The sequence below is a fragment of the Cornus florida genome, unplaced genomic scaffold (genome assembly GCF_030987335.1).
Source record: "Cornus florida cultivar Cherokee Brave unplaced genomic scaffold, ASM3098733v1 CherokeeBrave_3.0.0_Hap2_Chr11, whole genome shotgun sequence".
In the NCBI taxonomy this organism is placed as follows: domain Eukaryota; kingdom Viridiplantae; phylum Streptophyta; class Magnoliopsida; order Cornales; family Cornaceae; genus Cornus; species Cornus florida.
Genome location: NW_026775581.1, coordinates 125,573,507 through 125,644,587, shown reverse-complemented (window position 1 = coordinate 125,644,587; position 71,081 = coordinate 125,573,507). Strand labels below are relative to the sequence as shown.

At 35.1% G+C, this 71,081-nt stretch overlaps 6 protein-coding genes and 1 non-coding gene across 13 annotated transcripts; 4 read left to right on the top strand and 3 right to left on the bottom strand.

Annotated features, from left to right (window-relative positions):
• The first annotated feature begins 1,246 nt into the window (after positions 1-1,246).
• Positions 1,247-2,686, top strand: LOC132283251 (dof zinc finger protein DOF5.3-like). The gene is made up of 2 exons (XM_059785176.1): positions 1,247-1,372; positions 1,511-2,686. The coding sequence occupies exon 2, from the start codon at positions 1,521-1,523 to the stop codon at positions 2,463-2,465; it is 945 nt and encodes a 314-aa protein (XP_059641159.1). The 5' UTR covers positions 1,247-1,372; positions 1,511-1,520; the 3' UTR covers positions 2,466-2,686.
• A 2,532-nt stretch (positions 2,687-5,218) lies between these two features.
• On the bottom strand, positions 5,219-11,142 carry LOC132283250 (L-ascorbate oxidase homolog). The gene is made up of 9 exons (XM_059785175.1): positions 10,319-11,142; positions 9,809-9,993; positions 9,344-9,453; positions 8,249-8,519; positions 7,140-7,236; positions 6,625-6,970; positions 6,157-6,522; positions 5,714-5,792; positions 5,219-5,578 (listed from the first exon to the last, which is right to left on the bottom strand). The coding sequence occupies exons 2-9, from the start codon at positions 9,950-9,952 to the stop codon at positions 5,381-5,383; spliced, it is 1,611 nt and encodes a 536-aa protein (XP_059641158.1). The 5' UTR covers positions 9,953-9,993; positions 10,319-11,142; the 3' UTR covers positions 5,219-5,380.
• A 4,931-nt stretch (positions 11,143-16,073) lies between these two features.
• Positions 16,074-20,697, bottom strand: LOC132285296 (L-ascorbate oxidase homolog). Of its 2 annotated transcripts, XM_059787467.1 has the most exons (10): positions 20,476-20,697; positions 20,212-20,384; positions 19,775-19,951; positions 19,558-19,667; positions 18,844-19,114; positions 17,910-18,006; positions 17,431-17,773; positions 16,932-17,297; positions 16,770-16,848; positions 16,074-16,553 (listed from the first exon to the last, which is right to left on the bottom strand). In XM_059787467.1, exons 3-10 carry the CDS (start codon positions 19,910-19,912, stop codon positions 16,350-16,352), a joined length of 1,608 nt encoding a protein of 535 aa, XP_059643450.1. In that variant the 5' UTR covers positions 19,913-19,951; positions 20,212-20,384; positions 20,476-20,697; the 3' UTR covers positions 16,074-16,349. The 2 variants fall into 2 exon arrangements, with proteins under 2 accessions (XP_059643450.1, XP_059643449.1); XM_059787466.1 differs by having other exon boundaries at positions 20,212-20,697.
• A 10,371-nt stretch (positions 20,698-31,068) lies between these two features.
• Positions 31,069-32,436, top strand: LOC132282069 (reticulon-like protein B13). Its single transcript, XM_059783700.1, has 4 exons — positions 31,069-31,105; positions 31,176-31,350; positions 31,443-31,654; positions 32,252-32,436. The coding sequence occupies exons 1-4, from the start codon at positions 31,069-31,071 to the stop codon at positions 32,434-32,436; spliced, it is 609 nt and encodes a 202-aa protein (XP_059639683.1).
• Positions 32,437-32,958: 522 nt separating this feature from the next.
• Positions 32,959-33,030, top strand: TRNAW-CCA (transfer RNA tryptophan (anticodon CCA)). Its single transcript has one exon. It is a non-coding gene; the product is annotated as a tRNA-Trp (tRNA).
• A 579-nt stretch (positions 33,031-33,609) lies between these two features.
• Positions 33,610-42,502, bottom strand: LOC132284648 (serine/threonine-protein kinase SRK2I-like). 2 transcript variants are annotated; one of them, XM_059786773.1, is made up of 9 exons: positions 42,010-42,495; positions 40,020-40,094; positions 39,826-39,927; positions 39,686-39,739; positions 39,478-39,570; positions 38,862-38,954; positions 37,519-37,623; positions 37,331-37,429; positions 33,610-34,407 (listed from the first exon to the last, which is right to left on the bottom strand). In XM_059786773.1, exons 1-9 carry the CDS (start codon positions 42,178-42,180, stop codon positions 34,120-34,122), a joined length of 1,080 nt encoding a protein of 359 aa, XP_059642756.1. In that variant the 5' UTR covers positions 42,181-42,495; the 3' UTR covers positions 33,610-34,119. The 2 variants fall into 2 exon arrangements, with proteins under 2 accessions (XP_059642756.1, XP_059642757.1); XM_059786774.1 differs by lacking the exon at positions 33,610-34,407 and adding an exon at positions 35,462-35,974 and having other exon boundaries at positions 42,010-42,502.
• A 16,012-nt stretch (positions 42,503-58,514) lies between these two features.
• LOC132283795 (upstream activation factor subunit UAF30-like) lies at positions 58,515-65,664 on the top strand. 5 transcript variants are annotated; one of them, XM_059785823.1, is made up of 8 exons: positions 58,515-58,955; positions 60,920-61,040; positions 61,185-61,359; positions 63,170-63,226; positions 63,524-63,580; positions 63,898-64,067; positions 64,175-64,246; positions 65,247-65,377. In XM_059785823.1, exons 1-7 carry the CDS (start codon positions 58,633-58,635, stop codon positions 64,199-64,201), a joined length of 930 nt encoding a protein of 309 aa, XP_059641806.1. In that variant the 5' UTR covers positions 58,515-58,632; the 3' UTR covers positions 64,202-64,246; positions 65,247-65,377. The 5 variants fall into 5 exon arrangements, with proteins under 5 accessions (XP_059641806.1, XP_059641804.1, XP_059641805.1 ...); XM_059785821.1 differs by lacking the exon at positions 64,175-64,246 and having other exon boundaries at positions 58,516-58,955; positions 63,173-63,226; positions 65,247-65,664; XM_059785822.1 differs by lacking the exon at positions 64,175-64,246 and having other exon boundaries at positions 58,517-58,955; positions 63,173-63,226; positions 63,527-63,580; positions 65,247-65,664.
• Positions 65,665-71,081: the final 5,417 nt, after the last annotated feature.

The following is a 71,081-nucleotide window of genomic DNA, read 5'->3' as shown; positions in this document are numbered from 1 at the left end:
TTAATTGCTCACAGAGTTGTGATTGATCCACGTACGTACGTGCAGAGAGCTTCACAACATAATACAAGTGTATATATATACAACACACGTATTGGAATAATTAGTTTAGACTTTAGACTGTATGAATAACACAATGTGTAGCACACGATCGATGATTCGATGTGTAATCATCTTGATTCTATCCAATGTGTGTGTGTGAAGCCATAAGTTTCGGGACAGTGGCTTTATAGTTGGAGGGTGGGGACATAAACTTTACACGTTTTTCCATGTGATAAGCCATCTCCTTGAACTTGTAATGATTTTTGTTGAACACAATCGATCTTAAGGATACAAGATTAATAAAACCCTAATTAACAAAGATTATTGTTTTAGTAAACTTGATTGCTATTATCATTATACATATATCAATTATACTATATATATGTAGCTCCTGTTCATCCCACTTGGGACCTATAAAATTGATTTTTGTAATGCTAAGCGAATAGTTTATACATCACTTCTATTGTACTCCAAAAATTCAAATTTCACAAACTCATTTTAAATCGATTACAGAAACATCCACTTGCTTTTTAAATTAATTTCATTCTTATTTTATCAACGCTATATATTTGAATGGAATTGGTGGTGCATGGCATTGATATGTGTGCCATGTGACTTAAACATTGAGGTACTAAAGTTTTGAAAAGAAGCTACCTTATCAAATCACAAAACGGAGTTTTAGAAGGTTCAAGTAAACTCTGATAGGGTTCAAACATTCAATAATATCATCTTTAAAAGAAATATTGTACCATCTGAGTTAATTAATGTTCATTAATAAAGGAATTCAGCCTTCGTATATAGAAGATCATACCTGATTAGTTCGATTATACAATAAGAAAAGTACATGAAAATGTTGTAAGAAATCAAGCCTTTAATTTCTAAATAAGTTTTTAGAAATTTGTAACCAATTTAAAATTAATTTATAACTAATGTCTGTTTTTCATATTTTTGAAAACAAATTTGAAGAAATAAATAAATTAACCAAACACGCCCTTACTAAATCATTCTTCTCGCTCTCAGAGTCTTTGGAATCAAGAAGGTAATAATGCGGTCTTATCAAATTTGATTTTTCATAAGTGAAACAGAGTACGATAAGAAGGGTAAAGTGGGAAAAGAATAAAGGTACATTCACTTCCTTCCAAAAAAAACCATAAACAACAAAATTGCAAATCTAAAACCACTTATTTGAAAAAGTAGATGGGCAAAGCGATTGCTCTCTCTTCTTGTTATCTCTATATTAAAGCTTGCCCTACCCCTCCATACCTCTATTCTTTTACACCCACAAAAGCTTTGCCCAACAAAAACTAACAAATCAAAGTGATCATTCATATATGTATGATATATCCACCTCTCTCATCCCTCACATAGTTCACACAGTACTATACACCAACAAAACCTACTTTCTCTTTAGCTTTTCCACTACTAAAAAAGACTAACCCTCTTTTCTTTTCTTGTTTTTGGATTGTTGTAGATCTACAAAGATGATTCAAGAGCTGTTAGGTGGTGCTGGACTTGAGGGCTTACCATCTCCTTCACCGTCACCTTCACCTTCACCTTCTTCTTCTACAGCAACCACTCCCACCAGCTCATCCACCTCTGAAAACCAAAACCTAAGGTGTCCTCGGTGCGATTCTTCCAACACAAAGTTCTGTTACTACAACAACTACAACCTCACTCAGCCTCGCCACTTCTGCAAGACGTGCCGCAGGTATTGGACTAAAGGAGGTGCCCTCCGGAATGTCCCCATAGGCGGTGGCTGCCGGAAAAACAAGAGCTCCAGCTTAGCAGCACCTGCCGGAAAGGCAAGCGCCACCACAGGACGGTTGAAGACAGTAGTGACACCCGAGTTTGGAAAATCCGGCCTTGTTACCGGGTCATCCAATCCGGTTTTGTGGGCGTCGCCGCAGAATTCTCATCTGCTGTCCTTACTGAGAGCTACCCAAAACCCTAATTCTAATCCCATGTCAAATTCTGTTACTATGAAGGAAGAAGGTGGTGTTATGATGGGATCCCACATGGCGTCGGAGTCCGCAGTTCGAACCCTAGGGTTAGATGCTCTTAGCCTGCAGGTTCCTTCCATTGGTCTGTGCAGCTCTTTCTGGAGAAACAATCAACAAGATCAAGTTCAACAGCAGCAGCAGCAGCAAATTAACCATTTTCATCAACAACAAAATAATGGCTTCAATATTCATGGTGCAGAAGCTCAAAATAGTGGCATTCAAGAGCTGTATCAAAGGCTTAGATCATCAGCTAATTATAACTATCATGATCATTCACCACTAGTTCTCAGTAATATGACTTCTTCGTCTTCGCCTTCTTCGGCCATTTTGGAGTCAGCTCCAGCAGCTGGAGCTGAATTGGGTTACTGGAATCCAACACTTTCATGGTCTGATCATCTACCAACAACTAATGGTGCATATCCTTAATTAAGAACCTTTTTTTTCCCTTCATGAGCTAGGGTTTGTTGTTCTTAGGGTGCATGGTTGTTTGGTTTTGGTACATGAATATGGTTGTAGTATCAGTCCTTTTTTTTTTTTTTTTCCCCTTCTGTTTTTTGTATGTGTGTTTAAAGGTGTGTTTGGTTTAATTATGAGGGTGTACCAAGGACCAGGAAGTGTTACAAATGGAAAACATTAGGTGTTTCTGAGTGCTAGCTTTTTTTTTTTTTTTTTTTGCATAATTAATATTGCATTTATATATCCTACATAAAATATCATGAAACAAATGGCATGGACTAGTTCAATTATCTCGACAGGTGAGTGTTAGCTTTCATTTTACACAGAATAATGTGAGATTAATTTCTGATACACGAACTAATATATTTTTCTATAATACATATATAGATGTGTATATATATAGACTCAATGAGGGTCATAAATTAAATTAAAAATATTCAGAGTTAAAGATTTGGTTTTGAAATGAGATGAGATGGTGACAGTAGTGGTGGTGGGGTGGTGGGTGAATGGCAGATCGAGATGAAGAAGATTCGTTGATTTGTTAGGGCATGTGAGGAAGTGATGAATGAAGGGTTAAAAGCAGCCTTTGAAAAGAGTTTCCTTAAAACAGCAATTTGATTCTTACAGTTGGAAGGATTCCAGCTGCAGCCTTATCCAAGAGACTTGTGTCTGCTGCTTTGCTTCTCTGGATTTGAAATGATATATATGTGTGTGTGTGTGTGTGTGTGTATACATATATATATATTCCCTTCACTTTTAAACTTTAACTCAACACCACCACCCCACTACTGCAACATCAACAATCATCTCTCTCTTCCATTACTGGAACACAAATCTCTCTCTCTCCTTCTCCTGTTTCAATTTTAATTTTCAACTTCCAAGAAGTATTTACTTTCCAAGATCAAATTACAAAAGGAAAATCTTTTTCTTAGATTGCCTCTTTATATCTTTTAAATGTGACAAAGTAGCAGACGAGAAAATTGTATGAGATGGAACGACCACAATAACAAACACATATAATAGTTTATTATCAAAAATCGAGTGAGGACAGTTTTTAAATTATAACAAAATTATAAGAAATTTTATAAATAAAAATAAATTTCAATGAGGGTGGCTGCCTCTACTACTAGTGCAATTGTTGCAAAGACATTAATTAATTTAAACAATGGTACATACAAAAAAAAAAAAAAAAAGTCATAAATATATGTTACATCAAATTCTATCTAAAAATTAATTTAAAATGTTAATATATGAATTTAAACTCTCGATTTTTTACTTAAAAATAGAGGGTATAGCAAGGCTCCTTCAGTAACCATGTTCTTATACATACATGGTTCATTTTTTAACACTAAAGTGACTAATTAAAGAGCAGTAATGGTTGAAGATGTAATTCTGCGGACGATTTGTGGAAAATTAAAAGTGAAGCAAAATTTTAAATGAAAGACAGACAGACAGCCCATAAAGAGTCTCCTAGGTTTTTATAGGCAACATACAAAATTACAAAATATGGTATTTGGTCAGTTTTCCTCTCAAGTGGGAAGAGTCATTGGCAAATGGTTTTTATTAGACCAAAAGACAAAGAAGAATGGTATATGATACTATGACTGAGTACCGCAACCATATCTCACTTGAGACATCTGACTGTAAGCCCACAACAAATCTACTGCCCCTCTTTTTGTCATCTTCTTCGTCTTGCCTGCTATTATCATACCATTTTCCACCATACTCATACTTTCTCTCATTCATAGATACAACGAAATAGTTATTTTAATTATCATAACTCCTCTATCTTTCAAAGTAAAAAAAATGAATGTATAAATTTTTTAACAAACAAAAAAATAAAAAAAACGTGATTTTTACTCGTAGTCTTTTTTGGGTAAGAAATTTTTATTTATTTTTCTCTTGTAACATATACTATTATATACTATATATAGATTAGATCTTTATAACAACAGTTTTCCTTTGTTTCTATATTAAAACTAGCTACATCAATGAAACCGCATTTGGTTGATTTCGGATGTAATTTTGATTCACGGTATAACAAACAAATTTTCAATATGAATCCATTGTGCGCGCCGGAATCAGAGCCTGGCCCAAACCATTAACTATACTTTCAGAACCCAAACAGGTTCGAAAATATGGCCACTCCAAAGTCCATACAAAGGCAAACTGATACGAAAAAAAAAAAAATTAGGAGACCGAACTAATATGAAAAGGCAAAATTCAGGAAAAACAGTGGATTCGAAATTGAGGCAGTAGCCAAACCCCAAATCAAATTTATAAAACCAACCAATAGGATCCCCCCCCCCCCCCTAACGAGGGGGCAAAAGACGGGTGTATGTGTTTGGTTTACTATTCACAAATAAATAAAAATTAGGAAACCAAAGATAGTTTGGAGAGTTCTGCAGGAGTTACGGATGATCTTGTACAACTCGAATAATACAAATTAGAAAATTGTAGTATGAGCAATTTAGGGAGGATAAAGGCACATGAAAAAGGTTCCCTATATCATATAATACTGTACATGTCATTATTATCTTCTTCCAATACTAATTATGTGCTATAATTGATGGGAAAATTTTACCTACTGCAATGCAAATTAACAGATGAGATTATGAAAATCATCTTCAGATGCCTCTCTGGAAAAGTAACCAATACAAGGCAGCATAATATAGAAGATCAAGCTGCTGGAAGAATACAAAAAATTCCACATTAAAATGATGAGACAAGAGAAATCTTTATTATGATTATGATTACGAAGAAATCTAAAAACAATGACAATTGTCAAGCTTTTGGCACTTAGCCTTTGAGACAGTCACCCCCTTGTGACTGAATTATACAAGTAAAAAGAAAAAGATAGAAAGTTACATGAATGACAGAACCTACTACAAGTTTACAGCCTTGCCACAGAGTAATGCATTTGGAGGGATGTCGTACTCAGTAAACACACTGCGTTCATTGTTCCACACTCTGAGGTACAGTTGCTGTCCTAGATATTGCCTTGGCCAGATTGCAGACCTTAAATTCCACATGCCCTTGTTGTCCAATGACACCAATATTGCACTCCAAGATTTTGGATATACCTATATTGAGCAAGTGTTAAATCCATATCAAATCACCAACACAAAGAACTCTAAAAATAACTACATTCTTCCAGTGTTTATCAAGTGCAAAAACCACTCTCTGGTAAGGAAGGGAAATTGTTTGCCCTCTGTTACCTGAACAGTGTATCTGCTGGTTGCATCAACCAGGTTGTAGCGACTTCTCAAAGTAGAATTCCACTGACCAGAACCAAACCTGAGTTTTTAGAGGTCAATAGTCGATAGTAAATGATTTATACATGATGGATATAGAATTTCAGCAAGAAGGATAGGAAGATTTATACAGATTATGGTCAATATGGAGTTGTATATCTGGGGGAACTACATGAGACAGATTTAAGACTTATCAAGCAAAGAATAAACAATAACACTCGTGTTACATTTTATTTTCTCAATTACTTGAAAGATACTCAAAGTATAGACACAAAGACACCTACATTAAAATGTACTCTGACCTAATTCAACAATCCGCAATAGTAGGGAGACGAACAAACTGAGTATGCCCGTTACCATAAAACATGAAGCAAATAGCTAAATTTTAGTAAATTGTGAAGCTTTACCCGATTTGCCAGAAATCATAGCCATCAAGATGCCAAGACTGGATAGTGTTCTCATTGTTTTGGAAGACGATTTCTGTGAAGTCGTGAAGAGTGGTGTCTATGACTGATGTACCAAGCACTATAGGGCCAGGAGTAGGTGTGTCCTTGATTGTGTTAAGGTTGAAGATTCCAGGGATGTTAAAATAGTCAGCAAGCTTCAACGGGGTGCTTGGGTTAATGTAGGAGACGCTATTAACAGCATAACGTAGCTTGCCATTGATGTTGGTTGCTGAGTTTGCTAGCACTAATGTCCTTACTACCGGTATGGTGCCATAGTGAAATGACCCTTGAGGGTTGGGCCTGGCTGCATTTGCTGTCAAATTCCATCTTAACAGGGAAAGAAAGGAAGTTAGACTATATGATTAATAACTAAAATATATGTTAGGCTCCACACGATGTCAAAGGAGAAATCCCAAAAATGTAATGTACCTGATGGTCCTCGCTTGTTTCATAGACCAATGGATATGATAAGTAGGACCAATAGGCAATGGTAAAGTGGCTGGAGCTGTAGAACCGTCATAGTGAAGAATTGCAGTGGTAGTCAGAATGGGCTTTGTAAAACGAGTTGAAGCAACAATAAAGTAGTCCTTTGGTGTTGCATGTAAGTAGACCATAACAGCTACAGCTTGGCCAACATGAATGTCGAGTGATTCATACACATCCTGCATAGTATGAGCACCTTCAACTTCTACCAGTGTCAATGTATGGCCCTGAACCCTAAAGTTGATTGATGTTGTTAATCCCACATTTGACACCCTAAACAAATAGGAATTCCCTGAAAGTACATAAACCAAACTCAATGATTATGAACGAGATTTTCATTTTCAGTGCTGATTAAAGGAAAGAAATCAACCATAACATGTGTTCACTACAGAAAATAAATAAATTAATTAAATACAATGAGATGAGGAAATGGAAGATGGACAATCAATGGGCATGCCTACCTTTTTGACCCGTGAAAGAACAGGAACGTACTCCATTTATAAGAAGAGCATCAGGAAAAGGAAAAGGCTTCCCTGAATCCAGTGTTTGTTGTAACACCTGCAAGCATACAATGACTACAATATTAAACCCTGTGAAAATTAACCTCAACTGACTGTCTCGTCCAAATACCTCTAAATCACAATAAAATTGAAAAGTGGAATGCCAGAACGGTCACCTAATAATTGTCGTGTACACACTAATTTCCACAATCTTTATTTGATTGGAATATACATGTTTTCTTGGCAATTATTAATTATACAAACAACTGTGCTATTATTGTGATGGAAATGAACCATATATTTTTTCAAGCCAAACCTAAAAAAGTAACTTCGATACATTTCTAGAAATTCAGGATTACACTGTTGAGTTTGGGAATAAAAGGCTATTTAACTTTGGGTTTTCAATTCTTAGAAGTACATCTGTTAGGGGAAAATGAAATCCTTGATTGGAACTGGATAGTTAATAGATACCGACTCATTACTAGGAAAAGAAAGAAAAATAAAAGTGTTGCGTGTATAAAATTTTATGGTTAAAATGCATAGAATTGAAAAATACAAACTTCTTATTTATGCTTATATGCTTCAAATGTTACGGGTATCAGTTTGCTAATAAATAAAATTATGAGATTTTGTTTCGCACATGAAATTTTTAGCAAAAGTAGGTGCATTCTGTTAGTCCTCCATAATGAGTTTTCCATGGGCATTTGTCGCCTCTATATTAGATAAAAGCGGTTTTTTATATTGAGGTCAGTTCAAGCTTCTATAATATGAATTTAAAACACAATGTACAAGGTGATGCACATAGACTGTGTAAGTGACATCAGCCAAGTAAAATCAAGCCCAAAGAAAATCTGCAACCATTGCAGACTAATTACCAAATGCACCTGTAATTGAACTACAAGCCCATACATTAGGCTTGTAACCCAAGCCCTGCCTAAAACGACCCAGCTATGATCATTCTCAATTACAGTAATGCATTTCCATAAATCCAGTAGTGTATCTAGCTTTGAAGGCAATATAAACCAATATACTATTTCAGGAAAGTGAACAAAAAATTATTGACTACAAACCTTGTGATCAGACTTGAACCAATCACTAACGAGTAAAGTAAATTCTTCAGCAGGTTTGGGATATGGGACTGATATCACGGACCTTGATGCAATATTCAAACCCCCAAAACCACCAGCAGCTCTATGCATCAAAGTTGAAGGGAAGTATGTGTAGGTTCCAATCTGATCTTTCACTTGCATCTTGTATGTCCAGTTTGAGTTAGGAGGGATTGGGCAATTCGTTCCAAGCACTCCATCTTGCCAGGAGGTCTTTCTCTGTTTAACTCCATTCCTGGTTCCCCCATCATAAAATTAATGTTTATCAGTCCTAATCAAAATCTCTGAATAACAATATATGATTGACAACCCAACAAAAGAACACACCAACACCTTGTCACTGAGCTACAACCAAGTAAAAGAGGAGGGGGTGGCACAGAATGGAAATGGAAGGTACATCAATGAAGAATAATATGCTTGCATTTGTGACAAGCGACATACGAACTTTAAAAAACTTAACATCCTTTCCTTCCCATTTGTCAGCTACAAACAGTTAAAGCCTCAAACAATTTGAAATGAACTATTTGCTACATTTTCTACTCCATATATCAGTCATAGGCTGAATTTAAGGCCCTAAAAAGAAAAAAACTTAGGAACGGCTTCAAAATTGAGGGATTAATGCAGATGGTTGGCATCAATTAGTCACATTTATTAAAGCTATATATGCATGGATGTCCAATTACTGTACATAAAGATAGCATTATATAAAAAAAATCTCCAAATAGATATAAATAGTCCAAGAAAGCTTTCTCCTGTTCAAACCATGCCTATAAACAGTCAGTCTCCACTTGGGCTGACATAAAGCGATCCATGTCTAATCCACATTTGGGGCAGCCTTGAATTGTCACATGCATGAGACATAAACCCACACTCCGGCAGTATTACTAACACCTACAATCTACAACCCACAGAAAGTTGATCCTACTTTGCATTACTTGGTCAATTTGTGGAAGTGCATAAAACATCATAAAGCCAAGTTTTACCGAAACCAAATGCAAACCTATATGAGCATGGATGACTTATACAAACATAAGAGAAGGGAAGGAAGAAAACACTGACCATGTAATGAGGAAAGGCTCATCAAGCTTATTGATGACATTAACAAGTATGTTGTCATTGGTGACGCAATCAACGGTGGGGCCAGGAAACTGCCCATTAATAAGGATGCCCTGCAAAAACCAAGACGAAAATTCAAACCAGAAAAAAGTTTAAAGGAAATATGTGAAAGTAGAACAAATTAATCTCATGATTACAATTAAAGTACAATCAACAATAACGATAATAACTAGCACGAACCCAAGGGGTAGATTAGGACATCTCATAGAACTTCAAATAGTTCAACAAATTGAACTCAAATAGTTCAAGAAAAGCTCAGATCAATTGCAACGCTACTAGCAAAGACATGTTGGAGCATCACCTATGTCCCGAGGGATACTCCCATCCAATACAGGATTCCCCTTTTGAACCAAAAAATATAACAAAGTATAATCAATAATAACAAAATGCAATGGGTTGAATATTTACTCTTTGCTCGACACCAAGCGGAGAAATTGTTCCGTATGTAACTTCCCACGTAAAAAATCTATATGGGTCCTCAGCATTCACCCAGTAGACACTCAACCAAGCCAATATCCCAAGGAAAAAATGCTGGAAAATGGCCGGTCTCATCTTATCAAAAATTCAGAATCTCTTCTTCCAAAAAATCATCCCTGCCCACCAAAAGGATGGTAAAAGAAAACATGTTCAGAATAACACAAATTTGAATGAATAGAGAATTTACAATTCAACTGATTGGTTGAATATAGAAACTAATCATAACAAGACCACCAAAATTTAAAACAAGACTGTAAAATAAAACACAAATTGAAAAGCTCAATTCAATTTGATAATCAGAAAATGTTGGTCAACAGAACATTCACATTTTGCATCTGAACTATGTACAAGTGCATATTTATGCAGGCACAATTATGAAACCAATACATTGAATTAGTCTATCATTCAACAGGTGCAAATTTTGATGTACTTGATACTTACAAATTCGAAAGCCCAAGTACAAGAAGAGAGGAGAGAGACAGAAGCGCAGGGCTGAGTCCACGATGGTTGAGAAGTACACAAACAGTTTATATAAGAGGCCACTGCAAAAGAAGAGTTGACCGCGAAACATCTCTCTGCTGATGATGATGAAGCCAACGTGGTCTCGAGTACCGAGAAACCGAAGCACATTTGCTGCGCACTTCATGCTAACCTCTCTGTCTCTGTTCTACTTCTTCTTCACAACTCATTTCTAGCTCAGTTTTGAGAACCCAAGTGATCCCAATTGACCAGAATTTCTCGTAATTCGCAGAACCTTCCCGCGAAAGAAATGCAACAATAATCGTGTGTATCCAGTGTGTGTAGATTGTAGAATTGTAGATACACACATGACAAATAGTTTATTCTTAATTTCCCCTATTTGTCTTTGTGAAACTATAAAATTGGTGTGTGGGTTTAGATTCAGAAACGTCGGTGAAGAGAGGAAGGGGAGATCTAAAGGAGCGAGAAGGACGCAGCCAAGAACGGATCATCATTAAATGCGAGTTAATAATAATAATCATAATTAAATGAAGAAAGTGTAGGGAGAGAGTGTTTTTAATATATGAACGAACGATTGAAAATTAAGGCCTTTTGAGAAGTTCGCATGGATATATATGATGAGGAAGCGAGGACAGTGGGAGGGTTTTGTGGATCGGGTCTGAGATCCAATTCTTCGTTTCTAGGGTTCCGAGTTTTAGCACAAATAAATTTAACAACGTTTTACCTACCAAAAAACAAATTAACGGACGGTTTAGCGCGCTCTCTCTCCCTGCCTTTCGACTCCTTTCCAGCCCTCGCTACTTTGCATTACTTGTGGATAGCATAGAATTGGAGTTAAAATTGATAAAATTTAAAAAAAAAAATTAAATTAAATTTTATCAATTTTAATTTTAAATTTCCAATTTTATATGGTCCGAACACACCCTCCGTACAATTTGTAAACTTACATTTCGCTTTTATGATTGAATTAGTTCTTGTGACTCAACATATTCCTTACTTATAGAATTGACTGTCATATAATTTGTTACAATTCGTTTACCATGTATGAATAATAATCGTTTTGCACGCCTTTCTGTATATTAATGTCAACATCGTTTCGCACACTTTTGGTGTTCATTAATAATCAAGGGGGAATCAGGAATTTGGTTAGGGGAACATAAGCATGTAAAAATATTTTTGTCTCCCTAACTGTAGCAAGACAGCGAGTTAAAATGTAATAGAAAGAAAATGCAATTTTTTCTTTTGAAGATAACAAAAAGAAATTCAAAAAATAAGGGTAAGAATGAAAATATATAAATAATTAAAAAAAATAGAATTCTATAATTTTATTGGGATAATTTATTATTTTTGGGGGGATTTTATAATTTTTTACATATGATATACATAGAATAATATAAAATCTAGTTGGCTACGATAACTAGTGGGTGCTTCGCGATCTGTCCCAAAAGACTAACTTACTTAAGTGGGGTTAACACCCAACTCATACATATCCAATTCACTTAACATCCAGATTCGATGTGGGGCAAGTCTCTCCTTGTAATATTCTCATCAATGTGGCTTACTCAGACGCCTATCGGGCCGGATACCTGGCGTGACACCGAATCAAAAACAGGGTCTAACTTTGATACTAATTGTAACAGGTGAGTGCTTTGCGACTCTACCCAAAAGTCTAAGTTAGTAGGTGGGATTAACACCCAATCCATATATAACCAATTCACTTTCCATCCGGATCCAATTTAGAACAAGTCTCCACTTGTAAAAATCGTAAACACAGAAAATGTGTAAAATGACAATATTTATACGGAGTGAACATGCAATGACAAACCTTCTTTTTAAAAAGTGATAATAAACTACTAAATTAAAATCCTTATCAATTAAAAATTATTTATTTCTTATTTCTTATTTCAACAACATGCATTATTAATTACCATTTTTATTGTCATCAAACTATTGTGTCAAGAACCCAAAAAAAAAAAAAAAAAAAAATTGATATTTGCCCTCCAAAAAAACCTCAACACTTCACTTCTTTTATTTTATAACTTAAATAACAAATATAACCCTAGACTACTTATTTAACATAAAACTCCATGATTTTGAATAAATTAAAAGGGTTTCATGGATAGTAAACTACATAATATATATAATATTACAGGTTTTTGAGCTTTCTATTTGTCCCCTACCTCTCTGTGTTCCTTTCTTTCCTTCATCATCAAAATGCCTAACGGGATACATGATGGATTTGCTCCTCCACTTTCTCTCTCTCATTTTTCTTATGTGTTTAAAGTTCATCCTTGTTTTATCTAGACTCTTAACACATCTCTTTTATGTGTTACTAATTAATACGATGGTAATATTTATTTGGTTTAATTTAATGTATTATTTTAGGGAGACAAAAGTGATATGGTGATGATTGAGAGAGATTATGAAAACAAGTATAGAGAGAGATGAGTATAGGAGAGGAACAAGGGAGATAAAAGTGATCTAAGTAGATAGAGAGAGAGGGAGAGAGAGGAATATAAGAGAGAAGTAAGGGAGATAAAAGATGGTGAGTCGTTTTTGCACACTTTTTCAAATGGAATCGGTATAAGTACTGCACGGAATATACTTTCACCCATAAAAGATTAAAAGGTGTAATTGAAAGTTATTTTTGTGAGCATTTTACCCGAAGTACTCGGTACCTTAATGCCAAGCTTATCCCTCCATTTATGACAAGAACTCAGAAAGGGAGATATGGAAGGCTTGGAAACAATATGAAGAAGATGGGGAAAAAAATTCGAAAGAGAGAAACATTTAGGTGTTGCAACCAGGTCCTAAAAAAAACTATTTTTAAAGAGTTTTTTTAAGGGGGCAGTTCTGGAGACTATGGTGTATATATGTATATATATATATATATAAACATGTGGATCATGATAACGTAACTCCTCGTCTGCTAATTTTTATTTTTGACCTTTTGACAATTAGAATGTATCCCAAGGTCAAATCTGAAAGAAAAATTACAGAATTGAGTTTACAACACATGGTAAGTTTAAGGAGACCAATCCACTGACCCAATTCCAACACACGTTAAATTAATTTCTCCCCTATTTTGTTTTGAGTAATGATACACCGAGTTGCTAGGCCTATTACATTTAATTCGTCAATACATATCAAATATAAGAAAGTGAGACCTTCACTTTCTTATTTAATGCATTAATGACCAATAAAATTTAGTAAAATCTATTTGATTGATTTGAAAGTCTGGACTGGAATTTTTCTCAGGTGCATTAGTGCAGTGTTTGAACTACAAAATGTAGAGCACCTAAAATAATGTAATTAGTCTCTTCTATTCCCTCGTTAACTGCAACACCAACACCATCTCCTTGCTAGGAAAACAATCAATCACCAAAAGGCCCATCCACAATTACTAGCTTATAATCCTATTTTCCTACAACAATGGGATCCTAAAGTTCCATTGAAATGTGGATTCAATTTGGATTAATGTGCCCAAATCCATATCCACACAGAAATGATTCAAATTAAATAAAAACAAAGGTGTGATTTTTTGTTGTTGATGACTTGGTTAACATATTAAACACTTAAAAGTTCTAACCATGGCAATACAGTGAACCAACTTCTATTCCATACATATGCAAGCTAGAAAAAGAAAATAGTAAATCACCATCGATCCAAAAGTCCATTCGAAGAGAGCAAAACAATGAATCCAATCCATAATCTGGTAACTATGTTGACCAAAACTACAAAATATAGTAATTCTTGTACATTGAAGTCAATAATTCACAATTATGAATGTACAGAGCACCCTGTTCTTGTATTTACAGATACTGAAATCAATATATGCTACTACTAACTACTAATATACCTCAGATTTGTTGATTGACAACTTGAAGTGGCACAATGGCCACTCTGCAATGCATTGGACATGGTACATATGAGAGCATGGCATCCGAATAACTCGAGACCCAATGACGATTTCATCCTTACATTGATCATCAATATCACCTCCAAATCTCACCGGCTCTATATTGTCTCCTGAAAGTACTCCCTCATAGCTCGTTCCAACAATGACAATTCCAAATCTTGATCATACTCGTTGGCCAAGAAAGGACACAATGACAATTCCAAATCTTGATCATACTTGTTGTCCAAGAAATGAGCTGTTTCCCTCACTATTCTTCCTATTTCCCAATAGATCGAACCAAAGTCCAAAAACGATTTCAACATAATCATCTGATTAACCTTCTGATGAACTCAAAACCAACGTTCTACCTGCTCCTTTGCAAGGTTTATTGCTTCAAATTCAGCGTGGGGTAATATACCGGAGTTGCAATAGCTATTGACCGTGAATTCTCCAACTTAGTCTGCTCACATGGCATCTTCTCTAAAGGGAAGGGGATTTTCATGCCATGGATCGTTGTGTAGAGGAAATCATAGGTTAAGGACTTGTATAAACGTCGTGATGACGCCTCTCCGATACAGTCTCGGGTGATGAGGCCTCTGGTTCTGCTTTCAGGGTATTCATCTAAAGGATGATAAGTCTGCTCCACAAAGAATTTGAAATCGACGTTGATGGAAAGCAGAAATTTACCATCATCGCCTCCAGTATTACTATAGCCATTAGCCCAAACATAGAGCTTTTTTGTGGTGGCGGCCATAGCAGAGAATTGGGCTGGAGATGGAGGGGAGAGAGAGATCAGGCGCAGATGGAGGAGAGAGAGAGAGGAAATTGAAGGCGTTACTACATGTGTGTGTCTATAATTTTAGGAAACTTAGTGGTTAAGTATAAAACTTACCTTGATCGGTATTGGGTTAAGAAGTAAAAAAAAACATAGGGCAAAATAGAAAACCTCTTAATCCTCTTATAATTTATTTATTTATTTATAAATTCCTCTTATAAAGTTATTCTTTATTAATTTTTAATATTATATATGTGAGTGGATGATGCCATTAATTTTAAAACATCCCTCAACTTAAATAAAATTAATTCCTTATCCTTACTGTTTTAAAAAAATTACATTATAATCTTTACTTGACATTAGAATTTGGAAAAATAAATCTAAATAAATAAAAATATTTATAAATTAATTAGAGTATTTCATATGCATTGCTTATGAAAGGCCAAATTAGTAATGTGTGCGTACTAATCCTTCTGGGAGTAAGATTTAAGATCTAATAAGTGAAATTCATCATAATCCAATGGTGCTAACCAATTTGACTAGCTGATGCTAATAAACTAACAAACTTCAAATATGAAAAGAGTTTGGGTCTTCTTACAATAGTGCTTTCGGGGGATTTAATTCTCTAAAACCCACTGATTGTGCTTCAATTTTAAACACCGTACATCCAAAGTTTTGAATCGAAAAAAGTGTTTTGAAATTTAAATATTTTATTCTTTAGTTAGATAAAGCCAAAATATGGCCGGATATTTTTGGAACACTTTCAAAGTACGATGGTTTTGTAATTTTTTTTTTTTTTTTTTAAAAAGAAATAAATTAAGTGCAATTTAAAATATATTGTAAATTAATTTTAAAAATTACATAAATTTTAGAGGAAATTAATAATAAACATCTAGGGATGGATACCCGGCCTGGTCTAGACTGACCTTCTCAGACTGGGGTCCAAGACTCTAGTCCGACCCACTAGGACTGGGGGCCTGGGCCTTTCTCACATAGATCACCTAAAAGTAGTAGTAAAAACATAACAATAAAAAAACATGGCATTTGATCAAAATAAGAATTCCTTCCTTTATACTAACTAAAATTATATGTTGCAACCAGTCACGATCGAATGATCGATTCACAAAAAATGAATCGAATTAAATAAAGTTTTATAAGCATATACTCCTGAAGCCAAAAATTATATAAAATTCTAGAGATATACAAACTGAGAAGCCGAAATATTTCAAAATCACCCATCCTTGGATATATGCTGTCTTCCTCTTGCAGTCATACCTTCATGACTGATGGACAAAAACACTGAACAAATATGATATTATTCATTCATGTCGTCCGGTGGCCTTGCCACAAAGTAGGACATTAGTAGGAATGCCATATTCGTTGGCAGGGGTGCGCACCGGGTCGTAGACTCTCAGATAGAATTGCTGCCCAAGATACTGCCTTTCCCATATTGCAGACCTCATATTCCACATGCCTTGATTGTCCAGGGAGATCAGTATCGCGGTCCAAGAGTTCGGATATACCTGCAAGAAAATGCGTGAATATCATTAGGAGCCAAAATAAGAGAATATTAAGCAATACAAGTGAGGCATTGAAATGCAAATGAAAAAATATAGAATAGCAACAAATATCATAGCAAAATTTGTCACTTGTTAATAACTTATAATGGCAAAAGATATCCGAGGCACACAATGTAATGGCAAAAATAGCATCATTATTTAGACATTCCATTAGGTTACCTGTGCCGTATGCCTGGTAAGAGCATCCTCTAAATTGTAACTCTTTCTACCGGCTTGAGTCCACTGTCCAACCCCGTAACTGCAATTTGCAATTAACAATAATTAGAAATTAACTGCCTCGAAAAAGGAATGAGTAAAAGAAAGCAAACCACGGTGACTTACCCAACAACCCAGAAATCATAGCCATCAAGATGCCAAGATTGCATGGTGTTTTCGTTGTTTTGGAAAACAACTTCAGCGAAATCATGAAGGGAGGCAAGCATAACGGATGTGGACAGGGATGCAGAGCCACTAGAGGGAACGCCTTGGATAGAATTTGTACTAAACACCCCGGGGATGTTGAAATAATCAGCAAGCTTTAAAGGGGTATCGGCATTAATGTAAGAGATCCTATTAACAGCATATCGTTGCTTGCCATTGATTAGAGGTGCTGAATTTGCCAGCACAATTGTCTTTGTTGGTGTAACCTTTCCGTAATGGAATGAACCCTGAGGATTGGGCCTTGCTGCATTTGCTGTCAAATTCCACCTGCAAGAAACACAAAGGCCAAAAGGATTCTATCAGATCCTCATACACAAATGAAATGTGAATCCAAAAGGCCACATTGGTTATGACGGAAAATTAGATCAGTATGATAGAATTTTTCAACAGTAAAATGTACCTGTAGGTTCTGGCTTGCTCCATAGACCAGTCCATTTGGCCAGTTGGAGCAGCAGGCACAGGTCCAGAAACTTGTGTCTGAGAGTTAGCGTAGTGTAACATTGCACCTGCGAGAATAAGCTTTGTAAACCGTGTAGAAGCGACAATGTAGTAGTCTTTTGGAGGCTGATCTAAGGTAACCAGGACAGACACAGATTGTCCCACGTGCACATCTAGAGAGTCATATAAGTTCTGAACGGTGTGAGATCCTTCAACCTCAACTAGCTTCATTTTATGGCCCTGAATCCTGAAGTTCAAGGAGGTTGACAACCCCACATTTGAAATCCTGAACATGTAGGTTTTGCCTGAAAAACAAAAGAGAGTAGTACTTTGTCAATAAAACCCACTCTCGTAGGAGTGAAATCAAAACTTCAGCCATGGAAAATGTTTAAATGTCCTTCAAGCAATTAAAAGCTAAACAGTTCAGATGCTGAGAATAACCTTGATCACCGGTAAAGGAAGATTGAGTTCGGCCATTAATAAGGATGGCATCAGGGAAGGGGAGTGATTTCCCTGAATCAAGAAGTTGCTGCAATGCCTGCAAATATCAAAACATATAGCCACAAACATGATGAAAATCTATTAGGAGCACTGCAAGAATGTAAAAGATAATGCAGAGATCTATTCTCAAGTGTAGTAGTATTTAGAACTGAATTATTGTTTTCTAACGTAACAATGAAGGAATTCATTATATTACGTGACGAAGTCTAAATAAACTATAAATTTTGTTCCCTAACTGAAAAAGAAAATTCCCCTAATCGAAATTTTGAAACACAAATGGCTGAATGGTTAAAGCGCTCAACTCATAATTGGTGACTTCATAGGTTCTGTTACTACTGCAAGCATGCCATTGGGACCCTCCAACAAGTCTATTGAAACTGACTCCATCAATGTAATCTCATCATCCATACAAAACGAAGAGGTATGGTATGAAAAGTAGGAACCAACACTTTGATTGAGACATTAACTAGGGCAACTTACCCAACCAAACAACGGCTCCTAGATAACAAAAATTCAAGGAAAAGAAAGCATGATTTAGAGCTCGAATTTAGCTTTATGACCTGGATCTCTGCCCTGGTTAATTTTTTCAAACTTCTAAGATCCTGTATCATTGCCATTACTAATGTAAGAATAAGAATCCAACTCTATTGATGTAAAGTGGCAATTTGATTTCAAGATTTCCCTTCAACTCCATCCCAAAAAAATTAGAGAAATTGTGGACTTCATTTTTAAACTATAAAGCTTAAAGGTGTATATCATCTAAAACAACAATTCCTAACAATTTAAATAAACATAGATTGAGAATACATTTTTGAGAATCAATAAATCAGAAATTAGATACCGTGTAAACACAATTTATATGTATTCTCCTCACCTTATGGCTGGTCTTGTACCAATCGCCAATAAGTAAAGTAAAATCTGCAGTAGGTAAAGTATATGGAACTGGGATTCGAGGTCTTGCATAGACATTTATTCCCCCAAACCCTCCAGCAGCTTTGTGCATCAGAATTGATGGGAAGTATGTGTAGCTTCCAATCTGATCTTTGGTCTGGAACTTGTATGTGAAATTCGTGTTTGGAGGGATAGGGCAATTAGTCCCCAACACTCCATCTTGCCATGAATTTTTCCTTTGCTTAATTCCATTCCTATATGAGATAAAGTACCCTCTTATTAAATCATGTCCTCATTGTAAATGCCATAACGAAATAAACAAAAATTGCAAAATCGAAGAGATTAGTACTGTCCTAGGCCACTGCATTTTTAAATATAGGATATTGAACAACTATTATAGAATTATCACCATTGTATAAAGTAAAGTCACAGCAAAAACCACTCATGAACACGACTAGTAAAATGCGCGGGATATAAAACTTGCTCAACATTTCTGAGCATTAAGATGTGAACTCATTATAAAGTAACTTGTAGAACTTTGAGTTGTTTAAAGTTTGCTGTTAACATCCCTTACAGTTTCAAGTTCAAATAAAACAATCATATTATATGACCATTTATAGAAACCTAAGCCCAATAACAATGTAACATGAGAAGATAGATGATGAATAGACATAAAAGAGGGGAGAGAGAAACTCACCATGTCAAGAGAAATGGTTGGTCTAGCTTATTGATGAGATTGACGATTATATTGTCATTAGTCACAACATCAAGTCTTGGACCAGGAAATTGACCATTGATAAGGATGACCTTAGTAACAAAACACCCAAACTTCAGAAATTGGAAAAACACCTCAAATAGATATTACCCATGTATGACAATTCAGTGCAGAAATGGCAATTTAGTAATTTACCAACCTGTTGAGGAATACCCAGAGGAGAAATTGTACCATAAGTGACAGTCCATGTGTAAAACTTGTAAGGGTCCTCTGCTGTCACCAGAGAAACACTCAAGAAAGCTACACAAATCAGATGGAGCAAGATTGCTCTTTCCATTGTTCCACTTCCAGCAAAAATAATCCCAATGCCTTGTATCTGCAATATATATATATATATATATATATATAAAGATATTCTTAATGTCATAGACAAACCATATATTTAAAAAAGTAATTTTTGACATGTAGAGAAGAAATGATCTCCAGACCCAAATGCAGGATAAATCAGCACCAATCAAGAAAAACACACACACACACACACAATATGAATAAAAAGTAGCCTGGTCGGCCAAATAACTTAGCAGATCTGGAAGAAGAAAAAAAGGAACAAAATGGATAGAAGAAATGGTAACATACCAAGTACTATGAATCACTACTCCACAAAATGGAATGCAGATCTCTCTCTGTCTGCTTATTCACAGCCCAAGTGAAATAGACATCAGCCTTCTTCCTCTCTCTGTTTCTCTTTCACTCTCTCTCTCTCTCTCTCTATATATATATATATTCTTTCTCTATAGATATACTCCGTCCTATATATTTATAATGAATGACAGTGAGTGTCCAGACCAAAAAGTGAATAAATTGCATCAAGGGGGTAGGTCGATTTTGAGATTCTGTTACCTGGGTAGGTCGACGTTGCGGACTCAGGTTGAGCTGGCAGACATTGAAGATCATTTTCGGCGCATTTCACGCGTTTTCTCGTACAAATAATGTTCAAATCGTTGTTTAATCATTCATCATTTACTCTCCTATTCAGTAGTTATAAGTTTATCTTTCATTTCAAAAAAATAACAACATAATTTCAAAAAAATGGCCACTACTGAACTTTATCATGATGAAATTTGTTAGGAACTAAATTCTAATGGAATTGAAGTTTAAGTAGGAAAAAGAAATTGATTTCCACATAAACAAAAGGAAGTCCTTTTTTTGGTACCCTTTTATCCGAATTGCAATATTACACTGCAAATTGTGCAAGTTATAAACTCTATTTAATTGAGTAGTTTACAAATTCAATAAATTTTTATTGCATTTGACTACACTGATATTGTGTTGCACCAAAAAGAATGATAATTCGGATATGTTACACACTCTTTAGTTACAATTAAATTTTATTAGATTTGGGAACAGTGTACTTTGAGATTACAAATCCTATGAAATCCAACTTTTTTTTTTTTTAATTCGGTTAATTTCAGACAATAAGAATTCTATTTTGAATTTCAAATCTAACCAAATTATGGCGTTCTAAACACAGTGTAACTCTCTCATTTTGAAAAGAAGGTGTGAACTGTTGAAAATTGACCGGTGCATCACCCAAATATCGCCCTTGATTTTTGCTACCATCTTTATCTCTTCTCACGCATTGTTCCTTTTCGTGTCTTTTTCAATCTTATGTGTTTATTTTTTTTTTTTTTTTGAATTTACTTTCTTTCTTCTTCTTTTTTCCACTATTTGGAAATTATTTACTAGCATATTTATTCTATATTTTTTTTTGTATGAGGTGGTATTAAATTGGGTTTGATCCAAAATTTATTCAAAATTGAATAAGCTTTCATTGCATGTGCGAAGTTTCGAAAATTGAAGTCATAATGCTATGTATGTGTGGACCGAATTAAATGTCAGCATTCACATGGACGTAACAGAAACCAATGGCCTACCACTTTTTCGAAGGGTGGGACGATATTTTCCTAATGATAAAGGATCAAATTTTAAGTGTCGGCCACTCAATTATCTTAAATTCTAATCCCGTTCACCTCATTAGCCACTAATTCTCATGTTAAAAAAAGGGCAATAGGAAGTCTCAGCTGCATTCTGGATCTTCTGTGGCGATCTCATGAGTGGGCGTGTACAAGCTTGTGTAGGTGATCAGTGGGGCTATTGTCACACTGAGCGAATTATATAAAAGTGCCGTCACTAGTAGCCAATTACACTGGACGAGTTATAGGTGTACAATTTCATATCGCCTAGATGTGAATGAGTCAAATATTATATGTATATTCAACACTCTTCTATCAAAGTCGTGATGGTCTTAAAGTCACCAGAACTCCCAAATTAAATGTGTTTAACCTGAATGAGTACTAGAATGGGAGACCCATGTGAAATCTCTGATTCGGGGAGTCAAAAGCGGACAAAGGTTGAGGTGAGGGTTATTACAAATGATATTAGAGTCTAACCCAATCAGAAGTGTGACTAACGAAAACGTTGGGCCAAAAGGGGTGATTGTAGCGACCTTGTGGGCGGATGTACATATACTTGTACAAGTGGCACCAGTAAGTTACGATACTGGACAAGTTATAAGTGCACAATCTCACATCACCTAAATGTGAATGGAATTACACAACGCATTATAAAACTGTGATAACCATAAATTTGTCATAACTATCGAGTTAAGCATGCTTAACTTAGAGCAGTACAAACTGGGTAACCCTTAGAAAATATCTGACCCAAAAAAGCCTTTCTTAGTATGAAGTAGTTTCAAAATAAATGACCTCTTGAAAAATCTTTGGCCGCCCAAAAATCAGAAGCGAACAATATTATGGGTTAGGGTTGTTACGTCTTCACCCTTATAATTTCCTCCTGTCTACTGTCGGCTTTCACTTTTGTTATGTTCAACAATTTGACCTTTCACTTTTGTTAGGTTCAACAATTTGACCACAAAGAAGTGCTAACCCAAGTGAGATCACTATTTGAGAACGAATGCTAGCGTTTAAAATTCAAAAGATGTCAAAACATATATATATTATATATATTTAATTACTATTTAAAAATTTATTAATACTTAATTTTTAATTTTATCAAACGATTAATTTATTTTTTTTTGGTAATTAGTACTATAAATTTTGTTTCAAAGTGAAAATAGTAATTAAAGCAAATAAAATTAAAAGGGTGGTATTTTTTGACCTTTTAAACAGAGTTCATTCTTATAAAACAATGAGTTTGACTTTCATTCAAGAATAAAAAATGAATACAAATAAAAGAAAATCAACTGTTATAAGTATTAATGAAAAGATGACATCATGAAAACCTCACTTATAAAAAAAGAAAATTTATTTATCATTCACTAGTTTATCTTATCACAGGGCCATACCACACACCAGAAATGTGGGACCTACGATATGAAAATTTGCGGAGTAACGCGGGGAGGAGGAGGAAGAAGATGGTGGGCATGTAAAGACAATAAAAACAGAAATGATGGTCACCAATATGAAGCGTGGGTTGTTGCTTTTAATTTTGTCTGTTTGTTGGGGATACATTCAAATGAGTCCTAAATCCTAACTCTCTTATTATTTATTTTTTTTTTCTTTTTTTGGATAAAATACAATCATATTCTTGAAGTTTGATAAAAGAACATTAAGAAGAAATTTACCTGTTTTTTGGACAAAGATATTCTTTAAAGATTCAAAAATGGACATAGATACTCCTTTATATGAAAAAATGACCAAATTACCCTTAAACCGTTTAGGAGACTTTTTTAACTTTACAATTTAATAAATGGAACCAATCTACCCTCATGAATAATTTATGTATAAAAAATAATAATAATAAAAAAAAAATTATATTGTTCACTTTTTTTTTCTTTTTTTTTTTAACTTTATAAATGTCTCAACTTCTTAAAAATATAGACGTCTAAAATGATTTTTTGATTCAATACATATATTTCAAATAAATTATATTTTATTATTACTTCTTTTTTAAATAAAAAAAAATTAAGATGCTTAATTCTTTCATCTAAAAAAATTAAACTAATCTATTTTCCTTAAAAAAAATATATATATATGGTATCAATATAACTTTATGCATCTTAAATTATATATCAAATATTATGCATTTCCCAACATAAAAGGAAAAAAATAATAATAAAAAATAATAAAACAAAGGGAAAAAAAATGATAAAACAAAAGGAAAAAACAAAAAACAAAGGCATGCATAAAGTTAAGATGGTATCTGTTTGAAATATATGTATTGGATCAAAAAATCATTTTAGACATATACATTTTTAAGACGTTGGGACATTTATAAAGTAAATAACAACTATAAAGTTTTTTTTTTTTTTACTCATAAATTGTTCACGAGGGTAGATTGGTCTAATTTATTAAATTGTAAAGTTAAAAAAGTATCCTAAACGGTTAAAGGGTAATTTGGTCAATTTTTCATGTAAAGGGATGTCTTTGTCCATTTTTGAACCTTTAGGGGGTGTCTTTGTCCAAAAAACAAATAAGTTTCATCTGAGTGTCCTTTTGCCAAACCTCAGAGGGTGTGACTATACTTTACCCTTCTTTTTTTTGACACAAAATGAAGCATAGTATCATTCAAAAGGAGGAAGGATACAGTCGAAACTAAGAGCATCTAACAGCCACTTGACCCAAACGCTCCACTCGAGATCAAAACATGTGGCTGCAATAACCTTTTTACTCAACAAGTGAGCTACAACATTACATTGGCGAGGCACCCAAACCAAGGAGGAACCATGGCATAAACAAAGGAGATAGCATACATCGTTAAAAAGAACACACAAAGCCTCAACTTTGGCTTGGAACCGCATAACATGCTGACAGTCCCCTTGCACGATGTCATTGTGGTACCCCCAAAGTTAAAGAAGAGAAAAGTTTTCCCTAAAAAATTAAACCTTCCGCAATAAACGGACTCCCAACGTTTGAGAAGACAAACTAGTTACTAGTTTAAGAGATATAATTTTTAAATAATTTTTGTATGGATAAATTACACTGACCCTGTCTTGAAATTTTGTTAAATTACACTATGTGGGGCATTTTTATATGTAACTTAATTGTAATGTATTTTACATTTAGCTTGTTTAAAAAAGGTAGGGGAAAAAGTATTAAAAAATAAAAACGGACATTATATATATATATATATATACTATTCTAAAAGTGCAGCTAATTTCTTAATATTTTTAAATTTTAAAAAAATATAAAATTATTTCATTAAATAATAAACATTAAATCACCTTATGATTCATACAATTTTCAATTTTTCTTTATAAAAATTCTAATGACGTATCATTAAATCACCTTATTTAACTCTCACAACTAAAACAAAAAAAAAAAAAAATGTAAAAAAAAAAAAAAAACAAAGCACACCTTTTTTGTTTCTAAAATACACATCCACTCCACTTCAAACATTTTTGCTAAAAAAAAAAATGTAAAAGGAAAATAAAGCACACCTTGTTTTTTGTTTCTAAAATACACATCCATTCCACTTCAAACATTTTTGCTTATTTTAAATTTAGAAATATTCTAAAAGTGTAGCTAATTTCTTAACATTTTTAAATTTTTAAAAAATACAAAATTATTTCATTAAATACTAAACATTTAAATCACCTTATGATTCATACAATTTCCAATTTTTCTTTATAAAAATTTCAATGACATGTCATTAAATCACCTTATTTACCTCTCACAACTAAAAAAAAAAAATGTAAAAGCAAAATACAACACACCTTTTTGTTTCTAAAATACACATCCGTTCATTTTCAAACATTTTTGCTTATTTTAAATTTAGAAAAATTATTAACATATATATTAACTATATAATGATTGATAATGTCTATATAAATGTTACAACACTTTAGTTTCTTGTCATTACGTGTAATGATTATGTCTCTTTAAATTTTACAATATAACCATTCCAAATGAAAAATCATTTAATTTTCTGTTATTACATTTGATTGGGAGTCTATACAAACGCACCAAAATTATCTACCAATTTATTTTTAATTTATTTTCAATTTATTTACAACCCTTCTGAGTCATATAATTTTCAAATTTTATTTATTAAAAACCTCAATTTTACGTATCATTAATTCACCTTATTTAACTCTTTGATCAAATAAATAATACTTCTTAGTAAGAAAAAAAAAAAACATAAAAAGAAAAGAAGAAACTATAATATTCCCACTATCTAAAAATGAACAGTTCCTTTCCAAAAAAATCCTCCCAAAAATTCTAAAGCCTAATTCACACTATTCCAAACAAAACAAAAAATTGTAGAAGAAAAAAAAAAAATGTACCCTGTTTGTTTAAAAACAAAAACAAAAAAAATTCACGCAACAAAATGAAAATGAAAAAGAAAAACGTAAAAGACAAAAAAAAAAAAATGTACATTTTTGTTTTTAAAACGCATGCCCAACCCACTTCAAACATTTTTCCTTAATTTAAATTTAAAAAAATTATTAACATATATATAACTACATAATGATTCATAATGTCTCTATAAAAATTACAACCTAAGTCACATAGAGCGAGAACAGGAACGGGAGCGAAAGCGCGAGAGCGGTAAAGTTTAAAATTAGGTGAGAGCGGAAGTGTCATGAGAGCGTATGTACATTTACTAATATATACTATTCTAATTAATGTATTAAAATTTTTATTCATTAAATGTTATATTTTTTTTGTTGACTTTTATACTATAAAGCTATTTAAAATTAATCAGGTATTTATTTATTATTTTGTTCTATTAAGTAAATCTAAGAAGTAGTTATATATTTTAATTATGGAAATGAAACACAACCAAAAGTTGGCATCCTGGTAGACTTTCTTTTTTGATCTCAACAGGTCCTATTCAATACTTGCTGAAAGTTTTTTATAAATAATTCCAACATACTATCATGTTCACAAGATGACAAGAAGCTTGATTGGGGTCAAAATCCAATAAAACATTATTTTGCTCACAAGAGGCGAATTCGGCCCATCTGGCCCAATTCGCGGATTACAAATTAGAATTCACGAACTCAAATTTCGAGTCCGCGAATTTTCGATGAATCCGCTTCAAAAGCATGGATCCGTGCACGGAGCTTGGATTCGTGGGCGAGTGTGACTTAGGTTACAACCCTTTAATGTATTACTATTAAGTGTAATGATTTATTTCTTTTTAAATGTTAAGATATAAACATTACAAACCTTTAGTTTTTTGTCATTACATCTGATTCGAAGTCTCTCCAAATGCACCAAAATTATCTTCCAATTTATTTTAAATTCATTTACAACCCTTATGATTCATATAATTTCCAATTTTTCTTTATAAAAATTCTAATGATGTGTCATTAAATCACCTTATTTAACTCTCACAAATTAAAAATAAGAAGAAAAAAAAAAACATAAAAGAAAATATATATATATATATATATATATATATATATATATATATAATATTCCCACTATTTAAAAAGGAACCCGTTCCTTTCCAAAAATTATAAAGCCTAATTCACATCATTCCAAAAAAAAAAATGTAAACTTTAAAAAAAAGAGTACCATAGTTGTTTAAAAACATAAATAAATAAATACACGCAACAAAAAGAAAAAAAAAATCATACATTTTTTTAAAAAATTCTAAAGCCTAATTCACACAATTCCAAACAAAACAAAAAATTGTAGAAGAAAAAAACAAAAACAAACAAATATTCACGCAACAAAATGAAAAAGGATAAGAAAAACGTAAAAGGTTTTGTTTTTAAAACGCACGCCCACCCACTTCAAACATTTTTGCTTAATTTAAATTTTAAAAAATTATTAACATATATATTAATTACATAATGATTCATAATGTCTCTATAAAGGTTACAACCCTTTAATTTCTTGCTATTAAGTGTAATGATTTATTTCTTTTTAAATGTTACGCTATAAAGGTTACAACCCTTTAGTTTTTAACCATTACATGGAGTCTCTCCAAATGTACCAAAATTATCTTCCAATTTATTTTCAATTCATTTATAACCCTTATGATTCATATAATTTCCAATTTTTCTTTATAAAAATTCTAATGATGTGTCATTAAATCACCTTATTTAACTCTCATAAATTAAAAATATGAAGAAAAAAAAAACATAAAAAAAAAACTATAATATTCCCACTATTTTAAAAGGAGCCCGTTCCTTTCCAAAAATTCTAAAGCCTAATTCACATTATTCAAAAAAATAATAATGTATAAGGAAAAAAAAAAGTACCATATTTGTTTAAAAACAAAAATAAATAAATACACGCAAAAAAAAAAAAAAAAAAAAAAAAAAAAAAAAAAACCATACATTTTTTAAATAAATAAAAAAAATTAACTCACACACATAAAATAAAAAAGAAAAACGAAAAAACGTAAACGAAAAAAAAAATCTATAATATTCCCACTATTTAAAAAGGAAACAATTCCTTCCCAAAAATTTTCTCCCTACAAATTCTAAAGCCTAATTCACATTATTCTAGACAAATAAAAAAAATGTAAAAGAAAAACAAAAGTACGATTTTTGTTTAAAAATGTTACTAATAGTATTTTTAATTATGTGACGGTTCATTGTTCACAAAGTTTCTTAACGGATATTTCTTAAATTATGTGATAGCTCATTATCACAAGGTATGTCGTGTGAGTTACCCTGAATCTAAATAGTTATTTCCGCGATTACCAAAGTGATGAAGCACATCTATTTAGATGAGATTACAACCTTGTTAAAACGATGCATTATGCCTTCTATAACAATGGTGGTAAGAGAGTGCACGGTGGGCATGACAATGACAAACAAAGCAGCAATGTTTACTATAATGAATTTGGCATCCTCATTCTTCTTCCATTTTTCATATTTCAATTCCAACAATTTCTTATATATATATATATATATATATATATATATATATATATATATATATATATACATATATATATCTACCAAGTTATTCATTTTTTATCAACTTAATAATATTTGTGCATTCTCACATATTAGTACTAAAATAAAATATCTCAGATTTTCCCTTCTTTCTCTTTTGGCACCCTCCAATGCAAATTCTTCCTCATGGCTCCTAGGTTATATGATTTAAATAATGCACACATATTCATATGTATCTCCAACCAATTTGTTCCTATCGATAAAATTACTCTATCTAATTATATATAGAAGTTTTGTTACCTGAGATAAAAAATTGAAAAAAATAAAATTTTATTTGTTGCAGGAAATTCTTGAAGATATTTGGATATAAAGGCGTCAAGTACTCTAGCAGCAATATTGGATAAGTTGACTCTCCAACTTTAGCAACAATATTGGATAACCGTAAGCCAGTTCTTACATTTTTGTTTACAATTATTTTTAAGTACTATGATTTATGGAGTAAATTAGTCAATTATAATTAATTGTCAAAAAAAAAGAAGAAGAAATATTAAATACTAAAACTCTTCAAGTAAGAAGAAATATTATCTATGGACAAAATATTGGCATGCAAGTGATTGGTATTTGTGTTTTAAATTCATGATCGAATTTGTGATAGTTATATGTTTACATATTAAATTTTTTTAAAACTGAATAAATTAATTCTCCAATTCTCTCATAAGCCTTTAGGAAGTCAGGCTCCATTTAAGGTGAAACATATTACATCTCACATTGAATATGAATATAACAACTCAAATTTCTTGTTTTCGCTTAAGTTGATTATGTTGTGATGCAATGGACTTTCCATCATTTGTTTTCAAGAAAAGAAAAAAAATATGCAAGGTTTAGGCATTTTCGGTGGGGTGTTTTTTGTATTAAATTAAATTTTATTTTATTTTATTTTTTTTAGGTTTCAACAATTTGGGGACTGAAATGATTAAGTATTAGAGCTTTTCTAGGATAATTGATGAGAAAATTTGTGAAGAATAAATTACGGAAGAAAATTTGGGAAGAATATACAAGTTGTGACAACTATATTTTAGATTTGTGAATGCAAACCAAGAATAATTTATATATTCATAATTGTTGTTTTGTTTTCGAGATGCGAACTTATTTGTACAAGTTCAAAAAAGAAATATTTGAAAGACAAGAAAAAAAAATAATAATAATTTATGATGTGTTGCAATATTACTATGTCTCTATAAATATATATAAAGTGGTTTATATGATAGCACATTATATCATATTTCATTTCTACACTTAAATTCTTCGACTTATTATTTTTTGTAATTTTAAGAAATTTTAAATGAAAATTTTTTTCCAAGGATTTTTTTTATCGCGTGCATTATGCACGTGCACTTTTGCTAGTATATAATAAATGTAGATACAGTTGTGAATAAACAAACAAAAATAGTGAAGAATGTGTACGTGACCTTCCCAATAAATAAAAAAAATGTACATGTTACATGAACAAGGTCAAGGCCAAGGCCCATTTCCATATTTTTTTTTTTTTTTTTTTTGACAATCGTGGGTATTCGGGTCAAGTTGCGTACACCTCGACTAATTTTACGAGACCCTAAAGTTAACGACCGGACAAACCTCCAGTGGCCCATTTCCTCATTTGGGCACTGTAACAATGTTTAACTAAATTTAAACTTTAAAGGCCATACAGTCTCTAACTTCTTAATAATAATTCGTGTGTATCACCACCCAAAAGGTTCATAAGAAAGCTATTGCCTATAATTTGTCACATATTAGTCACCCAAAAATTTTAAAAATAAAAATAGTAAATTCTAATCTTTATCGAAACATGTACTGGATGGCTTCAATTTTCTAATTTTTGATAACTGAAAATTAAAAAATTATAAAAAACTTATTTAGTTGACAATTTTTAAAAACAATTTTTAAAAATTTTCATTTAAAAATTTGTATTTTCAATCTTTTATAATTCTTTTTAAAAAAATTAATTTGTTGAGTCCTCATAGAATTTAAAAAATTGAAGCAATACATGATATGCAACACCAAATGTTCAATATAAAGAAATTGGATCATTTACTTTATTATATTTAGTAAAGACGACAAATCAAAATTTATGGTGAGATAATTTATTTTGAAATTTCGATTTATTATTATTGTTGAATAATGTTACAAAAATCCATCAATTTTTTTTAGTTATTTCAACAAAAAAACGTTAAACAAATTCTTATTATCAATTTTTAAAATAACAAAATCTTTTTTTCATGTACATTGTCTAATCACTAATTCTCACTATTAGAGTAACTACCAAAATGATTGGATCGGACCTAATGTTTTATTTTAAAATGTAACACGTTTTACTAAACAAATGCATATCCAGGCTTCTCAAACATATCTAGACTTTTTTTTCCAAACCTTCTCAAACGTTCTAGTGCTAAGCTGTTAGTTAATAGGTATGCATGGCTTCCACGTTTCGTTTCATGGTAGTACGTGTTGAAGCCTTGAGCACTTTAACTTCACTTTGGCAAAGAACCAATTTATTCTACTCAGAATTCTTCTAAAAAAAATTGATCTTTGGTCTTAAATCTTCATCATCGAGTATGTCTACCGCAACTACAGTTCAATCTTCACTACCAGGTAATTAGTATCCTTCATTTTAGTACATGTATATATATTTCTCTTTCCCTCTCACGTCTACTTTTTGCAGATACCATACTATGGAGGAGAAAGAAGCTAAGTTTGAGTCTCTTAATCGTGGCAACGGCAATATGGATAACGCTAGAAGTTTATCAGTTAAACTTCATCACTGTTGCTTCTTGGGTGGCTCTGTTTATTGTTACCTCCGCCTTCGTGTGGGGCAACTTTCTAAGGCTCTTAAACAAGTAATTAAGTTTCTAAATTCTATATTTTGTTACTCCTAACTAATAATTGTACTGAAATGAAAATGAAAGGTTTTTGAATTGGTTGCTTTCAGAGAGACTCCAGATATGTCTGGATTGGAAATCACAGAGGAGTCAGCTGTGGAAATGGCTCATACAATTCGAGAATGGGTCGGAAGAGGAGTGCAATGGATGTTGCGGGTGGGTGCTGAGGGAGACTGGTTTGTCTTTGCTCGAACAGTCGCTATGTTGTTGTTACTTTCTTATGTGGGACAACTCTATGACCTACTCACACTTCTCTACATAGGTAAGGAACATGTAGCCCGACTCTCTCTACATATGGTATACCGTTGGACCAACGAGTTATACTTTCTCTATATATACTATACTATTTCTCACCCCCTCATTATGGACCTTTTATTTTGGATATTTTGAAATTGATGAAGTAGCACTTGAATTCTCGAAGGTTACCTGGGATATTTTGGAATTAATTTCTGGAAGGTTGTTTTGGATATTTTGGAATTCTGAGTGGTTATTTTGGATATTTTGGGGTTGATGAATTCCTCATCTCCATATGTATAATAATATATTCATCCTGTGTTAAAATAGTTGTACTTATTTTTCTTTTTATGATTGTTTAAGAAGAATGTGCTATGTCCATATTAGAAAATAAAAGGGTTAATTTTGAAATTTCAAAAGCATACATTCATTATAAGTGCATTTATCCTAAACGGGATTTGAATCATAGTTTTGAAATTTACATTCCATTTAAATATATGGAATAATAATCCCAATTGGGTCAATTTAATTTGAGAGGAAGGTAATAATATATTTATATGAACCATTTTTGGTTTATGGTGTGTTAACAAATGTATATTTATAATGAATTTGTGGTTGTGGGCAGGGATTGTGGTGGGTATGACTGTACCTGTAATTTATGAGAAGTATGAAGACAAGTTTAAGGATTGTGTGGAGCGATTGAGGATGCAACGTGCAAGGTTTTATAGGATGATAGATGAGAAGGTTGTGAGGAAAGTGAAGAATAAAGGGGTAGGGGATCAACAAAAGAAAGAGAAGAAGACTGAATAGTGACTTATCTGCTTTGTAGAAAAAAATGGTTTTTTAATCTTCATGTTCTAAAAATGTTCTGTTGTCGGTTTGGTTTTATTGTGTGGTGTATAAAACTGCATAATCAATAAATTAATTTCTTGATCATGATTTATGTAAATAAATCAAATATGGTTCATTTAAACAAACGGTATTGAGCAATTATTAGTCTTCTCCCAATGCGTGTGACGTCACATAAAAGAATATCAAGAAGGTGAATATAAATAAATAAAAATTCATTTGCCGCTTAAAAATTTTATATTGTAAAAACAGTCTCACATCTCAAAAAAAAAAAAAAAAAACATATTATTATGAAGTGATAATATTACCAGCTGTCTATTTGGTAGAGCGAGGTGTGTGTATCCCTCCGGTAATGTGTAAGGATTAAAATATATATATATATATATATATATATATATATATATCAAAATTATGTAAAAACTGATGGGACCAACTCTCATACTCATTATTAAGTAATGTTATACCTTAAAATTAATAGCAAGTGGATCCGTGGCGCAATGGTAGCGCGTCTGACTCCAGATCAGAAGGTTGCGTGTTCGATTCACGTCGGGTTCAAAATCATTCTTTTGCAATTTTTTTTTTCGCTTAATAAATATGTATAAATGAAGTTGTATAATAGGCATTCAGTATTTTTTTTTTCGCATACCCAAATGAGACATTCAGTAATAAATGGATAGTCGAGACACTTTTAGCTAAAGGTCACCACACTTTTTAACTAAATTAAATGAGTTATAATCACATACCATATGAACAAAAGTGGAAAGTGAGGGCATACCCTCAAGAAGCATTCAGTAATAAATGGATAGTCAAGGCAGTTTTAGCTAAAGGTCATTTTACATCAACCCCACATATTTTTACTAAATTAAATGAGTTATAATCGGGTCGACTCACATACTGTATAAACACAACACATTTAGTTACCCAAACAATAAAAACTAACCCACCCACTTATCTCGTTGCCACCCTAATTCGGAAGAATGTAGAGTGGCTTTCCTGGCAACATCTCCACAATGTCATAATAATTCCTTTAAGTTACGAATGTAATGGCGTCAGTGATGGAAAGAAGAGATTTATGGTACATGCAGAGAATTAAGAACAGGTCATAGTATACAATAAACAAAAGGAGTCGAGGACTAAAGCAACTCACAGTAACTATAACACAACTGTCGTACAGAGTGAACATTTATACAACACTGGTATTTGAAAATAAAACAAACAAAACACTTTGCTAAATGCAAAATTGATAAACAAACCAGACTTTTTTCGAAATATGAACAAACCAGACTTCGAGCAACAAGTATGTGTGTGTGTTCTCACTGGAATTGACTTCCACATCCTCCCAACAACTTCCTTCTCTCTCCCTTTCCGTCCCTCCCAACAGAGCAGTGAAAAACTTCTCCTCCACAGAAGACTTTTAAGAACGTTATGTACTGGTATCACATGGCCATCTTCTACCTATTGATATTTGACTACAACTAAGGTAAGGTAATCTAATATGTATTCTACCACACACACTAAACTCGATTTTCACACAGCCATTAAGCCCAGATGGTTCAAAAGTTTACGGCCCAGAATGGTTCAAAAGTTGGTTCAGGAAGCTGGATAATCAGAAACCAGCAAACCCTACGCAAATTGAGACGGCAATCACGGCATGGCATAGATGATCTCCCCGCTGCTGTCAACATCAATATCAAGATCAGGATCATCAGAGTCCATATCATCCGGGTCCTCCATGTCGTCATCCATGTGGTTATTATAAAGGCTAACTGGTGGAACAGTGGCCTCAGATATTATTTGCATTATTATATCAGTGCTCTGCATGGGTTGATCAGGCTCTTCAAACTCGTTGCTCATCATCCTCTCATCCATGAGATCAGCTGGGAGGTTCTTTAGAAACCACTCGTGGTTTCTTATTTCAGGAATGGAAATCCTCTGTTGCATGTGTAAATCCAAAGGCATAAAGATTAGATAGTATATATATATATATATATATTTTTTTTTTTTTTTTTTTGGTAAATAAGCATATATTGAAGAAAGAATCAACAAAGCAACGCTAAACTTGGTAGACACAATACAAAGAGAACAAAAGCAAAGCTAACAAAAAAACCAAAGGCTGAGAAAGAACATTAACAAAGAAACAAAACAAGCAATAACCAAGCCAAAACAGCTCCTAAAGATGCATGTCAATCCATAACCAACTCCCAGAAGCACTAGCCTACATCCCTCTGCAGCAAAACCCAGCATAAATATTAGATAGCTACCAACCTAATTTAACCTAGTCAAGCTCAAAAGGAAAAGGGAAGAAATAATAATAATTCGCCAAGTTCACATAGAAAGTGAAGAGCATGGATCCAGAATTAGGGAGTCTGGAAGCAAATTCTGATGAATTCCCATGAAAAATCTACAGGTAGCTAGTATCCAATTCCCCATGCTATCTTCCACGCGCACAATTCTGCCCCTTTATGCAGCAGCTGATGCCTACAAGTAAAAAAGTACTGCCAACTTGAAAACAAAGACTTTTGGGGTTGAGAAATTCCGAGGAAACCTTGCACCAGATTTTCAATCTTGAATATTTTCTCCCAAAAAATCTGCTAATAGTGATTTTGGAGGCAACTAGAAGCCATTTTCCTATATATTGGTTTTTAAATCCCAATTATACAATTTCTAGCAGCTACGAGAAGTCATTTTCCTTTGTATTTATTTCAAAAAACACAAGGTCTTGAAACCATTTACAGAAAAAGGTATCAATTACGAATTAGAAACCTTTTTTATAATTAACATAAGATAGGCGAACCCATTATGACAACTACATTTTAAAAAAAAAAATCCAATTCAAAACAAAATGCAGAGATTATAAATATTAAGCAGTGTGCAGCAAGAAGGAAAGACACCTAACCTTTTCTTACAGACAATAGGAATGCCAGTTAAATATTTTTAAAAGAAAGAGAGAGAAAAAAAAAAAAAAAAAAAGATAGAAAAAACTTGTGTTCAAGTTCTTCAAAAGTGTTCAAGTTCTACAAAATTTATCTCTTGTTCAAGTTCTTCAAAATTCCTTTTTTTTTCTTAGAAAAAAAAAAAAAAAAAAAAGAAGACAAATTCAATAGAATCGCCAGAAGAGGTACAACTCAAGTCAAGTGAAACTACAAGGAAGAAAACACCATAACGAAACCAGCCCAAATTAACCAAAGCTCAGATCACAAGAACAGCATATAAAATCAGTATACAGAAGCAAGAAACCTGATGTTTCAAAGAAAAATGTTCCAGAAAGTAATGCTTAAGCTTGTACACTAACAATGCTACTCCTTCAAAAGTACTCCTAATCTCCAGCTTCCGAATGCAACATCCAGCAATGTCCAGGCATCACCAAACAACTCCAATGAAAACAAGCAAAGAGACATCTCAGTCAGAATGCACACCAAGATGATCCATTAACTCCTCATCTTACATGCACAACCTTTTTGAAGAAATTACTCCCCTCCTGACCATATTTTCCAACCACCTGAAGAGGGGAAAGAAATTGTTAAAAGAGAATTCAATCAGCCAACTCCCAACTCCCCTCCTGACCATATTTTCCGACCATCAGAGGGGAGAAAAATTGTTAAAAGATAACTCAATCACCCAACTTACAACTCTCTCTATTCAATCACTATCAAAAGATTATAAAAATTGTTACAAGAGAACTCAATCACCCAACTCTCAACTCTCTACCTGTGAAAAACTCTCTCTTCTTTGACTCACTCTTATTTCTTCTTCACTCTAGAGAGAATACTTATACCCAACTCTGTCAATCCACTTTGCCTTCACTTCTAATCTCCATCTCCTCCCAGAAGACCCCTGCTCTGTCTTTCCATACTTCCAATCATTTCAAAGAACCTCACCTTTCTCATTTTAAAATTGAAAAACACTCTCCATTCAGTCTCTTATAATCCTCCTTTGACCCCCCTTGTCTTTCTCACTTTGATAGTGCCAAATGTTCCCATTCCATCCCATACCATCCGCCTTTAGTCCCTCAAGTTCTTTATTAGAACAATATTAAGAGAGGTATGAAACCAAGACCTCTCCTGCCACAATCATACTTGTCCACAATATCTTACTTTTTTAGCCACATGTTTCAAACTAGACGTCCTTACTCCAACACAAGCTTCCAATATCCATCAAGATATACATTCATTCAACAGGAATTGATTATAAAGGATAATATTGTTTCATAAGCAAATTAGGGTCATACAAAACTCATGAACTTATAACTTAATGAAAGTCCACAAAACATTGCATCTAAAAGGTTATACAAGAGCTAGGAAGCACGGGACACGCCAAAATGGGCGAAGAATCCGTGTCCGACACGTGTCGGATACACCAAAAAACACGTATGGAATTTTTTAGTTTTTTTAATTTTCGAACATGGCACGGACACTCCGCGGAAAGCGTCCGACACGCATGTCTTATTTTCGGGGGTCTAAAAGATAATTTTTGAAAGAAAATTGGGTTAAAATATAAATATGTGAAGTTATTTAACAACTTTTACTCACTTATGTGGTCAGCACATAATAATTTTAAACTTATAAGGTATCAATACAGTATTACAGTAGATGAGTTATGATTTGTGTATTTTTTTTCATTATGAGGTTGATGAAAAATAGTAACACTCGGTAATTTTTAAGGTACTACATCATATATATATAATATATATATACTATTCACCGTGTCCCTGCCATGTCCGTGTCCTAATTTTTTTGGATTTGCCGTATCCGTGTCGTGTCGTATTCGTGCCCGTGCTTCTTAGTACAAGAGTAACCAATTTTTCAAGCTGTTGTATGTATAGCGTTGAATTTGAACATCTACAGAAATTACTAACCTGTGCAGGGTCTAGAACAAAGATGCTTGAGATAAGTTGGCGACATTCAGCAGATATTTGAATATTTTCCGGAATGCAATACTGGACATGTAAAATCCTCTGTAAAAATAAATAAATAAATAATTCAAGATTTTGGTACAACAACTCAAGAAACGGGTATTGATGTCACAATAAGTGCAACAAAGTACATTTATTGTCTTTCGGAAGTCCTTTGGTTCATTGGGGTCCTCAAAAGGATATGCACCAACCAGCATAACATATAATGTTACCCCACACGACCATACATCTGCAATCTGAAAATGCAGTAGTATATCAGATCCACAAGCCAACACCCTGAATTGTCATAACATCATTATACAACCAGGAACATGCACATTGTATATAATTCAACATAAAAAAGACACGCAGAATCTGAAATTTTGAGGGAGAGTCCTTCAAGCACATGCACATTTATATATAAACTGATCAGCTATTAATTCCATCAACAATGATACTGTAAAAAGGAAAAAGATTCTTGACTGCTAAATTCCATTAGGCCATCTCATTTATTTGCCAATGTTGAGGACAAAGATGACAAATCCAGAAGGCAACCAACAGAATATCTGGTTTTGGCCACAAAGGCTTCGGCCTCTGGAGGATGCACAGATAAGCTTTTCTTAATATCATGTTCAGAGTTCTCTGAGAACCATGTCAGTTGAAGATACTAACTTGGACTATCTGGCTACAACAAACAAACAATAAATGTTAGAAATTCAAACTCCTTTTAGGCACCACCTAATCAGACCCATCTAAGAAACTGGGTTCCTCCTCCAAAGCATGTCATGAACTAGCTCCTCCACTTCTGTCATCTGAGGTAAGGAAATAATGTAAAAGGAAATCTACAATTCGTGGCATCATTGCCTTAGATTGATTGTGCTTACAACTTTGTTATCCCTTTGGTTGAGCTTACAAACTATGTTTTGCCATCAAATAATTATTATTTCCTTAAAATTTATAGACTAATCATTAAAAATTTAGTACATAAGAAAAATAACTCATGCAGAGTATGAACACAAGCATCATTCCATAATCTCTTAATTGTGAACCATGAAAGTAGACAACAACAAATAAAAAATAGATGGGGGAAAAATCCAATGCTTGACTTTGCTATATTATTGACATTCTTGCCTTTTTATCTTCAATTTTTTTTGTTTATTTATTCATGTTTGCTATGAGATCGCCATATAAAAACTTAGGTACTTCGTCCAAATGATCCGGTAAAACATAATTAATTTGCACAGCAACAAAAAAACTAAATATACCACATGCGATTTATTCCAACTGCCTTCTTGCACTATTTATAAAGTTTGCCAGCGAATTATATCAACAAATTTATTAGACAATACATAAACATTATACATGTTTATTAAAATGTACCAAGTAAAAACATTCTCAGACTTCTCTCAATGGAGCTAGAGTTGTATCATGCAAGGGTATAATATAGTCAAAACAATTCATGAAATTAACTTGGAAACATAATAAATGATATCACCTTGCCATCATATTCTTGCCTAAGTAACACTTCTGGAGCAATGTATGCTGGAGTCCCCACTGTTGATTTCGGTTGTGAATGCAGCACAGAGGACTGAAAACCATACATAGTCAGTTATTATTTTTTTTTCTTCCTAGTTGGTACTCACACACACGTCTCTTCTGAGACTTGAACCCCTGACCTCCCTTTGGGAAGTAAGAGCCTAATACCGCTAGGCCACTGACCCGTTGGTCATACATAAAATAATTGATCCCCGAAAATGTATACGAAGAGAAGACTAAGAGCAAGTGTCTGATCAAGAATGATGTACACTGAGTATCAGTTCAATGACCAATTGGTAATATACAGGTGCTAAAGACAATAATGTTTCACAAAAAAGAAGTCTATTCCATCAAAACCAACAGAAAGAAAGACGGAGGGAGAGGGAGAGGGAGAGTCCCACTCCTACAAGTGCCTTGAAATATGTCAGATGACTCGGATCACAAATAGTTGTTCATTTGTTCGCACTAATCTATATCAGAAACATTTTATACTCAAATTAAGATACGATTTCAGGAAATATTTAAGCACATAAAAAGGAACCAAAGAGAACAAGTAAGAGAAAAACAGGAAATACCTTAGAGTACCCAAAATCACATATCTTCAAGCGAGGAGCAGGGCTGCCATCCAACAACGTATTTTCCAACTTCAAGTCCCGATGGCATACTTGCTTCATCAAGAAACATAATATGAAGAAGCGAAGTAAATTATCCAGTCCACATCACCAGAATCAGAATTTAACAAAATATATAAAATAAAATTCCAAATAGAAAGGATAAAAATACCATTGCATGACAATAGCTGACACCAGATATTAGTTGCTGAAAGAAGAAGCGAGCCTGCAGCAGAAACAGAGTACACCAAATCATATAAGTAACACAGCATTGGAGAACATATGTCAAACCATAAGCAGTAAATTAAAAACCTCATCCTCACTGAAGCGCCCTTTACTGCATATTCGCTCAAAAAGCTCTCCTCCAGATGCATATTCCATCACAATAGCTAAATGAGTTGGTGTCAGGATGACCTAGAGTACAAATTTCAGTAAAAAATAAGTTAATCAAGCCATAACTAATTTGATAATAAATGTCAAACCAGATTAGAAAGAAACGAATAAACCTCTTTAAACCTAACAATGTTGGGGTGCCTCAAAGACCTATGATTAATGATTTCCCTTTGAACATTTTCATCAATCTGCAACACAATGTGCAACACAATGTACCACACTGATGAGAAAGCAAAAAAATGGCCCCACAAAGATTCAAACTTCTCATTTAAAAAATAATCGTAAGTCAATTAGCCACTGTGTTTGAATCATGCACAATGTACACACACTCCTATAATATAACATGTTATGAATTGTAGACAACATTTATTCTTTTTCAATTGTGGGGCAATAGTTTGTGTTAGGACATCCTCTCGAATTCAAATGACCTTATTACAGGAATTTGAAAGTGAAACAAATAACCTAAGATAAGGTCATTTAATATGAGATAGAAAATGAGATTTAAATATACCATCTGGTATGATACGTTTTAGGTTTCCTCGAAAAGACACAATTCAAACTATAACATTATTAGCCTGATAGCTGCCATTTTCTATAATGGTTCAATTTAAGATAAACCATGGGCTGAATTCATGAAGGAAAAATAAATAATTGTCAGGATTTAACTGAGGATATGCCACAAAAAGTTGATTGGAGACAAACAATCCATGTAATTGAACCCAAGTACTTGGAATTAGGATTTTTTAATTGGATAATTCAAAATCCATGGGCCACCCTTAAAAAAGCAATAAGCAAGTAGAAAATCATATTATACCTCATAGCGTCAGCTTTTTTCCCCTTGTTTTGCAGCATTGACATAGACAATTATCCACAATTGGGCAGGGCATCTCCTTTTTTTTTGGTGGCCATAATACCAAAGCATTTTAAACCCCCTAACATCCTTAAGGCAAGTTGTAGGGAGGGCGGAGCGCATACAAACCTACCTTTTCTCTCACACTTCACAGGTGATAACCTAAGCATTTGCAAAATAGCGATAGAACCAATTGCCAAATGGTAATAACCATTCAAATTTTGTAAAATACTATATTTACCCTCAACTAAATCATTTCATAAGTAACAAACTTCAATTAAACTATGCAAATGTGTATATAAATATATATACACATATAAATGAATACATATGCTTTGTTTGGGTGCAAAACAAGTTGAGGAAAGAAAAAGATAAGAAAGAGAAAATGAATTCCAAACTCGTGCAATTTTTGTCACTTGGTTCCTAATAGAACCAACAAACTCAATGTAGCTGGTGTATTTAGAGGCGGCCTGATACAGCCACAGCCTTTTTTCCTGTGTGTGTGTGATTTCTCATTTATCATTTTGTGAGGAACCAATGCAAAGAAAGATATAGCCTTTGACTTATTTCGACATTATTTTCCTCCCCCTTCTAAGCAGCCAAACAAGCAAAAGGGTAACCATAGTTTTGCCAGTATTGTTGATGCATCAACTACACTTCTGGGTCACATAATTATTTGGAAGAACCAAAATTTTAAGTAAAAACAACTTCCCAGCAATAGAAGATGCACAACACCCAAATAGAAAAAAATAAAAATAAAAAAAAATAAAAAAAATGCTGGCCTGATAGAGCGAGAGCATTTGTGTGTGTGTGTGTTTTTTCATTTATCATTTTGTTTGGGTAACCAATGCAAAGAAAGATATAGGCTTTGAATTTCTTTGACATTTATTTTCCTCCCGTTTCTAAGCAGCCAAACAAGAAAAATAATAGCCATGGTTTTGCCAGTATTGTTGATGCATCAACTACACTTCTGGGTCACATAATTGTTTGGAAGAACCAAAATTTTAGGTTAAAAACAACTTCCGAGAAATAGAATGTGCACAACATCACCCAAATAGAAATAACGTCAAAAGTTCAATAAATTACACATACTTTCCAAATTTACACCCGCACCCACAATTTCCAGACAACAATAAATGTCTCCAAAATTGTAATAATAGCACACCATAACTAATTAATTCAGAAAATAATTAATACAGTTAGATTTCAGTAGTAATAAGCATACGAAAATAAAAAATAACTTCACAACTAACCTTGTCGCCTCTTTCGATGTATTTGACCGCAACGAGTTCTTTAGTCTGCTTATCTCTCATGAGTCGCGCTATGCCGAAATTGCCCGATCCAATATCTCGAACGAAATCGTACCGATCACTGTCGTGCATGATCGGCATCTCAAAACCATGTCCCGTCGTCGACCGTTCCATTAATCGTACTACCAAAAACTCCGATTACATTACAGAGCCGAAAAACGGCGACGCTTAATCGGCGATCGTGATCGATTCCGAACACTTGCAGGTGACCGAAAATGTAATAGTTCGGTTTTGCTGATCTGCTTTCGGAGTTCTCGCCGTTGATTATTTTAAATAAACAGGAGAGTGTCCAAAGGCGTTGCTTTTGTGGTTTTCCACTTTCTCTGTCTAGAATTCTAGAGAGAGAAGGAGATTTTTTTTCTGGTCGGCGACCGGTTTATATCTATCTGTGTGTGCGCCAGTCAGTGCAAGTGGGGCTTGGAGGAAGAGGAAGTGATGTTGACAAGGAAGAGGGGGGGAACAAGGAGCAGTCTAGCAGACGAATAAGAACGGTGTCGTTTGTCGTTAGTGGACGGTGTATACGACGGCGTTCTGAGGTAGATTCGTTGTGATCGACAATCCATTGGCTGCGTCTTTCGTCGCTCTTGTTAACCAATCGTGCTATTTTCGAATGACGGAAATACCCCTACTTCTGGATAAATTTAGCGCGAGTGGATGCATGGAATTGTTATTATTATTTTTCATGTATGTTATTTAATCGGTTTAATAGAGTACAGTTTTCTTAGAAACTTATGATTATTTGGTTTGCTAAAAAAAATAATAATAATAATAATTTTAAAACATTGAATAGGTATAACCATGGTTAGCTAAAAAGAAAAAGAGGAATGATAGGGGCATGAGAGTAATAACAATCCATTTTTGCTCGATTTGTGAATAATTATTGTTGGTCAAAAGTCAAAGCCTTGGTAACTAAGGAAGGTCGTTACTGACTGGAGTACAAACATTCAAGCTGTATTGCCAAATAAATAAATGAGGAACCCATTGCTGAAGAAAATGACTGTCTCCTCCTAAGGAGTACCAAGCACGTAGATGATAGATCTCTTCCGTTCGATGGTTTCTGAGTCGGGCCCACACCTTTGTCAACGGTCATCCCAAATTCCCAATTCGGGAATATGATCAGAGCCGTTGATGTTTGGTTGTTGATGATCACAAGGTGAAAAATTCTGATGGACCCTGATCATAAGCCCATCTCCATCATAACCCACTCAAAAGGTGCCCCTTTGTTTTTTTCTTTTCTTTTTTTTTAAGATTCAGGTGACCATGATTCTCTATCAACGTCCCTTTAATTTCTAGTAGTTGTAGGTAGTAGTAACATTTTACTTCTGTTCTGTCTTTTGGGGCAAAAAGGAAAAGCAAATAAAAAGTCCAATTTCAGTCTTTGAATGTATATATATAAGCAAGCAAACGGATAATGTTTAAAGGCGATAAATGCGATGAATAAGACCTGGGAAGTTCACGTCTTTTTTCTAAAAAAACAAAAATATCCCACTCACATCCAAATTGAATTTGATGTATTTATGGTCCCTATTATGAGTCTCTCTCGCCGATTCTCTGCTTTTACATTTGGGCACTTTTGAACACTTCTTGTGGAAGCAGTGTCGGTGTTACTTCAGCGATAAGCATGTACTGTTCGGAATTTTTGATCCGTGTTTAAAACTCATCAGCATTAATTTTTTTTTTTTCTATCATTTAACTCTCTAATCTCACTAACCATTTCCAAGTTAAAAAAAAAAAAACATTTATTGTGTAAAGTTGTACAAGAAAAAATTTTAAATTACATCTTCAAAATTGATATATTAAAATTAGAATAGAAGAAAAATTAGTTCAGAAATGAATGAATAAATGGCGTGTATGTCTCATTTAATGGATTATTATTGGATACTCTTATTCTAAAGTTAATTTTCAAATTTTGATAAACTAATTTCAGTTTAGAATTGGTTGTGAGATGACTTGTATATAAGATTTGGTAAACATTAGTTTTACATAATATTGATGCAAAAAAAAAAATTGGGTAGGACTTGGGAAAGTCTAATGAAATGAGGGGAAAAAAAAGATTTTAATATAATTTGATGAACTTGATGGTGTAAATTACCTAATATAGTGTTTTTCATCTTCAAAAGGTTGTCGGCAAAATTAAAATGAAATGAAAATTATTGTAAATGATTTTAAAATTTTAAACATGTAAAACTGACTTAGTGAGTTAGCGACTTGTAATTGAAATAATAATAATAATAACAACAACAACATAGTTCATGTAATTCACTCCATTTGTATGGGATAGAAAGATGATCTTCTGAATTATTAGTTCATCATACCTAATAAAAAATAAAAATAAATCAATGGGGACCTATTTACATGTGTTAATCTTATTGTATTATTTATTTAAATGAGATTGTGGCCAACTAAACCAAGGTGAAAAATAAATAATTTTGCTTGACATTAAAATTTTGATAGTCAAGACTCAAGAGTAAGTTTGGGATTGTCATTTCATAATGATTCCTTGTCAATTGTTCTTATATCTTCTTATTTATTCTGAACATCTTTTTAAAATATGATTTAGGTCACATTTTATTTATAGAAAAACAAATTTTACTTACTGTTTTTTTTTTTTCTTTTGAAATATGATTCATGGGCCCAAAGTCCAATTGAAGCGTTGGGCCGAATGGACTGAAAGAGGAGATATTTATAAAGTTTTTATTTAAATTATACTCCATTTTGTCTTTTTATATTTAAAATTTTGAAGTCATTTCAATTCCAATTACGGTTAATAAAGCATTTATATATAGAGTAAGATTAGTGATATAGTTATTAAAATTATATATCAAATAAAATGGGTCAATCTAAATTGGTTGGTCAAATGACATCACAAGTGAAATCTATACAAACCCTTACTGAAGATACAAGAAACTCCTTCTATTCTTTCTCTCTCTAGAATTCTTACACCTCAACCCGAATCAAGATCCCCCTCCTCTTCATTCCAACTCCTATTTATAGATACTTACCAGATATTTACAAGATATTTACAAGATATTTACTAATTGCTGGACCTGGGCCTATTCCTCAGTAAGCCCTGGTCACTCTTGATGGGCTTACTCCCGCTCGGCCCATATGGCAGTGTCTTTCTATGGGCTGACCCAGCTGTTCGGACTGAAGGTTGTGTTTTGCGAGTCGGACCTGGCCCATGTCATCCAGGGCCTCCTCAACTGCCCCCATAATTGCCCCTTATTTAATAAGGGGTAATTATTGATGGCGTCTCATCATGACGCTGACGGCTCGAGATAACCACGTGGGGGAGCGAACGGTCAGATCCAGAATCAATGTTCCGGGGTTCGAGGGATTTCTTGCATTCCCGACGCTTCGGCCCTCGGGCCCCCTTGCCTATATAATGCTCTAGAATTCCACTTCACTTCCCTTTACCGTCTCCATCATCAGCCAAATCTCCCTCTTTCTAGAACTGTGCTAAGCCTTTTCCGGTGAAATCCTTCGAGAGTCATTCTCCCAGCGATCTTGCAGTCCTCCGAGGTTAGTTTCGTTCTTTTTACTTTCGGCAGGCTTCCATTTTCCCTCTTTTAGATTCTTCTTGCACTTCCACCATGGTTGTAGATCTGGGTGTTCTTCGTATGAGACTTAGACTTCCTGACAACATCGTAGTTAGGGTTTGCCCCCAAGACGTTAATATTACGACCGGCGCCGGCCTCCTGCCCGGCGAAGTCTTATTCACAAACCTTCAACTGAATGTTGTTAGGTTCCCTCTGCACCCTTTCTTTAGTTACGTCTTCAACAGATTGGGGATATCCCCTCTGCAGGTCAACCCCAACTTCTTTAGGATCATATCTGTTATGCTCTTATTGATGCGTGACAGAAATCTGGACCTTGACCTCATAGACCTCCTTCTGTGCTATAAGGTCAGTAAGATCCGTACTAACGAGCCCTTCTACCACCTCTACCCGTTCGAGAAGATGTCCATATGCACTGACACAATAAAATCTGAAAAGGGTTGGAGGGATAGCATAGTGGGTATTAGTGGGGCTTGGTCTTCGCCGGCTGCAGAGGATTACCCAATCCCGAGCGCCTTTGGTGTCTGCTCTGTCTCCTCCTATAAAAAATTCAAATCCCATAAACACGACTGCCCCTGTGAAACATGCGTTCCTCGTTTTTGCACTTACTTATGCCGCTCCTTGGGAATACCTTGTGATGACTTGAGCTACAGTGTTTGCAGGGATAGGATTAACTACTTGAAGAGATACGTTCTGAACGATATTCCTTCCTGCTCAGATCTCCTCACTTCAGACAACCTCTTTGCACTCTCATCACTCGGCTACAATATGAGCAGACTGCAGATTCCCTCTTTTGGCAGGAGGAAAAATACTCCCCCAGTCATTCCTGCTGCTGGGGCGACCTCCTCTCCAGCGTCGGCTTCTTCTTCAGCCACCATATCTGACACTGTCCCGAGCGCAGTGGCTACTAACCCTGCTGCCAGCGCCCCTGCGGCCAACCAGAACGCGCCCTCCCCAGCTACCATAGCTCCTGCTGCTGCGGGGGGCGGTCGGGACAAAGAGCGAGGCAAAAGGCCTCATCCCGACAGTGAAATCGACCCTGAGGAGGAGCCTCTTATTAGAAGGACCCGAGTCTCTGGGCCGGGTACTCTCTTGCACCGAGCGATCAGAGCTCCTTCTCACTCTGGGCCTCCTGCAGCTGGTGGCTCTGCTTCTGCTTCAGGCCCCCCTTCTATCCCCAGCTTGCCGCCATGGGCCCCTCGGTACACTCGAACGGATGGGACGTTCGTGAAACCGAACGAGACCATGCTGAAGGATGGCCAGACCGCTATGGCCTACTACAGGAGCATGTGGACTCCGAAGGACATTGAGGCGGCAAAGGGCCTTTCCCAGAAGGATGTGTTCAGTCGCTTTCCCCAATCTGCTATGGAGGTGACTTTTATTTTCTAACTCATGAATTCTCTTATATTACTTGGTCTTGCCTTCGCCCGTTCTGACTATTGGTTTAACCGTTCTTATTGTGCACCTATGCAGACATTGTTCGGGATGATGGCCATGCAGAAGCAGGTGGAAATGGGGAACGCCAGGGCCCGGAAGTATTCTGACAGCCTGGAGGTGGCTAATAAAGAGAACGACCTCCTTGCCATGAAGAATACCGAGGTGCTGGTTCGGCTTGACAAAGCCGAGCAAGAGAGAGATGTCCTGAAAAAGGAGAATGATTCCCTTCAGGATGAGAAGGACGCCCTCCAGCTCGAGAAGAGCGTCTGGCAGACTGAGCAGGAATCACTCAGAGAAGAGAAGGCAGAACTCCAACGTCTTCTAGCTGATGAACAGTCTGCTCGGATGGCTTTTGAAAAAAGAGCTCTGGACGAGCGTACCGCTCTGATCGACGCTATCAGCAGAGTGAGTGGTAGGATGCTGGCCCTTCATGCTCGGTTCTCCAGGGTCGGTGCTCTTCGGTATGCTCAAGGATTCCGGGAAGGTTTCGCCGACCGGGTTCCGGATGAGGGACAGACCAGCTCCACTCCGGATGAGGTAGACAAGGATCTGGGGATCGAGCCTCTGGGGGTCTATGTCGACCCAGAACCCACCGAAGCGGAGCGTATATTTGATGAGTGCCAGGACATCGCATCCTCAAGGATCATCACAGCTCCTCCTACCGCTCTGCCACTGACCGCTCCCCAATCGTCAACCGTGGCTCCCTCTGTAGCCACTGCTGACGCTGAACCCCAGCCGAACGACTCAGTTATTCACCTGGATTCCCCACCTCATGAAGGTGAGGCGGCTGATGGGGCCGAGGAGGCGAGTCGGCAGGACCAGGATGCTGTTGGTACTGAGGCGTCTAGCTAGGGCTCCTTCGAATTCTTCCAGTTCATATCTTCTTGTAATGATGGACACCTCTCTTTTGTAAACTAAATGTTCAATATTAATGAAATGGCCGAACTCTTTTTCTCTATGTGTTGTGCTCTGTTCAACTTATCTTCAGTACATATATATCTTTTCTCTCTTTTTCTTTTTATATTAGCTTTGCTGTGTGTTTGTACGGCAAGTGCCTGGCGCTCGGCTAGAATGCCACTTGCCACTTGGCTTTAAATTTTTAGCAAGTGTCTGGCGTTCGGCTTATAGTGCCAGCTGCCACTTATCTTGCTTAAGTGCCTGGCGCTCGGCTAGAATGCCACTTGCCACTTGGCTTTAAATTTTTAGCAAGTGTCTGGCGTTCGGCTTATAGTGCCAGCTGCCACTTATCTTGCTTAAGTGCCTGGCGCTCGGCTAGAATGCCACTTGCCACTTGGCTTTCAATTTTTAGCAAGTGTCTGGCGTTCGGCTTATAGTGCCAGCTGCCACTTATCTTGCTCAAGTGCCTGGCGCTCGGCTAGAATGCCACTTGCCACTTGGCTTTCAATTTTTAGCAAGTGTCTGGCGTTCGGCTTATAGTGCCAGCTGCCACTTATCTTGCTTAAGTGCCTGGCGCTCGGCTAGAATGCCACTTGCCACTTGGCTTTCAATTTTTAGCAAGTGTCTGGCGTTCGGCTTATAGTGCCAGCTGCCACTTATCTTGCTTAAGTGCCTGGCGCTCGGCTAGAATGCCACTTGCCACTTGGCTTTAAATTTTTATAGTAGACCATTGGAAAAGAAAATTCTTCTCTTCTTTTTTTGTAGATTCCGGTAACTTGCTCATTCATATGTATTTGATTGACAACAAATAACATCCAATTAAAACCAGAACTTAGCTTCTATTGATAGTACCTCTTCAGAGACGTGGCGTTCCAGGGCTTGCTGACCAACTTTCCCGCCATGGTTTCCAACGTATATGCCCCTTTGCCAATGACTTCTGCAATTCTGTATGGGCCTTCCCAGGGTGGCATCATTTTTTTGACCATCCCCACCTTTCTTTTCAGAACCAGATCGCCCGGGGCAAAATCCCTGTGTTTTACTCTCTTATTGTGACTATTCGCCAGCACTTGCTGATACGATGCTAGCCTTATAGCCGCTGCGTCCCTCCTTTCGTCTATCATGTCGAGGTTCAATCTTAACATCTTGTCGTTCTGATCTCGACTCCATGCTAAGCTTCTGATAGTGGGGACTAAATGCTCAACCGGTATAACTGCTTCGGTACCATACGCCATCGCGAACGGGCTCTCCCCAGTCGGCCGCCTTGGGGTGGTTCTGTAAGCCCATAGAACGTTCGGGAGTTCATCCAACCACTTCCCCTTATGATCTTCCAGCTTCTTCTTAATGCAGGCGAAAATGGTTCTGTTTGTGATTTCTGCTTGTCCGTTAGCCTGAGGATGACTTACTGCAGCCAACCTCTGGTTGATTCCATACTCCTCCAGCAGCTTTCTTACTTGCCTGCTGTCGAGGTTTGTGCCATTGTCCATGACTATTGTTCTGGGAACACCGAAGCGGCAGATAATGTTGTTCCAGATAAATCGTCTCACCTGAGTCTGAGTCACGCTAGGATACGGTTCTGCCTCCACCCATTTAGTGAAATAATCCGTGGCCAGTAACACATACTTGTTCTGAGCTCTTGCAGTTGGCAGAGGACCGACCACATCCATCCCCCATTGCGCGAAAGGCCACGGCGAGGCCATTACGTGCAATTCTTCAGGTGGTTGGTGGATCATTGGTCCATATCGTTGGCACTTATCGCACCTTCGAGAGAACTCCTCCGCATCTCTTGACATGTTTGGCCAAAAATACCCTTGTGTCATTGCTTTATGCGCTAACGATCTTCCCCCAGAATGATTGCCACACACACCCTCATGAATAGCTCGCAATACCTGCTGCGACTCCGCGGGGGTGACACATTTCAAGTACGGGCCAGAATAGGACCTTCTGTACAGCTGGTTCCGCACGATGGCGTACTTGGCAGCATTCTTTTTGAGTTTCCTAGCTTCATCCCTTTGCATAGGCAAAACGCCATCTCGAATATAGGTAATGATTGGGTCAATCCAACTCGGTTCATACGGTATGACGTTGACTTGCCAAGGGTCCGAGACCATCGGTTCTTCGAAAATGGACGGCTGGGTCACTATTCCCACTGGAATCACCCTCGCCAATGTTTCACCGCAACTTGAAGCACTGCATGCTAAACGGTCTGCATCTGCATTCTGTTCCCTCGGCAACTGTATGAATTCAATCTTTGCAAAGTCCTTGGCTCTACGCAGAACGGCAGAACGGTATGCCCCCATCATGTCATCCTTGGTTGCGTACTCACCATTTACCTGCCGAACAATCAGCTGCGAGTCACTATACACTGTCAAACTTTTGATCTGTAGCTCTTTGGCCAACTTTAATCCATTTAGCAACGCCTCGTATTCCGCTTCATTATTGGTGGCTCGGAACTCAAGTCTGAGTGCTTGGCTCAAGGAAGTACCCTCTGGGGTTTGCAGTTTGATCCCAATCCCAGCCCCCGTCTGGTTAGAGGAGCCATCCACAAAAAGTTTCCAAGAGCCGCTTCTAAGGTCCTCTTCCGTATCTTCGGCATCACATTCTAGTAGGAAATCGGCCACCGCTTGCCCTTTAATAGCTGTTCTCGGCTCGTACGTTATGTCAAATGAACTCAACTCTATGGCCCACTTTGTCATTCTGCCCGAGAGCTCTGGCTTGTGCATGAGCGTTCTGATTGGGAAAGTTGTTAGAACAGCTATGGGGTGGGATTCAAAATAATGCCTTAACTTTCTTTTTGCATTTACAAGTGCAAGTACCACCCGTTCGGCCTTTGAGTATCTTTTTTCTGCCTCCATCAGTGTTTTGCTTACATAAAATACTGGGTATTGCACCCCTTCCTTGCAACGAATCAGAACGGCACTCGTCGCGACACCAGATACTCCAAGATATAGAAATAACTTTTCTTCCGGTTCTGGGGCTGACAGGATTGGCGGATTCTGCATATATTGCTTCAAATGAGTCAATGCCTGTCGTTGCTCATCCCCCCAGACCTGCCTTCCATGGCTCCGAATCGTGTCAAAGAATGGTTTGCAGTGGTCTGACAACTTTGAAATAAATCGACTTAATGCAGCTATTCGTCCTGTTAGGGCTTGCACCTCTCTGATCGTCTTTGGCTCGGCATTCTTAATCAAAGCCTCTGCTTGAGCGGGGCTAACTTCGATGCCCCTGCGGTTGACCACGTGTCCCAGAAACTGCCCGGAACTCACACCGAACGAGCACTTGGTCGGATTGAGCCTCATCCCATATCGCTTTAGTACATCAAATACCTCTTGCAGATGCTTCAGATGATCATCCTTTTTCCTACTTTTCACCACCATATCATCAATATAGGCTTCGACAATCTTACCCATTTGATTCTTAAAAACTTTGCTGACAAGTCGTTGATAAGTTGCTCCCGCATTCTTTAATCCAAAAGGCATAACCTTGTAGCAGTATGTTCCTCGCTCGGTGACAAAAGAAGTTTTTTCTTCATCTGCGGGGTCCATAGGAATCTGATTATAACCTGAATATGCGTCCAGAAAGGTTAAACGCTCATACCCCGTGGTGGCATCCACCATTTGATCAATCTTAGGCAACGGGAAACTGTCCTTCGGGCAGGCTTTGTTTAAATTGGTGAAATCAATGCATACGCGCCATTTCCCATTTTTCTTCTGCACCACAACGACGTTGGACAACCACTCAGGGTAGTGCACCTCTCTGATAAATCCCGCATCAAGCAGCCTATCAACTTCTTCCGTTATGATCTGATTACGTTCTGGAGCAAATCTTCGCTGCTTCTGTTTCACTGGTTTGAAATTAGGGTTGACATTCAGGGAATGACAGGAGACGGAAGGACTAATTCCAGGCATGTCGAGGTGACTCCATGCAAATACGTCGACATTGTGGGATAAGAAATCCACTAGCTCTTGCTGCTCTTCTCTGGTCAGTCTTATACCCACTCTGGTAGTTCGTTCTGGCCTGGACTGATCGATCTGCACATCCAGAAGGGGCTCCTCGGTCAAGTCGGCTGACTCCTCCACCCTATTCTGCTCGAGTGGAGGTTCCTGTAATTGCTATCTGGGGCTTGTCGACCGGACGGGCGCCTTTCCCTTCCCTGTATGCTTTAGTGTGACGGAATAACACTCTTTGGCTGCGACCTGATCCCCCCGAATGTCTATCACTTTATCTCCATCGGGCCCGAGGCACCTCATGACCTGATGCAGAGTTGAGGGTACACCTCGGACTCTGTGAATCCATCCTCTTCCCATCAGGAGATTATACGAGGGGTGAATTTCCACAACCACAAAAGTTTCCATAAGAGCTCGCTCTGCAGCTTGAACTTCTACTTCCACCATCCCGACGGGTTCCACCCTCTTCCCATCGAACCCTAATAAGGGATTTCCGGTGGGCTTGAGCCTCTCTGGTTTAATGTTGAGCCTGTCAAATGTGTCCCTCGGTATAACATTCGCACTGCTCCCAGGATCGATCAGAACTCTGCGCACCAAGCACTCTGCCACTGTCAAACTGACTACCAACGGGTCGTCATGAGGCAGTTGAACACGCTGCAGGTCTGTCCAGTCGAACTTTATCTGCATTGACGGGCTCTGTTGGTGTAGAGTGGTCACATTGCCGACCCTTTTCTTCATCTGCGCCTGCCGCAGGCGCACCCGTAGCAGCTCATCTGGCTCTTCACTAGGCTCGGGTCGACCATGGATAGCATTGATTATACGAACTGGTTGCGAATTGTGGGAGCTTTGTTTATGACTCCTTTTTATTTGTTCCACTGGTCGATTCTGCTCCATCGCCGAGCCTTGAACATAACTCGCAAACTCCCCTCTAGCTATCAACATCTCCACTTGCCTCCTCAGGTTCCTGCATTCGTTAGTCTGATGTCCGAAATCAGAATGAAAAGCACAATGTTTAGTTTGATCCCTCTGTTCGAGGGGTTGTCTAATTGGCAGTGGTGGATGAAACTTGTCCTTGTTCTCCTGATACAACCTCGCCAGAGTGACCTTCAGCGGAGTAATCAACTCTTCCTCCCTGGACCTTTTTTCGGCCTTCCAAGTGGTCTGACGTTGCGGCTGAGCCTGCTTCTGCCTGATCTTTGCCTTGGACTTCTCCTCGGTCGACACAAGCGACGTTGTCCGAGCATTAGCTGCCTCCTCTTCTTCGAGGCGCACAAAGCCATCGGCTCTCTCATTGAGTTCATCCATGGTAGCTGGCGTATTCACTACCAGACTGGTGTGAAACGGAGTTCCGCGTGTCATGGCTAACTTGAAGGCTTGAACTGCCGTAGAAGGATGGCATTCGATTACCATACTCTTAGTGAGATTAAACCTGGTAAGAAAGGCCTGGAGCCGTTCATCCTTGTGTTGCCGCATCGTGAACAGGCTCGAGATGTCCTTCGGCGGGCGTTTGTTCCCATAGTACTGGCTTATGAACCGATCGCACAGGTCCCTGAAACTGCCAATGGAGCTCCTAGGCAAGTTTTTGAACCAGCTGAGCGCCGGTCCGGCCAGACTTGTAGGGAAGCATTTGCACATTAAAGAGTCGTTTTCCGTATTCAGGACCATTTTCAACTGGATATGATACACATGATCGATCGGATCGGTTGTTCCGTCAAACAGAATAAAGACTGGCATAGCAAACTTCCTTGGATGCGGCGCATTCAAGATCTCGTCGGTGAATGGTGAATCCACCGTCCGAGCTGCGGATCGGAGAGCTTCATTCTCTCTCTGGAGTCCAGCGGTAGCTCTGTGAGTTACGGTTCTGCCCTCCGAACCGTGATGAGTGACAGTAACCATGGAGGGCCGGTAAGACGGATCGAACGACCGTTCCTCTATGAACTCTCTCTGCCAAGGCGACGCTACTCGACGGCGATCTACCTCCATCACTTCCTCTCGGTCAAACCTTTCCCGCTGCGGATCAACGTGAGTCGAGCCTTCGTGATCTTCAACTCGACGAACATTTGGCGGCGAATTGTCCATCATCCTTTCATCACGGTGGTGAGCTGACTGATTGTTCTCGTTCTGATCGTCTTGATGCGCGATACTAGATGGAACACCTCCTTCTCCGACCGGAAGCGGATGCGAAACTGCGGGTATTTGCCGATGCTGCAATCCAGCTTTCAATTCTGCATTTTCTTTTCTGAGAGCTTCAATCAAATTCATCAACTCTTCAAGCTTTGTTTGCTGGACAGCCTCCATCGGATTGGAGCTTTCACCTATCATTATTCCCGAACGGAGTAAAGGCATTAATCTCAAGTTCGCGAGTAGATCTAAGCTTCGTGAGTAGGAATTTTTAGATCTGGCTTCTAATTCTCCGAATTATGCTCACTGTTTACAAGATCTGAATTGCCTGGACTCTAAATCCGTCAGATCCTGTCACAATCGAGCAACTCGCGGTTGCGTAGATCTGAAGTCACTCCTGCCAAAGCTTCAAGAATCGTAATTCCTCCAGAGTAGGTCACAATCGCTCAGATCTTGATTCAAATCCGCAAGATCGAGTCTCGATCAACCGAATTGGTTTGAATCCATTCGATACTCCTCATTGATCAACCAAACTTTTATGCGTTTCCCACAGACGGCGCCAATTGAAGATGCAAGAAACTCCTTCTATTCTTTCTCTCTCTAGAATTCTTACACCTCAACCCGAATCAAGATCCCCCTCCTCTTCATTCCAACTCCTATTTATAGATACTTACCAGATATTTACAAGATATTTACAAGATATTTACTAATTGCTGGACCTGGGCCTATTCCTCAGTAAGCCCTGGTCACTCTTGATGGGCTTACTCCCGCTCGGCCCATATGGCAGTGTCTTTCTATGGGCTGACCCAGCTGTTCGGACTGAAGGTTGTGTTTTGCGAGTCGGACCTGGCCCATGTCATCCAGGGCCTCCTCACTTACAATCTATAATTAGGTTTCGTTTTAACCAATCAACAAACTTCCTTCTTTAAACCAATCAAAATTTTGGGGTAAACAAACGTTTTCCATAAGAAAAGTTCTTTTTCCTCAACGTGCCGATTAATTAATACTGTAATATAAAAGGAAAAGTAGTCAATAAATGGAGTGCTTTGGTGGTGAAGAGCTAACTAGGCAGTGACGCTACGCGTGTAAGATGAGAGTGGACTACAAGTTTTTCAACAGAAGCCATCGTAACGATATCCAGCTAGAGACGAGGGTAAATCAGTCAAAATAGCAAAACCTCACGGAAACCAATATAATTGGGCTACACTTTCACTCCAACGGGTAACGAGTAGTAACGAAAAAAAGGCAACACCTCGCTGTGTTTGACAGCATGAATTACACTTTGGTTTGTTTCTATTTAAAATGTATTCTTCAAAAAACAAAAATAGTTTCAGATAAAATAATTTTTTATTTTTATTTTTTAATGTTTGACAAAAGTTTAAGTCAAATATAACGGTATTATCGGTTGAATTAACAAATTGTTGGATATATTAATTTACACTTAATTTTGATTTATAAAATTTTAATAATTTTTTTATAGTAAATATTTTATAACAACCAAAAACTAAAAAATAAAAATTATATACCACCTTAATCAATTTAGATATTATTTGAGTCTCTACACTGAATTGTACCAATTAAAAAATTTGTTGATGAAGAACGTGATGAAGACAGAAGTACGCCATAATTACTCATGGAGGTTATAAAGATATCATTTGTTGATGGTGATGCCGGTTTAATGGATTTGAGAGCTTTTGGTGATGGGAGGCGTTTTTAACGTGTGGGACAAATGAGAGCTGGAAGGTGATGTTTATGTTCATATGGATTACCAAGTTGAATTGAAATTAAGGGATTTGAACTTAAACCAAAATAGACTACTGAAGTTGGATTTGAAAGTCTAAAATGAATGTTATTATGTTAGACATATATGAAACTTTTTTTTTATTGCAATATAATTAGTTAAAAAAATTTATAAGATGAATTTTCTTGTAATTTGTTATTTGAATTCTATTCATATAATTATATCAAATCAATCCATACATATTAAAATTTAGATATAAATTAGTAAATCTAAACTTTAACTATAAATAATTTGTGATGTTATGGCCGGAAATTTGGTCGGTCTACCCGATTTTGATCCAACAAAATGGGCTTTGGGTGGGTTTCTCACCAAAACCACAAGGCAGCATCAGTGGAAAAACAAAATTTTGATCTGTTTCTCTCTTGACGGCCTTAAAACGTATGGATGGAATTTGCATTCTATTTCCTTGTTTGATTTGACATTTAAAGTGAAAATGGACCACACACTTGGAATAAAATTTTATTTCACAGGAATGAAAATTCATGAATGAAAATTTTGGCCGCCGCGCCTTTCACTACCATCACCGCTGCTTTTTACCACCGTCACCGCCTTACATCGCCTACCACCGTCACCTCCCTCCCCCACTACTACCGTCTTCCACCGTCGTTACCTTCCACAACTACCACCGTCTTCCACCATCACCACTTAGAATGATGATTATCACTTCATTCCAACACATTTCATATTTACAACCAAATAATGTAATTAGAGTGTGCGTTCTATTCACATTTTCATTTCATTTCCAAGTTCATTCCATTTAATTCCTGCATGCCAAACAAACTAGGCATTTGGGTTTGGGACTGAAATTTATAATCTTTCAATTTTTTAATTATAAAAAATTTCGCCTTATCTTTAACTATGAATGTAGGCTTTAATGTAAACATGTAAATATTTGTATTATTTGTATGTGACATGTTTACTTTTTTATTTAAAGTTTAATTTTTTTTTTTTTCTTAGAGCATGCGTATCGACCCCATAACACACGCATCATTCAAGTCAAGAGTACGGTTCGAAAGTGAGACTTTAAGGATTTACTTTCCGAATCCTTACCAACGCCGTTATGCCTCTAAGGACTAATTTATTATTAATTTGAGTCGTAATGTAATTGAATGTCTATCATTCTATACAATCAGAACCTAAACCATATTGCAAAATTAAAAGGTAATTTTGCATTTTGTTTCCCAACATTTGAATTTTCCAAACATCAAGTTTGTGGTTTTTATTAAGGTTTGAGACGTAAACTTGTAATCTTCTAATTTTTTAATAATAATTTTTTCCGGCCATATGATTGTAGGCTTTGCGATAAACATATAAATATTTATGTTATTAGTACGGGATATGTTTACTTTTTTATTTAAAATTTAATTTGTTATTGATTTGAGGGTAACATAATTAAATGTCATATCATTCCACCTAATCAGAACCTAAACCATATTGCAAAATTAAGAGGTAACTTTGCATTTTGTTTCCCAAAATTTGAATTTTCCAAAAATCTAGTTTTTGATTTTTATTAAGGTTTGTGTTATTTGTATGTGACATGTTTACTTTTTTATTTAAATTTTAATTTGTTATTAATTTGAGGCATAACATAATTGAATGTCATATCAGTCACGTCCAATCAGAACCTAAATCATATTGTAAAATTAAAAGGTAATTTTGCATTTTGTTTCCAAACATTTGAATTTTCTAGACATCAAGTTTTTGGTTTTTATTAGGGTTTGAGATGTAAACTCGTAATCTTTTAATTTTCGAATCATAACTTTTGTCGGGCAGTAAGAATGCAGGCTTTGGGATAAACAAATAAATATTTGTGTTATTTGTATGGGATATGTTTAAAGATTTATTTCAAATTTAATTTGTCATTGATTCGAGGGTAACATAATTGAATGTCATATCATTCGATCCAATCAGAACCTAAACTATATTGCAAAATTAAAAGGTAATTTTGTATTTTGTTTCCCAAAATTTGAAATTTTCAAAAATTAAAGTTTTTTATTTTTATTAAGGTTTGAAATTAAAACTTATAATCTTCTAATTTTTGAATAATAAATTTTTTTCACATCCCGTGAATATAGGCATTAAGATTACTCGTGTAAATACATGTGTTATTTACATGTGACATGTTTATTTTTTTATTTAAATTATAATTTGCTATTAATTTGAAGTATAATATAATTGAATGTGATATCATTTAGGTCCAATCCGAACCTAAACCATATTGCAAAATTAAAAGGTAATTTTGCATTTTGTTTCCCAAAATTTGAATTTTTCAAATGTCAATGGCCTGCTTGATTTGTAATTCTAAAAACAATTCTCAAAAATTCAAAAAATAGAAAATAATTTTCAGAGAATAATAAAAAAATATTATCTAAAAACATGCATTTTTATAATTGAATTTTTATAAAATAATTTTCTAGATTTATTTATTATTATTACTATTTTTTTTTGTACATTTCTGTTTTCAGTTTTGCGTTTTTGCCATAATAACCAAGCGTGGCCCAAGTTTTTTTTGTTTGTTTTCATTTTTTTTGGTTTCGGTGTAATAAATGTAAAAGGATCGTGGTAATTTTTTTGTTTTGGTCTAATAAATGTAAAAAGGAAACATATTTTCTAAGGGTATGGAAGTAATTTAATTATTTTTGTATGTTTCCACAAATATCCTTTCCACCCAAACCAATCCACATCTGTTACCCTCCCAAATCCAATTCCTTCCTACTTCAGCCACCTCACCTGACACATCGAGCCCCAAAATCGCCATTTTCTAAAACCCCTTTTCAACACACTGCACGCGACAAGACTCGCCGGCAAAATGGTATCGGACTCGGAGCTCGTCGGCCGGCTTCGCGAATTCCTCAGCACGTCAGACCTGAACACGACCACCACTGGCATCGTCCGCCGGAAGCTGGAGGAAGATTTCGGCATCGATTTGTCGGACAAGAAGGCGTTCATTCGAGAACAAGTCGATCTCTACCTACAGAGCCAGCAAGAACAAGCCGAAGAAGACGAAGGCGAAGAAGAAGATGGAGAGACTAATAAAGTAAATTCAGAAGAAAACGAGGAAGAAGAGGAAGAGGACGAGGAAGAAGAAGAATTAGAACAAACCACTAATGGAAAGGGCAGAATTAAAAGAGGGTCAGTTATTATACATATATTATATATGCATATATAATATATGCATGTGTGTGTATATATATATGTATTGCAAAGTTGACTTATTTTTATCAATTCTTAGTTTAAAATGATGCATAATAATTGTTGAGTGCCCTGATATTTGAATTACAGGCATGAAAGTTTGGAAATTATTTTGAATAATTTGTGGCTGAAATGTGCTTATTTTATTTACATTGCGTGCCTTGAAAATTATTGCCAAGATAACAAGCATACTTGCCTTCAACGATACTTGATGATGTAATGTTCCATATGCAAATTTACATGTTCCTATTAAATTTGACAGTGAATCTCAATTAGGGTTTTCTATTGTTATTAACTCCTCTGACATAATATTTTTAGAAAAAATTATATCTTTCAAGAGTTTAATGGTATGTGAGATAGTACGCATTGAATTGTACTATTGAGCTGAATAGAGAAGTTCAAGAAGTTGTTACAACTTCATTGTTTAGTGAAATATAATGGAGAAGTATTCTCTAGTTACTATAGAGTATAGACACATGAGATTTTCCTCTAAAACTCTTTTGGGAGAAGAGGAAACTCATACGAGATCGAGAACCTGCTATGGTAAAAGATGGTTTGATGTGCTTAACGAGTATAGAAAAGATAACATCCACCAGCTTAACTCTAGCAATTACAAATAATTATAGCGTATTATAGCGATCTAGTGGTTGCTAAATTATTATGCTTCAGAGTTCACTTTCGGAGTATTTCAGCAGAGTTTTAGCAACCACAAAGCTATCTCACTAGATGGTTTTAGATTTTTCTGGAAAAGTCTAAAATCTTAAGTCTCAAAGGAAGACAGTATGTTTTGTGAAACTTGCAAAACACATGTCAATCACTTAAACAATCATCATGACTAAAACGAAGACAGCACCGTAACATTAGTTAGTACCTTAAGCAACTATCATAGCATGAATGAGTAGAATATTTAATGCAAACTTATTAACTTGTAATGACTTTTGGGTCCAAGTCACACTATCTATAAATAGCAGAGGACCTCGCTTTTTGAGGGACTTTGTTAATCCACTTTCTCAAGCAAACAAAGAGAAAACTTAGAAAAGATAACCTCCACCAGCTTAACTCTAGCAATTACAAATAATTATAGCGTATTATAGCGATCTAGTGGTTGCTAAATGATTATGCTTCAGAGTTCACTATCGGAGTATTTCAGCCGAGTTTTAGTTTTCTCTTTGTTTGCTTGAGAAAGTGGATTAACAAAGTCCCTCAAAAAGCAAGGTCCTCTGCTATTTATAGATAGTGTGACTTGGACCCGGAAGTCATTACAAGTTAATAAGTTTGCATTAAATATTCTACTCATTCGTGCTATGATAGTTGCTTATAGTACTAACTAATGTTAAGGCGCATTCTTCGTTTTAGTCATGATGAATGTTTTAAGTGATTGACATGTGTGTTGCAAGTTTCACAAAACATGCTGTCTTCCTTTGAGATTTTAGACTTTTCCAGAAAAATCTAAAACCTCGCTTCTAGTGAGATAGCTTTGTGGGTGTTTCTCCAATCTTACATAGTCATAGTTCATTAAGTGTGAGACAAGTTTAATCTGTATATTGTTGATCCTGATTCCTGAAAACTACTAGTGTAATCTATTGTTATTGTCGTTTTTTTTCCCCTTATCTTTTTGTATGTGGGAGGGTAAGGGGAGAGTAGGAACAAAAAAGGTTTTGTTTAGGGAATTGGAAAAGTGATATTAATATAATAGTTTTTTTTTCCCCCTTTCCTTTTTCCTTTTCTTTTTTCTCCCAATATTCTTTAGTCTATTCTTTTAATCATAGGTAAGATTTATGAAGGAAGGTGGGAACGGATTTCATTTCATATTGACATTCCTGCTCACAAGGTTTTATAGAATTTTTGACAAAGTTCGTGCTTTTTAGCATTGTTAAACATTTAATAGCTTTTTATCATTTCAGGTCTAACAAGCAGAACAAAGAGGTCAAGAAAAGAGGAGGTGGAGGTGGATTTACCAAATTATGTAGTCTGTCTCCACAACTTCAGAAGTTCACTGGGGTGCCTGAATTGGCCAGAACTGAGGTATCCAAAGATTTTGCTGTTCCTGCTCTCTTTTTTCTTTTTTTCTTTTTTTCTTTCTTTTCTTGTCTTTTTCTTTTTTACTTTGCCATCATAGATATATTGAATTCTCAGACCTGTATTTTATCTGTCAATTATGTTGTCTAGGTTGTCAAGCAACTATGGAGCTACATACGGGAAAAGGATTTGCAAGACCCAAGCAATAGGCGAAATATAATTTGTGATGACACACTGCGTCCCCTTTTTGGTGTGAATTCCATAAACATGTTCCAAATGAACAAGGCCCTAGCAAAGCATATCTGGCCATTGGAAACAGATGGTGGTACTATTCTATCATTGTCTTTGGTTTATTTTTAATTTCCATATGCTCATGTGAATTTTCCATATGATTGGAGCTTGCGTATCTTATTTTTTGGTTCAACGTGTTAGATTTGGTAGATCAATTAAACAAGTTATATTTGGGACATACTTTGGCAATAAATTTTGTTCATTATATTTTTGACTATTTATCATCATAATTTGATTAGAAGAACATGATTCTTTATGGTACTTGGTTACAGTAATCAGCGGCGGAGCGAGAAATTTTCGTTTAGGCAGGCCGAACTAAAAACAGAGAGAGGCTAACTCAGTGCACACGAAACTTTCAACAAAGAACTTTTATATTTATTTGACAAGATTTAAGCTTTCAAAAGTTGGCTAAAATTGTCAAAATAAATTTTATATGAATTATGAGATGACACAAGTTATTTTTATTTCTTAATTCATAATTACTGGGGCCAAAAAAAAAAAGTGTTTTGAAAAGTTTTGGGTGGCCAATTAAAAATTTCTTTGAATTTTGGGGGCCACAAGTAGGGGTTTTTAAATAAATAAAAATTTTGATTTTGTGGGGGACATGCCCCCCCTAGCTCCGCCCCTGACAAGGCGTCACTTGAGAATAGAATGAGGAATTCATTGTTTGCCTTTTCTCCTTCTGATTTACCCATGGTTTTATGTGAACAGCATAAAAACCAATCAGCCACAACCATAATGTTATACTGGATGATGAAAGAATATCTTTGTTGCTGATGAGAAAGTATTGAAAATAATAGTCGTATTATAACACCACTACTCTATATGATGTTTGACTTGTTTCCCTCAAATCAGACTGCACGTTCCACTTCATGGGACTAGAAACACTAATGATAACACTAAAACTAGAGATAACACTTGCCCATTGAGCTTAGTCAAATCAGTAGTGCTACACAAGTTCAAATTGGAATTCTAGATAATTGCATGACTGATGATGATTTTGAGTCATAGGAGGAGATTATATGTGTGATATTGGAATGGGATACTGTACACTTCAAAAATCTTTTAGGTTGTAAATTCAGTAGAAGAGAAGGATTTTGGGTGGCCAATTTGATGATAATGACTTCTAGGATTATGTATAAAAATTGACAATTGCTGCAGGTATAAAATAGAACAAAAACATGTAATTAGCATCAATGAAGGGCGACCTTAGAGTCATGAAAACAACTTCAATAGATGAGAGTTTATAGAGGCTAGCAGCTAGCTGTTTATTGGATCTGGATGGGAAAGTAAATGGGTATATATGGGTTGGGTGTTAGCCCCACCTAACAGCTTAAGTTTTTGGGTTGGATCACGAAGCACCCAGCCCGTTACACTAGTTTACAATAAAAGAATTGGCAAGGTAAGGGAAATGAGATGAAATGATCTGGTTGGCATCTGCTAACAAAGCGGCACTTAGATCTTTTTGAAGTGTCCGAATCTAGGAAGTACTTCATTTCATTTAAGTCTAATTACAACAATGCCACATTCAGCACCTCCACAATGAGCTAATCCCACCTGAATTGTTATTTGGTCTTTGTCTGCTTGTTAATCTTTTTGCATCTTTCTATTTTTTATTTCTCACGCTGTTATCGGATCTTTCTTAAGTTCTTATCTCATTTAAGAGCTCGCCATATTGACTAATGTAGTCTTTTTAAAGCCTGTTGAGAATTTCTTCCGTTGAGCCAGTCTCTTCGTGTTCTTTTTCTTTAGTAAAATTGATCCTTCTGTTATATCATCAATACTTGTGTTAACAAATTTATGTAATTCTTCAAATATTGCTTACATGGTTTTCCATAATTTAGCAGCTCCTACTAAGTCTACTCAGAAGGAAAAGCAACGGAGGCAAGAGAGTGAAGAAGGTGGGAAATGTTATTTACGTTCTTAGATAATGTTAGTTTGCTCTTTGTCTGCTTGTTAATCTTTTTGCATCTTTCTCTTTTTTATCTCTCACGCTTTTATCAGACCTTTCTTAAGTTCTTATCTCATTTAAGAGCTTGCCATATTTACTAATGTGGTCTTTTTAAAGCCTGTTGAGAATTTCTTCTGTTGAGCCTTTTTCTTTGGTAAAATTGATCCTTCTATTCTATCATCAATCCTTGTGTTAACAAATTTATGTAATTCTTCAAATATTGCTTACATGGTTTTCCATAATTTAGCAGCTCCTTCAAAGTCTACACAGAAGGAAAAGCAACGAAGGCAAGGGAGTGAAGAAGGTGGGAAATGTTATTTAAGTTTTTAGATAATGTTAGTTTGCTGAGTCACAGGACTCACAGATATTTCTAGTTGTTAATACCTTAAATACTTTCAAGTCTATATTCTCCACTTACCTGCTACAGGTAGTGACATTTCTTGCAGCTTAACTTGATTTTTTCCTTTCCGTCACCCCATGCTGGGTGGCTTCATATATATATACATATATATATATATATATAATTCCCCACATTAGCTGTCTGTCTACATGAATACCTGTCACAACATTTTTTATTTTATATATTTTTAACTTCCTGTTTGATTTGCATTATAAATCCAGATGAGCCTAAAAGAAAGGAAAAGCGGCAGAAGGGAGGGAATTCAGGTTTTCTTGCTCCGATTCCACTTTCAGATGCTCTAGTGAAGTTCCTCGGTACAGGAGAAAGTGCATTGTCACGGGCTGATACCATAAAGAGAATCTGGGGATACATTAAACAAAACAACCTCCAGGTATTAGTTATCTTCTCTGGCAACTCTGTATGCTGTTGTTGCTTGTAAGGACACTGGCATGCATATATTTATTCCACCCATCATGATCATTGCTTGATTGGTGACAGAAAATTCTCGTCATTTTCTTTTTCTAAAGGAGAGAGAATTCATGCGGCTGACCCCATTCGTATGGGATTAAGGCAAGTATGATGATGATGATAATTTTCTTTTTCTAAAGAAAAAATTAAAAAAGAAGAAGCAAGTATACATTATTTGATGATTTAACAAGCAAAGCACAAGAATAGTAGCACTCTCATTTATAATTAGTCCATCTAACACTTTACGATATTTAATGGGTGATCTTGTTTACTGCATCATCAACACTGGCTACTGTCTTCTTCAATTACTGCACAAACAGTCCCATCTTTACACTGATCAACTTTGACTTGGGTTGTCATTGTTCTCTTAATTGTTGCATGACCTACTTTCATTTGATTGATTAAAATAAAAGATTATAAAAATAAGAAGAAAAAAATATGTAAAAAGTGAATTTTACAAATGCGATCACACTGAGTTTATGAAATTGTTGCCAGAAAACCGAAAAAGTACATGACCTTAAGGCCCAAGGTAGCCCTGCAATGCTTCTTCTTGAAGATGATTTACCCCACAGATATACATGCAAAGGTTTCTCTGGCTGCACAAAATCCTCACGTGTTTAACCCTCCCTGGTTTATATTACCTGATTAAAAACTCTGGGCATGGGAACTCAGCATTTCTTATACTAGAGATTTCTAAAGAAAATTAGAGTAGTTCATGATAGTATGAGCCTATGATGTAGAATAACATAATGTTAACTTTATGGAAGGCAATTTAATTTTCACCAGAGACGCGTTTGAAATAGGTGTCAATCTTCCATAAAAAACTTTAATTGAGAAATGGAATTAGCTAAGGTCGAAGTATGCAACTGTGGACGGTAGTAATAATATGTGCAAGTATGATCAGTGTATTTATGTTGGTCATTCGTCATTACTTTGTGGTGCTAGTTTTAGCCTGTCAAATTTCTCTACATCTCCAAATTCAACAAGTGTTGTGCTGAAATGGAGTACAAGTTTTTCACTGGATATATGTGCTATATATCTGATTTCTTAGTGAACATGTCACTAAATGGTCTCTTACAGTGTTCTTCCGTTATTCTTGAAGGATCCATCTGATAAGAGGAGAATATTATGTGATGAGAAGTTGAAAGAACTCTTTGATGTTGACTCGTTCAATGGATTCACGGTTTCGAAACTCCTAACCAGTCATTTCATAAAGGCGGAACAGTGAGTTACTTGTACATTGTTCTTGTTAAGCCCAAGAGAACTGGGGATTTTGCACGAGTTTAATTTTAGAGTCTAACTGTTCTTTTTGGTATGTTGTCCTCTTCTGTTTTGTATCTTTGCTGACAGCCCATCAGAGGGCAGATAGTAAACAAAACGGAAAAAAAAAAAAAAAAAAAAAAAACCAAACTAAAAAAAGAAAAGAAAATTGATGCTTCTGTCTTTACTGTCTTTTGACATGATAATTTTGTATCCTCCTCCAGAAGCTGATTATAAGTTTCTTATGTTTTTTTTCTTTTTATTCTGCCTAGCTTTCAGAAAGATTTGTACACTCTATTTTCTATTTGTTATCATTGCCATTAACATGTTCAGATCCAAAAGCTCGTTATTTTTATGAAAATTTAGTAGACAAAACTACAACTGTATTATCCAATGGCAACTTGCATATTTTATATTACTGGCCTTTTAATATTTTAAATGCTCTTCTCACAAAAGTTTGTGATTATCAATTTATCATAATCCATCTGCCGTCGCTGTTATTATGCACGCACGAGGAAGTTTACAATACTTCGGGTACCATACTGCAAGGGGTTTCTTAGTTATTGGATCATTCATCAAGTGAGTTCTGCAGTCACATCTAACAGCCGCCGGGAATCTCAAGGGTACGGTATATTGGGATATTGATACTGTGAACTTTCATTTGACACACAAAAGCGCCTGGACTCATTATTTAAATGATTATCATAATTTGTGCATCCCAAAATATATAAAATAAAAGTGAAAGGTTAAAAACTTGACTTAAATTCATTGTTCATTACACACACACACACACATATATATATATATGTCGTTGCGTGATGCTGGTTAGGGATTCTTTCTTGTACTCTCCTGGATAAGGTTGATTTACCAAAAATAAATAAAAAATTTGAACGCAAGAGAAATATGCTGTATCACTGGCCGGAGTGCAAGTTTATTGGAATCTCTTTCTTTTTATGGGAACTGTCATTAGTGGTTTATGAATCTTCAAATGAGATAAGATTTGAATGGATTTGTTGAAAAAGATCGTTATACAAATGTTCTTTACCACTGATTTTAATATTCTTTTATCTGATTATATTCTAAGAAATTTTCTTCCACGGCAAACAAAATGTTCAAACATGTGCTTGATTTTTCTTTTTGGTTGAACGAACTATATGAAATTGTCAGAACATCTTCACACTTGACTTGATATACTTGGTGTCTTTTAAATTCTTTATAATGTTTTAACCAGTTAGTTAATGATCAACAAAAAGAAAGAATAAAAAATAAATGATGGAAAAGAAAATGAATTGCATGCCCAAAACAAGAAGGAAAAAGAATGCTATGCAACTTCTTTTATGTTTCGTTTGATAGGAAATAAAAAAATTGGAAGGAAGGCAGATATGAAGGATAAATGAGACATCCCAAGAGAAGAGACAAAAAATAATTATAAAAAAAAAATTAAAAATTACCGTGTTTGTTAGAAGAGAAAAGAAGTGATTATATTCATTATACATAATATTATAATTTATTGAGGATATTATTGTAATTTAAAATCTATATAATAATCTTCCCTATCATTTGTCAGTGTATATTTGAAAAACTGACTCATCTATTCTATTGTGATTTTACTTTTTGTCTCCTCTCACCAAAGTTTGTCCTTTCATTTCTATTAGTTTTATATATTGTTACGAAAGTCTCTTAACTTATTGCTTCAAAGCACCCTAATATGTGATGATTAAAGTGTTCACCTTGCTCACCTTGCTCCCCGGTCCATTCCAAGTTCGCTGGTCCATTCCGCCATCTCCATAATCGAGCACACCACTGTCCGTGTTTTGAGCACACAGCCGTCCACAGTTCACCGCCGAACCCCCTTGAGCTCGCCGCCGTCTCCACAGTACACGACCGAGTCAACCGAACTCTCATCACAGCCGAGTCCTCGGCGCACAAGCCGCCATCATCCGAGACTGAGCCATTCCGCCGACCTCGAATTTCTTTGGTCTTTTCTCTCTCTCTCTCTCTCTAACTCTCTGTTTTGGATTGTGTTGGGTGAAAAATATCTTTTGGCAGAAAAAAAATGTAAGAAGTGTATAAGTTAAAACGACGCAGTGTGTTATAAGGGTAAACTGGTCTTTCAAAATTTTCGGTGCCAGAAGCTGATGTCATGGGGTTAAATTGCAACACAATCATAGTTCAGGGGGGTAAATTGCAACAAAGTCATAGTTCAGGGGAGTTTTTTGTAGTTTAGGGGGGTAAATTGCAACAAAATCATAGTTCAGATGAGTTTTTTTTGTAGTTCAGGGGGCTTTTTTGTAAATGACGAATAGTTTAATGGGGTTTAATGCACTTTACCGTTTATTGTATCTATTAGTTGTAATTAGAAGAGGGATACTTTTTGTTGGAACAAAGAGAGTATTTTATAAAAATATTAAATATAAAATAGATTTGGTGAACCAAGTTTTTTGGGAGGATTGCAGCGTTTAGTGGTATCTGCTCAATTTTTTTATAGGAGGTTCATAGAAATAAATAAATAAATAAACAGAATTTTAAGTATAGGAGGGTTCATAAAAAAATAAAAAAATAGTAGACTAAATTTTAAAAGTATTGTTGTCTCCTTAATGTCACGAAAGTCCGTCACAATTATTTGCCATGTGCATTGTCAAATAAAGTTTTTTTTTTTTTTTTTTAACTTTTTTTTTGACGTAAATATTGTGACACTTAATTTTTAATTGTTATTATTATTTATATATATATATTTAGAATAGCACTCTTGTGACAAGTTATTCTTATTTAATCACTGGAGTGAGTTTATTTATTTATTAATATGTGAAATGTATGAATCATCTAATAATTTTTTTAATCTAACATTTATACAAGAAAGGAACTCATAACCATCGTCATGATAGGACCCTCTCCTTATTACTCCTATTTGTGGAGGCTCTTTGTTCGTGACCTAGGAAGCATTGGGTAGGGCACAATTGGACAACGTAAGGATATATTTTAGACACTGGGTTGATTTTATAACTATTTTTTCAGTCTCAAAATAAATGTTCATCTTTTTAATTTTAATTGTTTCAAAATAAATATCTCATTTAAAAAGTCAAAATATTATTTTTATGACATAACAATTTAACTTTTTATATTGAACTCATAAAAGTAAACTGTCACATCCATATGGACTCAATGGGGGATAACTTAATAATTCATTCAATACCAATACAATAAAAGGTGTCAAAAAAAAAAAAAAAGAACATATATACTAAAACTCATCTTCTTACAAAGTTAGATTTCCAAAACAGATATTTTTTTTGGGACGAAAGGAGTATTATTTTAGAGTAATGGGATTTAATGTAATTAGAAATATATTATGTGTTAATTAAAAAAATAGTATAAAATTTAAGAAAAAAAATTAACAAACATCTTGCTCTAAACTCCAAATTAGTGATTTTATTCATAATTATATGCATAAAATGAAAAAAAAATAAAAAAATTACTTATCTATATCTATACTATAATTAAAAAACTAAAATATTGAAATTCAATAAAAGAAAACCTAATTAGAAAACGAATTATATAATATAATTTTTATTTATTTAATTAATTCAATAAAAGAAAATCTAATTATAGGAGAAATAAAAATAATATAGTAGTAGGAAAAATTAAAATTCAATAAAAGGAAATCTAATTAGAGAAGAAAATATATAATTTATTTCAAAAAAATACATAACCACAATTCTATATCAAAATATATCAATAATTAAATTTCAGTATTTCAGAAACAACAATTCTATATCAACATATATCAATAATTGATTTTCAGTATTTTAGTACATTAATTTATTTAATAATATAGTAGTAGGAAATAAGAATGAAATATATAATATTTAAAAACTTAATTATTGAAATTCAATAAAAGGAAAACTAATTATAGAAAGTAATACTACCGTAGTCCCATAAAAAAATTTCACCTTTCCATTTTTGGCTGTCTCAAAATACTTGTCCCAATAAAAGGAGATATAACTAGAAAATATTAAAATTCAAGAAAAGGAAATCTAATTAAAGATTGAAATATATAATTTGTTTCAATAAATACATAACAACAATTCTAATCAAAATTACCAATAAAATCATTAACTAAGAATTCTATATTTAATTTTTATAATTTATTTTAAATTTTTAGAATGTTATTTATTTCAATAAATAATATATTTTCATAATATAATATATATAATAAATAATCATGCAAAATTATTCTTATATATATATATATATATATATAATTTTTTGACGTATTCATGTTGTACTCATATATATATATATATATATATATATATATATATATATGTTGTATTATTGTGTCCATATTGTGTGATGTGTCTTTTTATGTACTTCATAACTAAGGAACCTTTGTTATGAAATGATTTTTTTAGTCCCCAGGGATAAAACGGCGTTAGTAGGAATCCAGAAAGTAAATTCTCGAGGTCTCGTTTTCGAACTACACTCTTGATTAGAATAATACGTGTGTTGTAGGGCTAATACATGCGTTCTAAAACAAAAAATGAGATGATTTTTTTGATAAAAATTGATGGATAACATTACTTTTTAATTATTATTTTTTTATTCTTCATTTTTTTTACATATATTTATGAAGATAAATCACTTTAATGATCTATTAATGGTTTATGTTAATCAAAAGGAAGAGCCAAGCCGAATTGTTTGACCAAATTATTTTGCACCGTGGATGTATTGAAGTGAGTCTGACTTAGTAACTCAATTTAATGTATCGGAAGACTATTCACTTGAATGCACAAAATGTTATAAATAATTACATCAGACTATTAAATTTGATTATTTATTTTAAAAATAATTAATTTTTATTAATGGTTTCATATTCTCATGTCCATGTACAATCCATCAATTTAATTGACTTTTAAGATGTAGCTAACTCTAAGAGACACAATTGATGGTTGTAAGTACTCGTCTTTTTGCAAGCAATAGCATCTTTCTTATCTAATGTCAATTCCAAATAAATGTACTTTCTTTTTTTCCTAATTCAAAAATAAATATTTAAATAATAGGTTTGGGCATGTCAAGTGGGTCCTAAACCATCTATCAGAAAAACATAATCCTTATCTCTATCTAAGTTGGGGATCAGATTTAGACCAACAACTGTGAGCAACTTTTGCAGTATCTATATATCTATCTTTTTACTTGGCAATGCCCAAAATTTGGTACCTTTTGGCATGTGAAAGTGGTCTTTGGGTTTGTTTGTTTTTCTAAAGTTAATAAAAGATTCCCTTGTAACGGACGGAGAGAGAGGAGAAGAATCCAACGGCTCAATCAAGAGTTGTTGGAAATGACAACCCTACGTTTAACTTCATATATTTTGACAATCCACCATAACCCCCATATAGGAAGATGAAATGTAATCTGAAACCCTACTTTTAAGGATTCTTTTCAGTTTGGATTTCATTAGTAAAGTTGAATAATTATATTCAAGGTGAAATTCACGCGATCCGATACGACATCGTTTTTCTGTAAAGAAGAGAGGAGGAAGAGAGGAGAAGATCGATAAATCTTGACGGCACCGGTATAGTGCCTGCCAAGTGCTCTCTGACGGTCAAGTTAGTCACCGAAGGTCTAAAAAGAAGACAAAAATTTAATAATAGTTTTTTACCTTATTCCCGAATTGTCATTC

Coding starts and splice junctions, on each gene's coding strand:
- LOC132283795 (XM_059785819.1), top strand. CDS start 58,633: ATGGTATCGGACTCGGAGCTCGTCGGCCGGCTTCGCGAATTCCTCAGC. Junction 58,956..60,919: donor AAGGGCAGAATTAAAAGAGG/GTCAGTTATTAT, acceptor TTATCATTTCAG/GTCTAACAAGCAGAACAAAG. Junction 61,360..63,169: donor GCCATTGGAAACAGATGGTG/GTACTATTCTAT, acceptor TCCATAATTTAG/CAGCTCCTACTAAGTCTACT.
- LOC132282069 (XM_059783700.1), top strand. CDS start 31,069: ATGTCTACCGCAACTACAGTTCAATCTTCACTACCAG. Junction 31,106..31,175: donor AGTTCAATCTTCACTACCAG/GTAATTAGTATC, acceptor TACTTTTTGCAG/ATACCATACTATGGAGGAGA. Junction 31,655..32,251: donor ACTCACACTTCTCTACATAG/GTAAGGAACATG, acceptor GGTTGTGGGCAG/GGATTGTGGTGGGTATGACT.
- LOC132284648 (XM_059786773.1), bottom strand. CDS start 42,180: ATGGAACGGTCGACGACGGGACATGGTTTTGAGATGCCGATCATGCAC. Junction 39,571..39,685: donor TCAGCTATTGTCATGCAATG/GTATTTTTATCC, acceptor TTCTTGATGAAG/CAAGTATGCCATCGGGACTT. Junction 37,624..38,861: donor GGCAAGAATATGATGGCAAG/GTGATATCATTT, acceptor CTGCATTTTCAG/ATTGCAGATGTATGGTCGTG.
- LOC132283250 (XM_059785175.1), bottom strand. CDS start 9,952: ATGAGACCGGCCATTTTCCAGCATTTTTTCCTTGGGATATTGGCTTGG. Junction 8,520..9,343: donor GAGCCTTTCCTCATTACATG/GTCAGTGTTTTC, acceptor TGGGGGAACCAG/GAATGGAGTTAAACAGAGAA. Junction 5,793..6,156: donor TATGATTTCTGGCAAATCGG/GTAAAGCTTCAC, acceptor CTAAAAACTCAG/GTTTGGTTCTGGTCAGTGGA.
- LOC132283251 (XM_059785176.1), top strand. CDS start 1,521: ATGATTCAAGAGCTGTTAGGTGGTGCTGGACTTGAGGGCTTACCATCT.
- LOC132285296 (XM_059787466.1), bottom strand. CDS start 19,912: ATGGAAAGAGCAATCTTGCTCCATCTGATTTGTGTAGCTTTCTTGAGT. Junction 17,298..17,430: donor GAGCAAGCCAGAACCTACAG/GTACATTTTACT, acceptor TGTTTCTTGCAG/GTGGAATTTGACAGCAAATG. Junction 16,554..16,769: donor TTACCAGGCATACGGCACAG/GTAACCTAATGG, acceptor ATTTTCTTGCAG/GTATATCCGAACTCTTGGAC.